The sequence below is a fragment of the Capricornis sumatraensis genome, chromosome 18, assembly GCF_032405125.1.
Source record: "Capricornis sumatraensis isolate serow.1 chromosome 18, serow.2, whole genome shotgun sequence".
Lineage (NCBI taxonomy): Eukaryota > Metazoa > Chordata > Mammalia > Artiodactyla > Bovidae > Capricornis > Capricornis sumatraensis.
In genome coordinates, this window is record NC_091086.1 from 71,241,816 (window position 1) to 71,313,904 (window position 72,089).

The window sequence follows — 72,089 nt, forward strand, 5'->3', positions numbered from 1 at the left end:
TCTTTATCTCAGATTTCGCACGGGCACGATTGGCCTGTAAATCTACTTTCACCTGTTCTCCATGGTTTTCTCTTCTCCCAGATGGCAGTTTTGTAAATTTCCCTCCCTCGTATCCTTAGTGGGTAACCTTGCCTCGTAATTCATAGAATGAATAGAAGGCACCAGGTGGGAAGCCTCTTATGGCTGCCCCCCAGTCCGTAAATCTGCTCACATCTGGACTCCTCGTCTCCTTTCCTCCTGTTACGACTGACTCAATGCTTCTTTCACCAGCACCCAGCTCTTCTAAAGGTGCTGGAGGCCCCATCTCTTCTCAGGATTACCGGGCTCGCGTCTGCTGCTCCTGTACAATCAGTCTCCATGTTTCCCCGGATTAGGCTTGGCAGCCTATAAACAAGATCACCAACAGTCTCCATGATGCTGGACAGCTATCATTTTTGGCTTTAATCTCACTGAGGCTGATCTTGCAAACAACTTCCTTTTCTCTTGGTCTTTGTGGCATCAGCTCCTCCTCAGTCTTTTTCGGCTCCCCTGCCCTCCAGGCTTTCTCTGGAGGCTGAAGAGCCAAGTTCCAGTTTGTCTGCTCTTCTCTTCTCCCCTGGAATCCTACTTCTAGATGACAGCCTCCACCAATGAAGGTTTAAATCACATCTGTATGATTCTGATGGATGTTCTTCCCAATAAATCTTCTGTGTGTTTAATTCTGTGTTGAGGACTGCCTCTTGGGGATGTGAGGGATATTTATATATTTGTTCTCTCAAAGATGAGGCTACTCAAGCCTCAAGAAAATACCATTTGGATCTTAGCAAAAGATGGATTATAAGGAGGGGGAAGTGAGCATCCTGTGTGGCAGGGATGAGGCTGGCACAGGCTGCAACTGCTTGAGTGAAATGACAGTAGCCATGTGATTCCCATTACATTCAGAAGCTCTTTCATGCAAGGACAGCAACAGACACTCATGAGCCACATGGACTTTAGTGAGCAGCTGTAATCAAGCTAAGAGTGATATTAAAAGAAAGAAATAATTATCAGATTTACTGGGTTTTAAGTCATTGGTGGGGGCTTCCCTGGTAGCTCAGTCAGTAAAGAATCTGCCTGCAGAGACCCTGGTTCTGCAGATTCTTCTGCCTGCAGAAGACCTTGGTTGGATTCCCGGATCCAGAAGATCCCCTGGAGAAGGGATAGGCTACTCATTCCAGTATTCTTGGGCTTCACTGGTGGCTCAGATGATAAGGAATCTACCTGCAATACAGAAGACCTGGGTTTGATCCCTGTGTTGGGAAGATTCCCCTGGAGGAGGGCATGGCAACCCCCTCTAGTATTCTTGCCTGGAGAATCCCCATGGACAGAGGAGCCTGGTGGGCTGCAGTCCGTGGGGTCACAAAGAGTTGGATACGACTGAGTGACTAAGCATAGCACAGCACAAGGCATTGGTGAAAACAACAGGCGTGTGTGCTGTGCTGTATTCAGCCACGTCCTACACCTTGAAATCTCCAAGACTATAGCCTGCCAGGCGCCACTGAATATGGGATTTCCCAGGCAAGAATACTGGAATGGGGTGTTATTTCCTACTCCAAGGGATCTTTCTGACCCAGGGATCCAACCTGCATCTCTTGAGTCTCCTGCTGCTGCTGATTTTAAGTCCCTTCAGTCGTGTCTGACTCTGTGCAACCCCATAGACAGCAGCCCACCAGGCTCCCCCGTCCCTGGGATTCTCCAGGCAAGAACCCTGGAGTGGAATGCCATTTCCTTCTCCAATGCATGAAAGTGAAAAGTGAAAGTGAAGTCGCTCAGTTGTGTCCGACTCTTAGCTACCCCATGGACTGCAGCCGACCAGGCTCCTCCATCCATGGGATTTTCCAGGTCAGAGTACTGGAGTGGGGTGCTATGGCCTTCTCTGCGAGTCTCCTGCATTAATAGGCAAATGCTTTACCACTGTGCCACGTGGGAAGCCATATATGCCTTCAGGGAGCATCTGTTCCCCTCTGCTGCCCCTTACCAAAATCTCCCTCATCCCCGGGAGGGGCTTGGGGCTGCCAAGCTCTGTCCATGCAGATTGGTAGTCCTCCCTAAGCCAGATGTCTGCTCTTAGCATCATATGTGCTCCCACCCCAGGGGCCCTTCTCCAGCCCACACCCCACGCTTCCTACGGGGACCTGCCTCAGGGAAGTGTGAGTTCCCAATTCTCTTCCTTTGTGGTGTAACAGGGCATACTCCCTGCCTGCTCAGGTGGGAAGGGCTGCAGAATTGGGGGTGTAATCCCAGAGCCCAACAGTTTGCTCAATAGAGATTCACACTGTCTGACTCCTAAGCATATTGCATATGTCATGGAGGATGATTAATGTGAAATGAGGCCTGCATGTATCTGGGCTTTGAGAGCTGTCAGAATTGCTAGAAAGACTGAGTGAACTATTTTAGAGAGCTTTATCGCTTCATGTAAGAGGGAATTTAAACGAATGCCATTATGTAGGAAAACGCAAGTTCAGACAAACGTGGCCATGGTTTATTAATGCATTTTGTCTAAATACCAGTGACTTGCAAGAGCTTGGACAGCACCTTACAGAAGTAAAAGGGATTTTTGGTGCTGGTTCAAAACCAGACTTCGTGTTTTAAGTTGCTTTATTTCCTTAACATACAAGAAAGGATCAAATCACGTTTGGGAGAATTGCTCTGGAATTTGGTAATAAAGGGGTCTTGTTTCACTGAGTTACTGGAAGCTATTTGAAGATAGCTTTGCTGTAGCAGTATCAGAAGTCACCTGCCAAATCTAAGAAGATGAAAGCTCTGGAACTCCATTTGAGAGCAGGTCATGGCGCCTCCTGGAAGTTGGTCACATCTCTGCACAGTTGTCGTGTTCTAGGGGGCTGTAAGGATACAGATCGCTGTGGCTAAATTTGCCTCAGAATGCAGAGACACGGTCATTTCAAAAAACTGCCACCAATTGCCCACTTGTCTGCATTTTGGAGACCCTGTTAGCAATAGCAATATAACATCCTCACTCTCTTTGCTTTAAAAATCAACTGATATGTAGCAACTACTCCACCTGTTGATATTCAGGTGCTACAGTTCCAGAGTAGCAAGCATGATACGCAACCCATAATGTCACCAATTTCTTTTCTGATCTCCAGGAGAGTTGAAATTTAAGTGATTCCAAATAAATCCCATGTAAAACATCCCAGCTTCTCTCCTAAACTGACCCTCCCATCCCAGGAGTGATGAGAATCCTTTCTTTAGCAAACAAGCATGACAAAGGACCACAGAAGGGTGTTTGGAAAAGCCTTACTTCTCACATTAGTTGAAACCACCCTGTATCTTAGAGGCACCATGCCCTCAGCACAGAGACTGACCCCATGGGCTGTCCCAGTTGCATGAAGACATCTGCATTCTAGGGTGGCTCCGGAATATTAGGAGTTTAAAGCCAGTGGCATTTCTAGATCATTAGAGTTTTCCTGGAAATGAAGACTGCCGCTCCCATCACTCTCCAGATGAGGTGTTACTTAACCAATGCCTGGCGTGCTCAGTCATGCCCAACTCTTCACAAACTCACGGACTGTAGCCTGCCAGGCTCCTCTGTCCATGGGATTTTTCAGCCAAGAATACTGGAGTAGGTTTCCATTTCCTCCGACAAGGAATCTTCCTGACCCAGGGATTAAACCTGGGTCTCCTGCATCAGCAGGCGGATTCCATACCGCTGAACCATCTGGGAAGCCAGTCTTCTCCATCTGCAAGAACCACATGCTTTGTATGAATAAGATCAGTTTTGACATCCTGGAGGTTATAACTGTGTGGCTTCTGCTTATGGAAAACATCTTTATAGAAAGAAGATGCTAAGCAGAATTGCAGATTTCTGGTGAACTATGATTGGAGAAAAAAACTCTGCACAGATTTTATTTCCTTTAATTTAGAAACAATGTATAGTTTTAAATAAGAAAATTTCAGAGGGTTTTAATTAGGTTTTGCAAATTGAAAAATGAATACACCATTTTTTATGTACATCCCATTTAGGCCCGTCATGCCATTTCTTCCTCCCACTCCAGTATTCCTGCCTGGAGAATCCCCTGGACAGAGGAGCATGGTGGACTACAGTCCATATGGTCGTAAAGAGTCAGACACGACTGAAGCAACTTAGCACCTCATGCCATGGTTTCCCCCAACCATCACGTGCCAAACATTGTTCTCACCTTGGAAATTAGGCTAAGCTGGGATCAGGTTGTAAGTTCAGTCTCATTCATGCTCATACAGAAATGTGCCTAAAGAAGCTTGCATATGTCTATTAGTTTCCTATCAACTCTGATTTGTGTAAGGATGAACTAGAAATACTATGAAATGCATAAAAAGAAAACTGCAAGAACTTCCCTTAGCAAGTTCCAGTGCATTTGTTATGCTATCTGTGCAATGTCAGTTAGTTTAAGAGGACAGAGTCCAAAGTAAGAAGGCTCTGAAATTTGCATCCCACATGGGTCACTTAATTTCTCAAAGATGCAAATTCTAATGCACGTCCAGGAAAGCGCCATGGACCCAGGAGTCCTTCCAAGAAATGCCTCTACAGAGCCACTGAGTTGGAGAAAACTAATCCATCATTATCTCGTTAATAAGAAGCCAAGAAACAATCCTATGAATCAATTTGTTAGAAGCATCATGTTTTTATTCTGTTGAAATTTACTTGGCCCTTTCACAATGGAAACATCTGTGAGATGGGTGAGCAGAGCAACCAGCTTTGTCCTTCTCTTTCATTTGGGCTTCCACCTGGAATCTCTCAGGGTTTCTTTCTGGGCTGGAGATAGGAATTCTAGCTATAGGAATATTCTAGATATATCTAGGAATTCTAGATATAGGAATATTTAGGGAGAGGGTCTTCTTTTTTAAGTGGCCCAAACCTCATAGCCTTAATCTGATTCATTGGGAAAACTATGAGTGTGTCAAAGATGCCATCTTCTCTGTGATCTGAACTGCCCTCCTGAAAATAAGGAATGTCACAGGGAGAAAACATTCATCTAAGGCCCAGACCTTGGTTCCAAGGCCTCGTTATCTCTGAGTATTGCTGGGACTTCACTTCTTTCCCTCACTCGTGTGGCCAGATTCTGTCCTGCGGGATCTAGTGATCAGGTTGGAAGGGAGGCTTCCTTTGCTCCTGAGGGATGGACAGAATCTGAGTGCAGCGCCATCTCTTGACAGCTCACTTGGTCCATTTTTACCCATGCACTCATGTTTCTCCAGCATTAGGATACTGAGACCTGTGGTCCTTTGCCTTGAAGTAGCAACTATTTTCGGAGAAGGCACTGGCACGCCGCTCCAGTACTCTTGCCTGGAAAATCCCATGGACGGAGGAGCCTGGGAGGCTGCAGTCCATGGGGTCGCTAAGAGTCAGACACGACTGAGCGACTTCACTTTCACTTTTCACTTTCATGCATTGGAGAAGGAAATGGCAACCCAGTCCGGTGTTCTTGCCTGGAGAATCACAGGGACAGGGAGCCTAGTGGGCTGCCATCTCTGGGGTCGCACAGAGTCAGACACGACTGAAGCGACTTAGCAGCAGCAGCAGCAACAGCTATTTTATGCTTGCTCTATTTCAAACTCTGTCCTAATACTTTTCCATATTTTACATAATCTATATAAAAGCTATATTTTTATCTTCACTTTACAGATGAGGAGATTTAAGTCCAAGATTGCCCAGCCAGTAAGTGACAAGTCTGAGGCTTGAACCTTTTCAGGTAGGCGGTATAGAGATACAGATAGGAAATATCTCCGTGTTTTCCATAACTTGTTATTATGAGCTGATTAAGAATCTATGTGTTTCACAAATAAATATAGCAAACAACAATAGCTTTGATTTTTAATGTGATTGTTGGTTCACATCTTTATTTTGCTGTCAACCTATGACACATCCTATGGGCTTTATTACAATTCACAGTTAGATCTTTGAGAATGGAGTAGTCACTCAACAAACTTCTGTTTTTGAAGATAGAGAAGCAAAGTGGTATCTAAAGGTAGAAAGCAGATTTCTTGTTGTTGCTGTTGTTGTTGTTCAGTCCCTAAGTCATGTCCAACTCTTTGTGACCCTGTGGACTGCAGCATGCCAGGCTTCCCTGCCCTGCACTATCACTGGGAATTTGTTCAAATTCACGTCAATTGAGTCAGTGAAGCCATCCAACCATCTCATCCTCTGTCACCCCCTTATCCTCCTGGCCTCAGTCTTTCCCAGCATCAGGATCTTTTCCAGTGAGTTGGCTCTTCGCATCAGCTGGCCAAGGTATTGGAGCTTCAGCTTTAGCGCCAGTCCTTCCAATGAATATTCAGGGGTGATTTTCTTTAGGATTGACTGATTTGACCTCCTTACAGTCCAAGGAATTCTCAAGAGTCTTCTCCAGCACTACAGTTTGAAAGCACCAATTCTTTAGCGTTCAGCCTTCCTTATGGTCCAACTCTCACATCTGTACAACTACTAGAAAAACCGTAACTTTGACTACATGGATCTTTGTCAGCAAAGTGATGTCTCTGCTTTTTAATATACTAAGTTTGTCACAGCTTTCCTTTTAAAGTGAAGTCGTTCAGTCGTGTCCGCCTCTTTGTGACCCCACAGACTGACTGTAGCCTACCAGGCTCCTCTGTCCATGGGATTTTCCAGGCAAGAACACTGGAGTGGGTTGCCATTTCCTTCTCCAGGAGATCTTCCCAACCCAGGGACTGAACCCGGGTCTACTGTACTGTACTCAGATGCTTTACCACCTGAGCCACCAGGGAAGTCTCCTTTTAAAGAGCAAGTGTCTTTAAATTTCATTGCCCTGGATGTCCTGTTGTGAACTCTTAGTGTGACTCCCTGAAGATGGCGCCCTCTTTAGGTGAACTGGAGCATCACACCCTCACCTGAAACCAAGAGAGGCTTCACTTTGGGTTTCAGGCTAGTGAGTATAGACACTGACCATCAGCTCTGAGCATACGGCTCTAGTTTCTCTACTGGTTTGAAATACACTGCTGCTGCTGCTGCTAAGTTTCTTCAGTCGTGTCCGATTCTGTGCGACCCCATAGATGGCAGCGCACCAGGCTCCGCAGTCCCTGGGATTCTCCAGGCAAGAACACTGGAGTGGGTTGCCATTTCCTTCTCCAATGCATGAAAGTGAAAAGTGAAAGTGAAGTCGCTTAGTCGTGTCTGACCTTCAAGACCCCATGGACTGCAGCCTACCAGGCTCCTCTATCCATGGGATATTCCAGGCAAGAGTACTGGAGGGGGTTGCCATTGCCTTCTCTGTGAAATACACTCAGTCAGTTCAGTTCAGTCACTCAGTCATGTCCGACTCTTTGCCACCCCATGAATCGCAGCACACCAGGCCTCCCTGTCCATCACCATCTCCCGGAGTTCACTCAGATTCATGTCCATCGAGTCAGTGATGTCATCCAGCCATCTCATCCTCTGTCATCGCCTTCTCCTCCTGCCTCCAATCCCTTCCAGCATCAGGGTCTTTTCCAATGAGTCAACTCTTCACATGAGGTGGCCAAGTATTGGAGTTTCAGCCTCAGCATTAGTCCTTCTAATGAATACCCAGGACTGATCTCCTTTAGAATGGACTGGTTGGATCTCCTTGCAGTCCAAGGGACTCTCAAGAGTCTTCTCCAACACCACAGGTCAAAAACATCATTTCTTCAGTGCTCAGCTTTCTTCACAGTTCAACTCTCACATCCATACATGACCACAGGAAAAACCATAGCCTTGGCTAGATGGACCTTTGTTGGCAAAGTAATGTCTCTGCTTTTGAATATACTATCTAGGTTGGTCATAACTTTTCTTCCAAGGAGTAAGTGTCTTTTAATTTCATGGCTGCAGTCACCATCTGCAGTGATTTTGGAGCCCAAGAATATAAAGTCTGACACTGTTTCCACTGTTTCCCTATCTATTTGCCATGAAGTGATGGGACCGGATGCCATGATCTTCATTTTCTGAATGTTGAGCTTTAAGCCAGCTTTTTCACTCTTCACTTTCACTTTCATCAAGAGGCTTTTTAGTTCCTCTTCACTTTCTGCCATAAGGGTGGTGTCATCTGCATATCTGAGGTTATTAATATTTCTCCCCACAGTCTCGATTCCAGCCTGTGCTTCTTCCAGCCCAGCGTTTCTCATGATGTACTGTGCATAGAAGTTAAATAAGCAGGGTGACAATACACAGCCTTGACGTACTCCTTTTCCTATTTGGAACCAGTCCATTGTTCCATGTCCAGTTCTAACTGTTGCTTCCTGACCTGCATATAGGTTTCTCAAGAGGCAGGTTAGGTGGTCTGGTATTCCCATCTCTTTCAGAATTTTCCACAGTTGATTGTGATCCACACAGTCAAAGGCTTTGGCATAGTCAATAAAGCAAAAATAGATGTTTTTCCTGGAATTCTCTTGCTTTTTTGATGATCCAGTGGATGTTGGTAATTTGATCTCTGGTTCCGCTGCCTTTCCTAAAACTAGCTTGAACATCTGGAAGTTCATGGTTCACGTATTGCTGAAGCCTGGCTTGGAGAATTTTGAGCATTACTTTACTAGCATGTGCTGCTTCTACTAAGTCACTTCAGTTGTGTCCGACTCTGTGCGACTCCATAGACGGCAGCCCCTGGGCTCCCCCATACCTGGGATTCTCCAGGCAAGAATACTGGAGTGGGTTGCCATTTCCTTCTCCAATGCATGAAAGTGAAAAGTGAAAGTGAAGTTGCTCAGTCGTGTCTGACTCTTAGAGATGAGTGCAATTGTGCAGTAGTTTGAGCATTCTTTGGCAGGGCCGCATGCTGAACCTAACTAACCATATAGGAGAGCAGATTAAATTTTCGCAAGAGGCATGATGTATCCAATGCACATGCCTTTGCAGAGTCCGAGGTAAAGATCTCACCTGGGCAGCTTCCTCTTTTCCTGGGCCAGGCGTGCCCTTTGCTGACAGCCCGTCTCTTTCTGACCCAGCTGGGCTGCATCACCCCCATGTTGCCTCCGTGTCCCATAATCAGTGGATGGAACGTGAATCTGGGAGGGTTTCTGGTGCAGGATCAGCTGTCCTGGGCCAGTTTATGCGTTTTACGCAGAGAACGCTGTGCTGGAAGGTCTGTTGGTCTCTCTATCGCCGCGTGGCCGACCTTGGCCAGGGCCGCGGAGTCCGTGACCAGGCCCCTCCAGACATGGTCAGGGAAGGTCAGGGGCTTGGCCAGACCATCATGAGCCTCTGTCCCTCAGGGTTGAGTCTCTGCTGAGTCGTTTCCATCCAAAAGCATCCACATCGTCCCATTTATTTTCAGCATTTCAACATTACCCCTGCCACTTTGATAAAGGATTTTAGCTGAATCAACCTTTACAGGTAATAACTTCCACAGATAAAGTCGACATATTCTTTTTCTGTGAAGTTCAGTTGTCAAATTGCATTGCAACTTCAAGTTTTTAAAGTAGACTTTTTTTTATGGCCTCAAGTTATTTTCCTCCTCCTATCGTTTGGAAAATTCAGTAAAGAATTTGCTAAAAAATTTGACCAGGGCCAGCTTTAAGCAGCCAGGTGGTTTGACCTGCGTGTATTTGGAGATATGGAGCAAGACTGTATTCCCTGCAAAGACCAAAGAGTTAGGCAGTAAAACTCAAAATTTACCTAATACCCAAGGCAAGACTTCTGTGCTCTTTGCTGACTGTCCTTTGCCTGTGACCTTTCTACTTTGCCATGTCTATCAGCCCCTTTGAGGAATAATCATAGTTATTCTTTCTTCCCCTTCTTGTTCTCTTTACCTCACTTCTTAATATGCTTTACATTAGAAGAGAATCTAACCTAATGGCTATCCGTGGGAAATATCTCTCCAGATTTATACACTTATAGATAGACCAGGTCAACTGGAAATTTAATCAAATATATATTTAAATGGGAATAATAAGAATAGAGATTTTTATTTCTATATATCATGGGAATTGTATTCCAGCTAAGTTCATTTATTTTGAGATTGCTTCTTAATACACTAAAAAGAAGTGAATATTAGGTAAAATTGAATCACCATAATAACAATAGTTCTCCTCATGTGCTGCTTAATTCTAATCCACTGCGTACTCATTGCAATTATGGAATGAAATTATACGATGTGATTTGGATTGCCTGGATCTCTTTTTATTGCCCCCAAGAGGCTATCTGACAAATGCTGAGTATAAATTGCTGGAGAGCAAATACACTTGCTTCCTCAGCAAAGGAGATTTTAAAATTTAAGGTCATTATCAAGGAATGTAAGATCATATTAAATTTAAATAAAAGTAATCTTGCTGTTTAGGAGCAGCTAAATACTATCAAAATATGTCAAGTCTCTTCCATGTAATAGTTTGCTATAAGACATAGATGAACATTAGTATTTCTACCAATGTTCACCCTTGTATTTATTCAGTGTTAGTCACTCAGTTATTCCCAACTCTTTTCAACCCCATAGACTGTAGTCTGCCAAGTTCCTCTGTCCATAGAATTCTACAGGCAAGAATACTGGAGTGGGTAGTCATTCTCTTCTCCAGGAGATCTTCCCAACCCAGGGACAGAACCCAGGTCTCCTGCATTGAAGGCAGATTCTCTACCATCTGAGCAACCAAGGAAGCCATTGTATTTATTAGATTATAATATTAATCCTGTTTTCACCTAAATAGATTTTAAACAATAATTCAATATCTATGGTTTCATCTTTCCGCTTCATGGAACCAACCAGTCAGCCCCACCCCACCTTCTTACCCTCTGTTGTATGGACACCAACTTTATACTCTGACTTTACAATAGTTGATTCTCTAGGCAACCAGAGAATTTCATTTATGACCTAGGCCTTAGATTCTATAATTCTACATGGAAAGAGACATGTGAAAATCAGCTACTCCTACATTTATCCGATAAGAAAGCTGAAACTTAAGATAGCCAATGAGCTTCTCCCATGCAGAAGTACAGTAGCCTTGAATGAGTGAACGAGTGAGTGATAGTTGCTCAGTCGTGTCTGACTCCTTGTGACGCCATGAGATGTAGCCTGCCCGGCTCCTCCAAGCAAGAACACTGGGGTGGGTTGCCATTTCCTTCTCCTGGAAGCCTTGGATGATTAGTATAAATTCTCTCCCCGAGCTTCTTCCTTGTGGCCATTCTCTCTGCTGAGTGGATAACTGGCTCAGACCTCTTCCCCTGAGGGCTGCCTGTACTGGCAGAGACCTGTCCTGGCAGGGACCTCCAGTGACCAGTGACTCCAGGGGGAGTCTCATCTGCAGTTGGGCTTGGGGCTGACCTCCTCCATGACACTGCAGACCCAGCTCATTCCATCAACATCCCCACCGGGAACATTCCCCATGCTTCGACCACTGCTGACTCATCGCCAACCCCAGTGATGCTTCCACTAGGAAGCTTGTAGGAGTGACCTCGCTGAGCCCTCTACTGACAACTGCAGAATCACAAGCATCTTTTGAAAATCAAGTCTCTTTGAAAGAGCTCTTTCAAAGCGCTCCTCAACTGAACTGAACACCTGAGAGATAGACAGAGATAAAGACAGAGAGGGAGAGAGAGAGAGGTACACACTGGGCACACAGCAAGCTCTCATCAAGTTTATTCTTCCTAGAAACATGTTCAGAGCAACATATTGGTGGGGGGAGATAGAAGGTCACAAACAAGTAAACAAATAGCAAACAATTTACTTGCAAATGCGTAAGTTTTATTAGAAAAAAAAAAAGAGAGAGAGAGAAACAGTGACTGAGAAAGTCCTAATTACAAGGGTCTTGTCTCTTGAGGAGGGGATATTAAAGCTCATCTGAAGGGTGAAGCTAACTACTTGAAAAGTTGAGGGAAACATCTTCTAGTTCAAGAACATAAAAATGCAAATGTGGAGCATTGTATCCCTTTGCAGCCGATCTTATTCCAAGAGAGTAAAGCAAGTGCAGTGTTGGTGGTTGGGGTTTTCCTATGGCTCAGTGGTAAAGAATCCGCCTGCAGTGCAGGAGCCACTGGAGATGCAAGTTCGATCCCAGGGTTGGAAAGATCCCCTGGGGGAGGACACGGCAACCCATTCCAGTATTCCTGCCTGGAGAATCCCATGGACAGAGAAGCCTTTTGGGCCACAGTCCATAGTGTCCCAAACAGTCGGACACCATTTAGTGACTAAGCAACAACAGCATCCACTGATGATTTTCTAACGCCATCATTCTATTTTTACTAATTGTCATCAAACTGGAAGAGACAGCTTTCCCTTCTCTTATTCATGTTTTTTTTTTTTAAATCAACATAGACTTCTATATTTTTATGTTAAACAGTGGTTTGCATTGTACACTGATAATCACCCTGGAATTATCACTGAATGTGCCCAGCACTTTGGAGGGCATTTCCAAACCTTTGAAGATCATGTTTTTTAAGTGAGTTTGACTCTAAGAAATGTGTTATCAATGATTTCACCCCTTTGAAACAAGATTGGCTGCAATGCAATATGATATTCAATATACACTGCCTATTACATTAATTATCTATTTTGATGCCCACATTTTCATAGACTGGACCCAAGACAGCTCTTCCAACTGGTTCCTGGCTGCTGTTGATACGTTCCTATGACTCTTCAGGAACTTGTTTACTTTTTGGCACAATAAGATGCTCCAGACTCATCTTGTGATTTTCCTGCTTGACCCAGCTCTGGGAGTCCTGGTTTATTTTGTAGAAGCCAATATTTTGATGCTAGGCTTTATGTGTATTCAATTCTTCACTAAGTTCATAGACAAGACTAGGAGCCCACTCTAATCACTTCTGAAAATATATAGGGTGGCTTCCCTTGTAGCTTAGTCAGTAAAGAATCTGCCTGCAGTGCAGGAAACCCGGGTTCTGATCCCTGGGTTGGGAAAATCCCCTGGAGATGGCAACCCACTCCAGTATCCTTGCCTGGAAAATCTCATGGACTGAGGACAGAGGAGCCTGGTGGCCTGCAGTCCGTTGGGTCACAAAGAGTCGGGCAAGACTGAGTGACTAACACTTAAACACTAAGAGAAGTGAAAATTGAAACTTGGCATTTCAGAACAGCTGGATTGTGGTATTGTATTCATAAAATACCTCCCTATGAACATCTGTGTAAAATGAATGGGCTTGCCTTTTGTCTTTGAAATGCTTGGTTTTAACACCAAAGGCTTGTTTCTTCATCATTTGTTCCAAGCTTAGGAGTGAGTAGGAGGACCGAATAAATTGGCCAAAATGCTCTCTGTGAACATATTGTATAAGGTCCTCCACAGTCTTTCTTCAAAGTTACACATAATCCATTTCACATAATTATGCTTTATTGTTCTCTTCCTATGATTGCTTGAAACAGAATTGTTTCTGTAGAAACTGTGCTTTTATTCTTTGCTTAACTTTTCTAGAAATTAAAAATGCAGTCATATGCTTGCAGAATTTGCTGTCAAAAAAATGTAAAGGCTAAACTGAATCACAAGTATTTTCAAGTAAGATTTTCAGATCTTACTCTACTTGAAAATGTAGCTAACATATTTCATGTTTTCTCCTCTTCAGATGCAATATCATTATCAGTTCTGAGATTACCTATTAGTGGTTAGAGCATCAAATGGAATTTCTAATAAAAACCCTTTATTTTATAGTAAGCATCTGTCTGCTTACATATTTAAAGTGTTGTCAGGTAAAAAGTTCACTCCAACCCCTGCTGATAATTTTCTATCACTCACTGGGGCTTCCCTGGGGGCTCAGTGGTAAAGAATCCTCCTGCCATTGCAGGAGATACGAGTTCAGTCCCTGGGTCGGGAAGATCCTCTGGAGAAGGAAATGACAACCCACTCCAGTATTCTTGCCTGGAGAATCCCATGGACAGAGAAGCCTGGCAGGCTATAATCCATGGGGTCGCCAAAGAGTTGGATGCAACTTAGCAACTAAACAGCCACTTGCGAAGTATCATGTTTGTGCCAAGTACTTTACATGTTCTATCTCCATTACTAGACTGGGTTTTACTCTCTCTCTTTCAGTGTCTGGAAGGCAACTGAAAATCCAGTGTCTCAAGGTCTTGATTTAGAGCTGGACCAGACTCCCATGCTGGCCCTTCCTGTCCACAGTCCACAGCGCTTTATTCTACAGTTTTGTTCAGTGATCATGCAGGGCAAACCTTGTCTCCTTGCAGTAAACAAGATAATGTGCTTAAAGCACCTACTCTGTGCCTGTATGTGAATTCCAGTTTCATGTTGCTTCTCTTCCTTCATGTGACAGATATTTTCAAAATATGCCATCTATCAGTCTAATTTTCTTTTGCCAATACTTCCAAAATTCTGGGATTCTCTTCTGTGACACTGTCAGATAATAAATAATTTTTCAGCCAAAACATGTGCTTTCTTAGGCAGTTCATTTATTTAAAATCACATTCTGTAAATTCCTTATTCAGTTCACCACTGAGAAGGAATCTCTTATACACTGAGCTTACTAATGTAGAAGTATTTCTCTAATAATTGGCATGGGGAGGTGTTGATTATTAGATGAAAAGTGCAAATCCATTTAGAAATCACATTTGAAATAATGTGAGTGTGATTGCATAGAAAAAATATTAAGCTTTCTTGTCTCTAGGAAAGCAACAGTTACTCAGTCGCATCTGACTCTTTGCAACCCCATGGACTATACAGTTCATGGAATTCTCCAGGCCAGAATACTGGAGTGGGTAGACTTTCCCTTCTCCAGGGAATCTTCCCAACCCAGGGATTGAACCCAGGTCTCCCGCATTAGGGGCAGATTATTTACAGGCTGAGCCACAAGGGAAGCTTATTTAACTTATATGCAGAGTACATCAGGCAAAATGCCGGGCTGCATGAAACACAAGCTGGAATCAAGATTGCCAGGATAAATATCAATAACCTCAGATATGCAGATGACACCACCCTTATGGCAGAAAGTGGAGAAGAACTAAAGAGCCCCTTGATGAAAGAAGAGTGAAAAAGCTGGCTTAAAGCTCAACTTTCAGAAAACGAAGATCACGGCATCCAGTCCCAACACTTCATGCCAAATAGATGTGGAACAATGGAAACAGTGAGAGACTTTATTTTTGGGGGCTCCAAAATCACTGCAGATGGTGACTGCAGCCATGAAATTAAGACACTTGCTCCTTGGAAGAAAAGCTATGAGCAACCTAGACAGCATATTAAAAAGCAGAGACATTACTTTGCTGACAAAAAGTCCATCTAGTCAAAGCTATGGTTTTTCCAGTGGTCATGTGTGGATGTCAGACTTGGACCATAAAGAAAGCTGAGCGCCAAAGAATTGATTCTTTTAAACTGTGGTGTTGGAAAAGACACTTGAGGGTGTCTTGAACTGTAAAGAGATCCAACCAGTCCATCCTAAAGTAAATCAGTCCTGCATATTCATTGGAAGGACTGATGCCGAAGCTGAAGCTCCATTACTTTGGCCACCTGATGCGAATAAATGACTCTCTAGAAAAGACCCTGATGCTGGGAAAGATTGAAGGCGGGAGGAGAAGGGGATGACAGAGGATGAGATGGTTGGGTGACATCACCGACTCGATGGACACGAGTTTGAGTAATCTCTGGGAGTTGGTGATGGACAGGGAGGCCTGGCGTGCTGTGGTCCAGGGAGTTGCAAAGAGTGGACATGACTGAGCGACTGAACTGAACTGTCTCTAGGAAATGGGGTTGGGGTAGTTCTTACTTTTCTATTTAGGATTCTCTAAAATGAAGAAAGCGGGGGCTTCCCCAGTGGTCCAGTGGCTACAGCTCTGTACTTCCAATGCAGCAGGTGTAGATTCAAACCCTGGTCGGGAACTAGATCCCACAGGCCCGAGGCATGGCCAAAAAAAAATAAAATAAAATGAAGGAAGCATGCCAAATCGACCATTTGAGGAACTTAACTATCAGAAGATCTAGTTGTAAAGTACACTGAATTGTAGCACTGGAAAAAAAAGAATCCAAAAACACTTTCCATCTTAGAGAAGAGCAGCTGTGACTAACCATGTAAAACTAAATAAATGCTGTTAGGAACAAAATAAGGATACAAACCATCTATAAACTAGATATCAAAACATCCCTGTACAGAGTAATTTCTTATAAGGAGCCATTGTGGGTAAAAATTATCAACTAGATGAATTATATTAATGAATTTTTCCAGTTGTGAAATATCGCTGCATCACAAACATATCATTTTCACTAATTTTGTTATCTTCTCAAATTAAACCTGCCAGGATTTTATTTTATAGAGAATCTGTATTCACCAGTAATATTGATAACCTTTTAAATTCCCCCCATGGCTATTAAGAAGCCATTCAAATTTTCACAGAATTGAATGAGTTCACATACGCATGGTCTAAGTGTGTTTGTGTATGTAATTTAATTTATATTTATATCCTTATAAAAATGCATTTCTTAGAGATTTTCAAATTCATTACAAGAGGTATTAAATTTTATTCTCTTTATTTCATTGTTATAGTGTTGTTATAATACAATAATGGTATTGGTTTTCTCCCTTTTTAATAGCCATTTAAATTAGGAAAATCTAAATAATCTCTGTTTCTCAGAATCCTCCTTTGTAGAATGGTACCTATGCTGCTCAATGCACGTGAAGTATCCATCACTGTGTCCTGAGCAGCGTGGAGGTAACCGCCAAGTCAACCTCTTGGGCTCTGGCCGGTTCTAACCCTGAAAGGTCGCGTTGTCTTTCCTGTGCAGCCACAAGGTTGCCTGGGTGCTGGCAGCGTCCAGAGACTGTGTACGCTGGACACAGGGCCCTCCCGTCTGTCTCTCTTCTATGTGACAGATTCTGGGATAATCAGGATAATCCCATCCTGAAATGCCATACCCAGAGCCTGACTTGAGCTGAGTCATTTTGCTTCCTTCCCCAGGACTACCATCTAGACGTGCCCTGGTTTGCTCCACTGGGCACCAGGCATGCCCAGACTGGTTACCAGAGACCCAGCACCAGCCTCTCTCAAACACCACACGCAACGGGGATGGAGCATCATCTTTGGGGCTTTGCAGGGGTGTCAGCCCAAGAGAACAATTTCTGTTCTTCTAGTCTTGAAAGTTTGACCTTCGGTGTCCCTACAGTTCCTACAGCAGGTTTCTGAAGTTACACAGTGTGTCCTTGCTCTCTTTTTCTAAATGTAGATGGTCTTCAAGAAAATTGACCCTACTCACCTCAAAAATATTTACTATAGCTTTTAAAGCTAGTAAAATTCGTGTACATAGATCAAACCTATGGGAGTAAAACGGAGCTGAGCACAGAAGTTTGAATGGGGTTAAAACCACTTCTTAACTACAAATCTTGTTTTATTCCCTCACTAAGCACAGAGCAACTCTCAGTGCGAATCCATACATTTTATTTTATTTTTGAGACACATCAGTGTTCTTCGTACTCCCCTTGACACTGTGCTGACTCCACTGATTCAGGTCTCTAGGAGGCAGGACCTTGCGAGCTCAGGGCCTCCAGCTCTGCAGACCTGCTCTTTCTCTGCTCTGATTTCTGGTCCTGCACCTGTGGGAAGGAGCAGCCACCTCCTTCCAGTCCCAAGCCCTCCAGCAAACCCTTTAACTTGTTAAAACCTAGGTTTCTGCATTTGCATATTAATACAACTGTTGATGATAATACAACTATATTCAAGCAAACAGTCATTGACCTTATCACTTTGTCTTCATCACCCTGGAAGGAAAATGAGGGCAAAACCAGAAAGAGTGGCCTGGGTTTTCCTTATTCCAATTCTTGTCCAGGAATTCCTAGATTAATAGTGACTTTAATGTATTACAAATACATAACAAATGTATATATCACAAATGTATATATATGTGTACATATTAATGCATATAGATATTTGTATATATATTTATTATGAATTATAAATGTACTTATTTTTTATGAAAAAATTGACTTTTAAGAAAGTCAACCAAAGCTTTCTCTTTAATTGGAATGAATACTCCAGACAGAAAGAAAGGATTACCAATAATTTAGAAAATTGTAAGGTATTCCTGCTTACTGATAGGCGTTGTTGGTATAACAGTGTTTAAATGAGATAACTTTCAGGAATTTTTTAAAATATAAGAAAGTACAGAAAATAATACTCCCCTGGGCTTCCCTGGTGGCTCAGACAGTAAAGAATCTGCCTGAAATGCGGGAGACTCAGGTTCAATCCCTGGGTCATGAAGATCCCCTGGAAAAGGGAATGGCAACCCACTCCAGTTTTCTTGCCTGGAGAATCCCATGGACAGAGGAGCCTGGTAGGCTACAGTCCGTGGGGTCACAAAGAGTCAGACAAAATTGAGTGACTAACATACCCCTTCCCATGCATCAACCACAAATGCTGAACAAATGTTGACATTTTGTCAAAAAGCCTTGGCACCTTCTCCCAGGCTCCTCCCTGCCTTCACCAGATCTTCCCCAGAGAGCCAGATGTATCATGGACCTGGGTGTGTACTTGCTGGTGTCCCTGGAAAGGGAAGAGATGAAACTGCAGACCAAGGCAACAGTGATGAGTCCTGAGCAATGTCCACATGCTGCTGGCTTGGAAGAACAGTGGGCCTCCAAGTGGCCTCTTCGTCCACCAGAATCCCCTCCTCTGACTGCTGTTCTCCGAAGACCCTTTGGAGACATGCAGTGGAAGGCTTTTCTGGAAAAGCACCGCTTAGAAACCTGTTGCCCCCAGATTTGAGGCCTCGGAGTCAACATAGGGTGTAAGCAACCTCAGTTCTTGTTTGCTACAGAGCCCAGGTGTCTCTGAGAAAACAGTCCTGTGAAGGTGGATCAGCTTTCTGATCATTTGCATTTGGTCAACACGGTTAATTGAGCTTCCCTTTTGGCTCAGTTAGTAAAAAGAATCTCCTGCAAAGCAGGAGACTTGGGTTTGATTCCTGGGTCAGGAAGATGCCCTGGAGAAGGAAATGGTAACCCACTCCAGTATTCTTGCCTGGAGAATCCCACAGAGGAGCCTGGTGGGCTACAGTCCATGGGGTCGCAAAGAGTTGGACACGACTTAGAGACTAAACCACAACCACCAACACAGTTAATTAGGGTCCGATGCTGAAATATTGTTTCTGAATCAAGGGCAAGTCTGGGATATTCTGCCTCTTAGAAATAGGCCTGAATATGGCTCCATCTCTGCAAAGTTCAGTTTAACACGCACCTTTCTCTCTGCCTCGAAACAAAACTTGAGAAACAGCAGAGAATCTGCACTTTGCCTGGTGTGGAATCTTAGACGAGGCCATACACAAACCCTGTATTTGTTAGACAGCAACTGGGCCTGGGAGAACCGGGTGTGACCCAGGTCCTCATCTCATCTTCAGTTTTGCTTCTTGTCCTGAGGCATCTGTTGACACCAATTATAATTTACCAGTGGGGATTGGGCTTTTCCAGCATTGAATACTGGAAATGTATTAAATTCTGGAGAAGGGAATGGCAATCCAATCCAGTATTTTTGCTTGGAGACTCCCATGGACAGAGGAACCTGATGGACTACAGTCCATGGGGTCACAAAGAGTCAGACATGACCAAGCAACTAGACCACAACATATTATCATATGCTGCATTATTAATCTAATTTCTGCACCATGATTAAAATGACCAGGTGACGAATTCCTAATGATACATCAACTTCACCTTTCATCAGGAATTCTTTCTTACTTCCTATTTTGTTAGAAAATGCATGCTTGATTGTCCACCAAAGTAGGCAAAAATATGGACTTGTGGAAACTCACATTTGCTAAATTCAAATATGATTTTTTAATATTATACTAATGATATAAGAAAAAATCAAGCCCCCCAAAAGAGTTAATTTATACTTGTTCTACCGTGAGGAGATGGTTGGGAATAGGCTTAAGAAAATGTACTCGCTTTTGCCTTAGGTATGGCCTGGTTTTGTCTGTCTGGTTGGTTGGTTGGTTTGGTTTGTTCTGTTTTTGGTGTGTTTGTTTTGGGAAATGTGATGACATTTTACATATGTCACTCCTAAGAAACCAAGACAGGAGCACCAGGCTTCCCTCTACCTGAACATGCAGATAGTTTGATTCTCATATCTCATGAGAATGAGATATGCTGGGGTTTTTTGCGCTTTGATGGATAGAAATCATGATTTAAGAAAAGAGTACAAATCCAGCAGTTAGCTATTACATTTCCTGTGAGTCACATAGGTGTTTGGTACATTCCAAAATGCAAAGGTGAGACAATCAAAGGATAAAGCAGAGTTCTTTATCTTCAAGGACCACTACCATCCAGAGGTTGTGGATCACCCACCCAGCTCTGTACCCAGCTCTGGGTTACTTCTGGGGATACAAAAGGTAAATGAATCTGGCTGTTTTTCTGGATATACATGTATGCTATTTGGATGTTTTGGCAGAGCTAGACTCAACAGATAGAGTCTCTGAGTGGCAACATCTTGCCTGCCTGCCGAAATGGTTTGCTTCAAAATAATGTTTGCATTGTAAATCTCTTCTGAGGGCTAAAGAGTAGTTAATAAAGATGTAGACTTATAATGAAAAAAGCTAGCAGGAGACTGTTATGCAAACTAGAATTTTCAGCTTTTGTATTCATGAAAGAGACATATAGGCTAGCAGGTTAAGGCTGAATTCTTAACTCACTGTTTCTGACACTTTGAAATCTCCTGTGAGTCCCCAAGGGGAGAAGTCTTCTACGTGCTTTACTGCTGTCGGTGTGGTCTCAATCAAGCCTGTATTTCCTTTTTTTTTTTTTAAGTACACAGATTAATTATATTTAAATGTTATATTCATTCCCTCTTGGAACAGATGTCCAGAGTTACTTCGTCCTGCAAAACTAAAACTCTATACCCATCGAACTATTCCCCATTACCCTCTCACCCTGTTCCTTTACAACCACTATTTTTTAAATGTATTTATTCTTAATTGAAGGATAATTGCTTTACAATACTATGTTGATTTCTGCCATACTTTAACATGAATCAGCCATCGGTATACATATGCCCCCTCCCTCCTGAGCCTCCCTCCCACATCCCAACTCATCCCACACCACCAGATTTTCACAGAGCCCCAGTCTGAGCTCCCTGAGTCATATAGCAGATTCCCTGGCCATCTATTTTGCAGATATGGTAATATATATGTTACCATGCTACTCTCTCCATTCGTCAACAACCACCATTCTACCTTTGGCTTCTGTGACCACCTCACATTCTTCGTATAAGTGGAATCAGGAAGTATTACCCTTTTTGTAACTGGGCTACTTTAATTAAAATAATGTCTTCATGCATAACCCATGTTATAGCATGTGGCAAGAGTTTTCTTTTTCAAGGCTAACTTTTCATTGTACATATATACAACATTTTCTTTATCCATTCATCTATCTATACGGGCATATGGGTTTTTTGGCCTCTTGACTATTGTGAAAGTGCTCGGTGTGAACAATGCTCTTTGAGATACTGATTTCAGTCTGTGCAAGTACAAGTGTTAGTGGCTCAGTGGTGTCTGACTCTGTGATTCCATGGGCTGTAGCCTGCCGGGCTCCTCTGCCCATGGAATTCAGTCTGTATTTCTTAATATCAATTCTTCTCCACCTCCTCCTCCTTCCTCTTCTTCTTTTTGCCTTATTTTTTTTTTTTCTTTTTGGTGAGAATGTTTAAGATCTAGTTTAAAATACATATAAAATATTAATATTGTGTTTTTAATCATAGTCGTCAAGGCACCATGCTGTACATTACATCCTCAGGATTATAACTGAAAATGTATAAGCTATGACATACATCAGTTCATTTTCCCCTCCTCCCAGCCCTTGATATTTACCATTCTGTTATTCTGTTTCTATAATCAGCTTATCAGCTTTTTTAAAGAAAAGTTTCCATATATAAATGACACCATATAATATTGGTGTTTCTCTGTCTGGTTTATTTCACTTAATGCCATCCAGGTTCATCCACATCATCACAAATGGCAGGATTTCCTCCTTTTTTCCAACTGAATAATTTTCCATTGTGTGTATTTTCTTTATGCCTTCATCCACCAAAGGGTGCTTAAGTTGTTTCCATACACTGGCAACTGTGAACAATGCTACAGTGAACATGGGATGGTAGATATTTCTTCAAGATACTGATTTCAAGTCTTTGGGATTTTTGCCCAGAAGCGGAATAGCTGAATCATATGGTAGTTCTATTTTTAATTGTTTGAGGAACCTCCATACCGTTTTCCATAGCAGCTGTATTGAGTTACTTTCCCAGCAACAGTTTATAAGGATTCCCTTTTCTCCACATCCTCATCAACATATTTTGTCTCTTTTCTCTTTGATAATAGATTGATTGTAATTACTCTAGGGTCTTGTACAAGAGCTTTGTGGAATTACATCTCTTTCTTTCAAATAAATGAGTATTTGATCTTAGGAAATCTTCAGTCACCACTGGTATATCTGAGATGTCTGCATTTTAAATTGTGCAAAGTGAAAGTACCACCTACCCTCCAAGGATTTTATTTAATTCCAAGTATCAGTACGTTTAATTGGAAAGAGATTTTTGAAGATAAATAGTGTAAGTCTTAAGAGATCCTGCCACCTTTAGGGATTGTTTTAAAATTATTGCATGAATTCTTTCCTGATTTTTTTTCCCCACTGGGGGCTAGGACTGGTAGGCCACAGGCGAATCTGTCATTCTCTCATCCACTCTCATTATTTGTTATTATCATCTGCCTGGGGGGCTTGTAGCTTAATAAAAAAATATTTCCTTAAGGTATGTTACAAGTAAAGGAAAATTAGTCAGCTTTCCCACCTCATTTTATGCTAATATATTAAATTATGAGCTCTGAAGAAATTAACAAGGACATGAGATCAACTACTGTCTCTTCCTTTGAGCAAATTAAAATGCAATAAGTACAGATATTCTGTAACCATCAAGTATTAAACTCCTTTCCTCTTTTTTTTTCTCCTTTTAACATAATCAAGGCTGTAAAACCTAAATAAAACCTTCCATCTAGTTCAACCCCTTCCACTAGGAAAGAACAGCATCTGATCTGGAGGAGTAAAGTCACTGTGTGTCAGCGGCAGGACGAAGGGGTGTGCGCGCCGCACGCACACACGGGCTCCCAGGCGGCTCAGTGGAAAAGAGCCTGCCCGCCAGTGCAGGAGACGCCAGAAGACGCAGCAGGGTCCCCTGGAGGAGGAAACGGCAGCCCACTCCAGCATTCTTGCCTGGAAAAAGTTGGACACAACTGAGCGACTAAGCATGAAGGCATTTATATGTGTGTGTATGTACACACCATATATATTACATATATATATATATACATGTGTGTACATAACTTAGAGTATCATTCCTTCCTAAATAATCCTGTATTTATTTAGTGACACATGATGAAAAGCATAATGAAATCTGGAAGGTGATACGTAGTTTTCTAAAGACTAGTAGGAGAAAAGTTGTAAGATTTCTATGGCAAAAAGTACTTTCATTTCTCTAATTAAATGCACACTTAAAAAAAGAATAGTATTCAATCTTAACTAAATAATATCAAATCTGCTGTGGCCATCACCCTCTTAATAACCAATCGAATTTTACACAAAACCCTAATGAGCTTACAGACAGCTGGTCAACCCAAAGTCCTGACATGGGAGTTAAGGCAGGTGTCAGGTTGCACGTGCCAATCAGAGTGATAACTCCACCCCCACGGCTCCGCTGCAGAGCACCATCTGCCCCCAGCACACAGGCTGTTACTTTGGCTTGTGCCCTGTGGCATTTGGTGACAGTGGCACTCACAGTCAGTGCCTTTGGAGGAAGCATTTAAACACTCACTTCTTCAAACCCCAACTAGGTCATGATAGCCATTTGTCAACAGATGCCTTTGGAATATGCAGAACTCAGCACATTTCGTTCGTCTGGCCCCAATTCTAAACATGACTTTGCTTTGTATGACAGTCACGGTGTTTAAAATGTCTCTAAAGAGCACCCGTGATCATGTTCTCTCTCAACCCAGTCACTAAAATTTTGTAATTCATGCACTTCCACATCACACACACACACACACACACACACACAAAGGTCATGAAGACTTAGTGGTGTAAGGGATTTATCAAAATTCTGGTTGGAAGAAGAATGGCGTTGATGCCATCTGACACTCACCTGAAGACACCTTATTACATTTTTGCAACATAGGGTGTTGTAGGGATTTTTGAAACAGTGTCTTGATTCAGTATTGAGACCCTGGGCAAAAGACTAGTTTCTCTTCTTAAGCAATTGATAAAGTCTGTGCCCCAGCTGATGTACAATTGATACTTTTGAATTGTGATGTTGGAGAAGACTCTTGAGAGTCCCTTGGACTGCAAGAATATCAAACCAGTCAATCCTAAAGGAAATAAACCCTAAATATTCTTTGGAAGGACTGATGCTGAAGCTGAAGCTCCAATACTTGGGCCACCTGATGTGACGAGCTGACTTATTGAAAAAGATCTTGATGCTGGAAAAGACTGAAGGCAGGAGGAGAAGGGGATGGCAGAGGATGAGATGGTTGGATGGCATCACCGACTCAACGGACATGAATTTGCGCAAACTCTAGGAGACAGTGAAGGACACAGGAGTCTGGCGTGCTATAGTTCATGAAGTTGCAAAGAGTTGGACATGACTTAGCAGTCTGAACGACACAACAAATGCCCCAACTACTTCCCCTGTGGGACTCTGACACTCCAGGCCACTAGGAAGCCACTGTAGCTGCCCTGGAACAGTTATCAATCAACTAAGGCCAGCTCTGTGCCCCAGAGCCCAAGGATTGACTCCAGTTAGCCAACTCACAGAGAGCTCTCAGCCTCACTAAGCCCACCCAGATTGCTGTACCAAGGTATGGTTTGGTGGTCCCCTGTTCCCAGATGTGGCCCAAAGCTGCCTTCCCTCCTTCAGAGCCAGAAGTAACCAGAACTCTGCCTTTCATCTATTTGAGCATCTCTGTGTCGTATCCTGCCATCCAAATAATGTATAACCCTACGTGTGCTGTGCTTAGTCACTTAGTCCTGTCCAACCCTTTGTGACCCCATGGACTGTAGCCCACCAGGCTCCTCTATCCATAGAAATTCTCCAGGCAAGAATACTAGACTAGGTGGCCATGTCCTTCTCCAGGGGATCTTCCCAACCCAGGGATCGAACCCAGGTCTCTGCATTGCAGACAGATTCTTTACCATCTGAGCCACGCGGGAGGTCCAAGAATACTGGAGTGGGTTGCCTATCCCTTCTCCAGAGGATCTTCCCAACCCAGAAATCAAACAGGGATCTCCCACATTGCAGGCAGACTGTTCACCAGCTGAGCTACCAGGAAAGCCCCTATAATCCTACGTAACATCTTTTAACTACAAAACAATGTTGATTTGAGTAACTGATACCCCATTTCTCTAAGTTCCTTTGTGAGGCAGAAGTCTTTAAAGCACAGAAACTTCCACACAAACCACACAAATGTTACTCAATACAGGCTAGTTGTTTGGTTTAAAAATCACTAGTAGAAGGCACGGTCAGAAAGTTATCAAGAAATGCCAGGTGTTTTCATTGTAATTTTTGTTTATGGCATTCTCAGAGCGTGATGTAGAGAACTCAATCTGTTTCCACTGAAGATCACCCCCGGGTACTTGGCATATGCTCACGCTAAGTCGTTCAGTCACGTCTGATTCTTTGCTAATGTAGCCCGACAGACTCCTCTGTCCATGAGATTTTCCAGGCAAGAATACTGGAGTGGGTTACTTGGCATGTAATATATATTAATTCACCACATGGAGTCTTATGTTAAGTGATAGATTTGCTAACTTCCCTCACAAACATTTACTGAAGTCTGTTACAGACCAGGTCACATACAAGTCGCTGGGAGCAGAGAGATGAGAGACAAAGGTTGTTCAAGGCCAAAGGGATGAGCCTCACTACATCAGAGTCTGTCTCAAACAAATGAAACCTCCTTAGAATAGTTAGCAGCACAACATCTAAGTGTAAGCACTGTCCCAGTGCTCTGAGTGTCCAGCTGCTTGGGGTAACAGCTTTCACAGTGAGCTGTAACACTAGTCTTCCTTTAGTTTCTTCCAGTACAAAAGTAAATATATTAAGTGTGTTTGAAATCTGATTTCATATGAAATTAAAATTCAACAGGCTGAATTGCTTTCCAGTTTGTCTTTTACAACATGAAATGCAAGGTTTATAGTTAATTACAGCCTGCTAAGAGGAAAATATTTCCTCAATAGGAACTGTGCCCAAAATACTCCCATATATTTGGAACCCAGTATACCACAACCATTTTGTTCAATACAAGTCTTCCTTGACCAAGTACCGATCATAAAGACTGCTCTTGAAAGCACCTTTCTCCTCCAAATCACCGGGGTCCCTTTAAGATGAGGGATCTAGCAGAGCGGCCCCAGGACAGGGCTGTGCTCCAGGAATCCTGCCCACTCCTCCCCACTGGGGAGTGAGTCCAAGCTCCATCTTGGTCTTTCAGCTGCTGGGCAGACTGGCCAGCACTGCTGCTGAAAGTGTCGTTGACTGCCTTCATCTGTCATTGCACACTTGCCTGGCTCCATCTCTGCAGAAATGTGTCAGGTGGGGCTCAGAAAGACACCTGAAACTCACCTGAAACTCCCCTGAAGCTCAGTCTGCTCACTACGTCTCGTGGATGACCACAGCAAGCACCTTCCACGAGCAAGGGAAGGATGAAATGGAAGGAACCTCCCTTTGTTCTGTGGAACATCTTGGTGTGTTGGAACCCATATGGTTGTGAAGAAGAGATGAAGGGAGATTAACTGTGCAGCGAATCTGGTTGATAAAAGGGGGATGAATGGGAGATTCCTCAGGAAGGTGAAAATGAAGGAGACTTCCCCCTGAGGAGGGCAGACTGGATCGTTATGCGGGGAAGGCGAGAGGGAGAGACGACCCCTGGGGAAGGAGAGGCCTCACCTTGAATTCGTGGCTTCTTTGCTTCTCTGCTCCATAAGTGTCTGCTCTTTCCTCACCATCTCCTCCCTTCTGGGTGCAACTCACTCCATCTTCATCCTCAGTACAGAAAGCTTTCTGTATGTACAAATGTGTGATGAAGGTGGACTCCCTGTCGTTTATTTTGTTTATTTGGTGGGAATTAAACTTCTGATGTTTGAGAAACTAAATACAAATTATTTTCCCAATCTGAATGGTTAGAGAAAATATGGGATAAATACACAAGGTTTTCCAAGAAGAAGCTGACAGCCCAGTCCCCCACTGACCAGTGGTGTCACTTTGGGTCTCTTTCGGCCATCCACTGTTGAGTTTAACAGTTACTCCTTAAACACTTGAAATGCTAATCAGAGGAAATGCACAGAATGGGAAGAATGCACCCAGGAGTAAAAAACAGGCTGGACTCTCTGAAGCACATGGGGAATCTAGAAAAACTGGCCAGGTGGTACAGTGGTAAAGAATTAGCCTGACAGTGCAGGAGATGCAGGAGACGTGGGTTCAATTCCTGGGTTGGGAAGATCCCCTGCAGAAGGAAATGGCAATGCATTCCAGGATCCTGGTGTGGAGCATCTCATGGACAGAGGTGCCTGTCCGGCTACAGTCCACCGGGCTGCAAAGAGATGTGACCGAGCACATGCGCACACATACACACACACACAGCCTACAACAGAAGTTTTTGCTTGAACCTTGTTTGAGATGTACTTGGTGTGATCCGGGTGCAGATGAAGACAGTTCAGTTCAACAGATGCACTGACATTCTCTAAAACATGCACCTTGCCCTTACTACGTCACTCCACATGTGAAATGTCATCTCTGGTGATAAGAGTCCTCCAGGCCAATCTGACCTCTGCAAGAGGGGGGTTCCTGAATGAGAGCACTTTCCTGGTCTGTCATCTGATGGGAAGCGGTGCTGGGCCGGAAGAATGGGCACTCCAAAGTCAGGTGGGGACAAGTAGAAAGAGTTCATGTACTTGGTGCTGTCTATCATTACAGGTTGTTACAATGAGCTAGGCAGACCCAATGAAAGGGGCCTCTCCCATGGCTTCTGACTGTTCCGCATACTCACACACTTGTAGCCACAGGGCAAAGGAGGGGACGCGGGCACTCACGGAGGGCAGGGGGCTTGATCCTCCTGGGGAGCAGATCTCCACAGACTCCCAAGGCAGAGAGCCGCCAACACTCAGTTTATGGGCTTTCCCCGCTCTGAAGATCCATCTGAACTCAGACTTACGAGACTAGCAAGTCTCGTAAGAGACCAGGTCTCTTGCCTGGTCTAATTCTGGGCAGTAAGCATCAGTTGCTCCAACTCCTCAGCTGGGTCACATGTCTTCTCTGTTTTTGGAATTGTAAATAGAAGATAACAGGGGTTGTTTCAAATGGTTGTTGGGGATGAGAGATGGTTCATTTGAAGTACTCAGCCCCGGGTTGTTACATTACAATATTTTTCTGAATGTTTGTTTTCCTCCTTTCTGCCTCTTAACATGTGCAGAGAGGGGCCCAGGAAGCTTCAGGAAGGCGTTGGGAAAGAGTCCTTCCTTCTGCCGACCTTCAGACTGCTCCTGATAAGCCTGGAAGGTGCCCCTTTCTTTGCCTTTCCTGGAAATGGGAACTTCAGAACACTAGGGAAAATTCCGTGTTTCAGGACATAACAAGTTTTCTTAAATGGGATTCTTGTTTCTCTTTTCCTCTTATATCAGTTTTTGTGTTTGCTTTCGTCTCACTAGTAAGCTAGCCCCTCACCTCAGAGCAGTTGGTCTGACTTATTCAGCCAATGAATTCCTGAATTGGGCTCTGGTGAGAAGTCTGAAGAGAAATTACTTTTTATTCCTTTAGTGGACTCATTACCCACAGAAACACTTCCATTCTTTCTTTGAAAAGTGAAGTGAAAGTGTTAGTCACTCAGTCGTGTCCGACTCTTTGCGAACCCATGGACTATAGCCAGGCTCCTCTGTCGGTAGGATTCTTCAGGCAAAAATGCTGGAGTGGGTTGCCGTTTTCTTCTCCAGGGGATCTTCCCCATCCAGGGATTGAATCCTGGTCTCCTGCATTGCAGGCAGATTCTTCACCATCTGAGCGACCAGGAAGACCATTCTCTTTTTTTTACTGGACTCAATTTCACAGGCATCACTAGGTTTTTTATGATTTTCAGTCTCTAGTGATCCCGCAGTGGTTGTGTTGTTTTTTTTTTCTCCCCATCTATTTTGGTCTCACCTAATTTATTCAGGGAAAACAATTTATATAGCCATTGGCCATGGCTTTGCAGTGGAAATTATTACAACTTTGTTTTTTTCCTGAGTTACAAAAAAATCATCTCTCATATTAAAACATTATTACACAAAGTATTACAAATTAATTTTTCATTAAGATGAATATGTTGTAATATTTTTATTGAAGTATAATTGATCCAGAATATTATTAGTTTTAGATTTACAACAAAGTGATTCAAATGTACATATATATACTCTTTCTCAGATTCTTTTCCCTTGTAGGTTGTTACAAAATACTGAATATAGTTCCCTGTACTATCAGTAGGTCTTGATTGGTTGTCTATTTTACATATAGCAATGAGTATTTGTTAATCCAATATTCCTAATTTATCCCTCTCTGCATTTCCCCTTTGGCAACCATTTATTTTCTATGTCTGTAGGTCTATTTTTGTTTTGAGTATAAATTCATCTGCATTTGTATTTTTATTCCACATAGAGGTGATATTGTGTGATATTTGTCTTTCTCTAGCTTACAGTATGATAACTTCTAGGTCATATTTCTGCTAATGGCACTACTTCCATTCTTCTAATTTTATGGCTTAATAATATTTCATTGTCCAAATATACCAAATCCTCCTTGCCCATGTCCTGGCTGCTGTAAACAGCACTGCAGTGAACATCAGGGTGCATGCATCTTTCAAATTATGGTTTTCTCTGGATATACACCCAGGAGTGGGATTGCAGGGTCATATGGTAGCTCTATTTTTAATTTAAAGGCATCTCCATACTGTTCTCCATAGCAGCTGCACAAATTTACATTCCTACTAATGTATAAGAAGGTTCCTTTTTCTCCACACCCTCTCCAACAGTTATTATCTGTAGACTCTTTGACTTCTATAAGATTGTGAAGAGTTTCTGCAAAAATAAAGCACCATTTCCCTGCCAATGACTAGATCCCTTGGAAGAAAATGTCTCTTGGGTGATGGCTGGTGGGCAGCTACCATATGTGAAATACTTCCTTTGCATCAGCTTTGATGTGCCCCCTAGAGGATGGGGAGTAAAAACCATGAGTCAGGTCAGTTTTATCTCCTGAAGATGAGCCCAGAGTCCCAGGATCCTCATGAGGCAAGCATCTCCCCATGTTCTGATAATTCCACCTCCATCTCCCCATCTGCCCTTCCCACATTTGAGTTCGTCAGGCACTAAGTAAGCGGCTCTGGGCAAAGGTGATGGAAACGCCAGGGTTATGTGGGATCATCCATGCCCTTCGGGACCTTGGCACCCAAAGGCAGAGCAAGAATCTTAACAGGTGCCCTGAGTTAAAACGAGACTGAGATGCAAACTTCATGACATGGAGACTTGAAAGATAAAAACAAAACCCAACTAGAGAATTACAGTCACCATTAGCTTTTTGCACCAATCTAGGTTTTTGTCCCATCTTATTTTAATTGCCAAACCAGAATCCCTGGACACCTGTAACATTTGGCATTTTGGCAATGGGCTCTGAAGTAGAAATTAGATTAATTTCTGAAGGCATCACCTGAAGGGTGATATGGAAAGAGGATAAAAAGAAATCACTTGCCTTTGGGCACAGTGGGAATTCTCAGGATGAAGGGACTCTTTGAAGAGTTTTTGCTCTCAGCTCTGAATTTAAACTCAAATCTGCAATTTTGTGGACCAGTCATTAATTTTCAGTAGTTATTGAAAGGAGCAGGTGTCAGTGGCAATCCATGTGGAAATGAAATAAAGACTGGAGATGCGAGGGTCTCATTTTCCTGCCCCAAATCCACTGCCCAAGTAATCTATCTTGTGAAAAACAACAGAGATTAAATTTTTAAACATTTTTAGGTGGCAAGAAAAATGAAAAATAAATCACATTCTGCTGGTTTGCAGAGTTCAAAGAGCAACAACGTTTCCATATCATATAATTATGAATTCATTTTGACATTGTTTTCAAATTAGTATTGTGCTGTGAAAAAAAAACCCCATCATATTTTGTATTCTTTGCTAGCATTGCATAGCATAAATATTGACATTTGTAACACTTGCACAAAGTATAAAATCCCCACAAAATATTTAATACTTTAAGGAGAAGGATATTTAATTATACTCTACTGGAGAGTTAACCCCTGCCCTTTTCATTTATAAATATTCATTTCCTTTTCATCTTCTTCACATTTGCTGTCTCATGGCTGAAGGATGTAAAATTGGTTTTTGGTAATCAGGGTCCAGATAATGCTGCTAGTGGGAGGATGCGGGAAGGATAGGAAATGGGAGGTGGGAAAGGATATTTCTCTTCAAAGGAAGTGTCACTCATCTGAAGGGGACTTGCCTGGGGAGGACGTGTGTGTGTTGCAGGAGAAAGGACACTGATGGGGGGCGGGGGTGGAATGATGCCCTGGGGTCCCTACGCAGCTGTGCTACACATCCTATGTTTCTATTTTCCTAGTTATCCTTGGCATCTGTATAATGACTTACACCTTGTTTTAACTTTTTATTTTGTATTGGACTGTTGGAGAAGACTCTTGAGAGTCCCTTGGACTGCAAGGAGATCCAACCAGTCCATTCTGAAGGAGATCAGCCCTGGGATTTCTTTGGAGGGAATGATGCTGAAGCTGAAACTCCAGTACTTTGGCCACCTCATGCGAAGAGCTGACTCATTGGAAAAGACTCTGATGCTGGGAGGGATTGTGGGCAGGAGGAGAAGGGGACAAAAGAGGATGAGATGGCTGGATGGCATCACTGACTCGATGGATGTGAGTCTGAGTGAACTCCAGGAGTTGGTGATGGACAGGGAGGCCTGGTGTGCTGCAATTCATGGGGTCGCAAAGAGTCAGACACAACTGAGCGACTGAACTGAACTGAACTGATAGCTGTTTAGCAATGTTGTGATAGTTTCAGGTGAAGAGCCAAGGGACTCAGGCATGCCTATCCGTGTATCCATTCTTCCAACTCCCCTCCCACCCAAACTGCCACGTAACATGGAGCAGAGTTCCCTGCGCTGTATAGAGGTCACTGTTGGTTATCCATCTTAAATACAGCAGTGTGTACATGCCCAGCCCAAACTCCTTAACTGTCCCTTCCGCATCCTTGTCCTTCCCCATGGCAACCATAGTTAAGTCTATGAGTCTCCTTCTGTGTTGTAAGTAAGCTCATTTGCCTCATTTCCACTTATAAGGGATGAATGACTTGCACCTTATATTCCGTTGCTAGGGCTGCCGTGACAAAATACCAGAGTCTGGGGGCTTAAACAGCAGGACTTTGCTCACGATTTCCAAGGCTGCAAGTTCAAGATCAAGATGCTGGCAGGTTGGCTCCTCCTCCAGCCTCTCTCCTCTGCCTGCGGACGCTAACTCCTGGCTTCCTTGCTCCGTCTTCACGTGGGCTTTCCTCTGCGCCTGCATCCTGGTGTCTCTTTGTTTTATTTCCTTTTTTTCATAAGGACGTCAGTCAGGTTGGTTTAGGACCTACTCTAACAGACAAGGTGGTTCAAGTGAAAAAGAATCTGCCTGCAGTGCAGGAGACCCAGGTTCGATCCCTGGGTCAGGAAGATCCCCTGGAGAAGGGAATGGCAACCCACTCCAGTATTCTTGCCTGGAGAATTCCATTGACAGAAGAGCCTGGGGGACTGCAAAGAGTAGGACACCAGTATGTGACTAACAGTCCATGGGGTCACAAGGAGTTGGACACGACTGAGTGACTGACACACACTAACAGCCTCTCTTTAACTTAATCCCCTCTGTAAGGTCCTGTCTACAAATACAGTTAAGGCATTAATATGTGAAATTGAGTTTGCTCAAACTCTGGGAGATAGTGAAGGACAGGGAAGCCTGGTGTGCTGCAGTCCCTGGGGTTGCAAAGAGTTAGCAAATGAGCAACAATATGAAATTGGGGAGGACACGATTTTGTCCATAACACATCTCGTAATTTTTTCCCGTTTATCTTGTTTCATTTGACACATACATGGAAGATCTTATTATTCTTGCAGCTTTCAGATGAGGTGACAGGTCAGAGAAGTTAGGAGCCTACCTGAGGAAACTCAGGACCTCTGACTTCCACTCACAACACTCCCGCACCCACCTTGGAAAAGATTCAGTCTCCCACTGCTGGAACAAGCTCAGGCTATGATAAGCCGCTGTCTGACTTCCTCAGGAGAATCTGGTGAGGCCGTCAGGGGTGTACCCCGATGGGCTTTCTGCAGGCAAGGATTCCCCCACGGGCCCTTGTGAGATCTGAGGAAAAGGGTCTAGTTTTCAGTAAAACGCTGCATTCATTCACAATGAAGTCACACCCCAGTTTTTCACTGAGACGTTTTCCGCTTGCCTCTTTTCCTCCAGCTTTATAAGTGAGTCTGGAAGAATAAGGTGAAAGGGAGGTAAGAGGAAGATGGCGCCCGAAAGGCCACTAGTGGCTGCCTGTTTCTTCCTCTTCAGTGGAATAAATTGCTCTCAAGGAGACACCAGCTATATTTTATTTTGCCAATAAATATAACAAATGAGCTTGAGTTTTTGCTATTGTCTGGTAATCCTATTTTTCTAGTTAAGGCAAGGGAGGTATTTTTTTTTATCAAATAAATCTGATTTTGGGAATTCTTTATCTCAAGCCTGTTTTTCTGCCTTGTCAGTGCCCACTCTGCTATTAGTCATCATCGGTACATATTTTACTTTGCCTACAACACACTACTTGTCACTTGACTCTAGGAGATTTCTTTCTGTGCCTGAAGGGAAATTGAGCGAAAGAGAGAAGGGAGGAGGGAGGGGGAGAGAGCACATAGGCTGGGCAAGACCTCGGTAGCATGAGGCATATCTTATAGATCTTGCTTATTTCCTTCACTTCCTGTTCTTTGGGTTGGGGGCCAACACCCTCCAGTTCACCAAAGTTCAAGTACTTCCCCAATCTCTTTCTTTCCTGACTTTTTGGGGTGCCATGTATATACCTCAAACATACATAAATATTTTATATACTTTTTTTAAATGTATTTATTTTGGCTGTGCTGGGTCTCCGTTGCTGCGCCTGGGCTTCCTCTAGTTGCAGTGAGCAAGGGTTGCTTTCTACTTGTGGTGTCTGGGCTTCCCTTGCAGTGTCTCCTCTTGCTGTGGAGTGCAGGCTCTAGGCATGTGGGCTCAGTAGTTGGGGTATTTGGGCTAATTTCCCTGCAGTGTGCAAGATCGTCCCAGACGAGGGATTGAACTGGTGTCCCCTGAATTGGCAGGCGGATTCTTAACCACTGGACCACCAGGAAAGCCTTCTATAAATACTTATGACAGTCATTGGCCAGTACAACTTTTCATTAGAAAATGAGGAAACTAAAGACCTCTGGAAGACAAGGGTTAGGATTAATCCACTGTCTCTACTAACAGTGAGTAGAGTCCCCTCATCTGGCTTCTCTCTTCTCTGAAACACAGAAATCAGGCCAATCGATAACCTAACAGCAGCCTCTAAGTGTTCAAGCAAAAGGAAGAGTCACATGTCTCTCACATTAAGCAAAAAGCTAAAAATGGTAAAGCTTAGTGAGGGAGGCATGTTGAAATTTGAGACAGGCTGAAAGCTAGTCCTCTTACCTAAACAGTTAGCCAAGTTGTGAATGGAGCACAAAAATTCTTGAAGAAAACTAAAAGTGCTGCTCAGTAAACACATGAATGAAAAGAAAGAAAAACAGCCCTACTGCCAACGTGGAGAAAGTTTGAATGGTTGGGATAGAAGATCAAATCAGACACCACATTCCCTTAAGCCAAAGCCTAGTCCAGAAGAAGACCATCACTCTCTTCAAATCCACTAAGGCTGAGAAAAGTGAGGTGCTGCAGAAGAAAAGTTTGAAACTCACAGAGGTTGGTTCATGAGGTTTAAGGAAAGACTCCCGCCTCTACAACATGAAAGTGCAGGATGAAGCAACAGTACCAGCGTAGAAGCTGCAGCAGCCAGAAGATATGATGGAGACAATAACACAGGCGGTTACACCAGGCAACATATTTTTAATGTAGACAAAAAAGCCTTTTTTGAAGAAAAAAAAAATGCTATGCATGACTTCCATAGCTATAGAGAGAAGAAGTCAATGCCTGACTTCAAAGCTTCAAAGGACAAAGAGGCTAATGCAGTTGGTTACTTTAAGTTGAAACCATTGCTCATTTACCATTCTGAAATTCCTAGAGCCCTTAAGAATGTTACTAAATTTGCTCTGCCTGTGCCCTGCAAATGGAACAACAAAGCCTAGATGACAGCATGTCTGTTTATAACACGGTTACTGAATATTTTAAACCCACTACTGAGACCTACTGCTCAGAAGGAAAATAAGATTCCTTTCAAAATATTACTGCTCATTGACAATGTACCTGGTCAAGCAAGAGCTCTGATGGAAATGTACAGTGAGATGAATGTTGTTTTCATGCTTGCTAACACAACATTCATTCTGTAGCCAATGGATCAAGAAGTAATTTTGACTTCCAAATCTTGTTGCTGTTCAGTCACTCAGTCAAGTCCAACTCTTTGTGACCCCATGGACTGCAGCAAGCCAGGCTTCCCTGTCCCTCACTCTCTCCCAGAATTTGCTCAGACTCATGTCTGCTGAGTCAGTGATGCCATTCAACCATCTCATCCTCTGTCATCCCCTTCTCCTCCTGCTTTCAGTCTTTCCAAGTATCAGTCTTTTCCAATGAGTCGACTCTTCCCATCAGGTGGCCAAAGGATGGGAGCTTCAGCTTCAGCATCAGTCCTTCCAATGAATATTCAGGGTTGATACCCTTTCGGATTGACTTGGTTTGATCTCCTTGCTGTCCAAGGGACACAGCATCTTCTCCAGCACCATAGTTCAAAGGCATCAATTCTTTGGCACTTGGCCTTTTTTATTGTCCAGCTATCACATCTGTACATGACTAGTGGAAAAATCAGAGCTTCAACTATATGGAACTTTGGCAGCAAAGTAATGTCTCTACTTTTTAATACACTGTCTAGGTCTGTCATAGCTTTTCATCTAAGGAGCAAGTGTCTTTTAATTTCATAGCTGCAGTCACCATCCACAGTGATTTGGGAGCCCAAGAAAATGAAGTCTGTCACTGTTTCCATTGTATCCTCATCTATTTGGCATGAAGTGATGGACCAGATGCCATGATCTTCAGTTTCTGAATTCTGTTTTAAGCCAGCTTTTTCACTCTGCTCTTTCACCTTCATCAAGAGGTTCTTTAATTCTTCTTCACTTTCTGCCATTAAGGTGGTGTCATCTGCATATCTGAAGTGATTTCAAGTCTTATTCTTTAAGAAATATGTTGACTATAGCTGCTAGAGATGGTGATTCTTCACTTGGATCCGGGCAAAATAAATTGAAAATCTTCTGGAAAGGATTTACCATTGTCAATGCCAAGGAGAACATTCATGATTTATGGGAAAAGTTGCAAATATTGACAGGAGTTTGGAAGAAGCCAAATCCTATCCTCATGGATAACTCTGAGGCACCCAAGACATCAAGGAAGGAAGTAGCTGCAGATAACAAGAAAACTAGCATTTTCTGTTTCCTGAGATGGAAGCTACTTCAGATAAAGATGCTATTATGATTATTGAATTGACAAATCTATTCAGAATATTATATAAAGTTAGCTGATAAAGCAGAAACAGGGTTTGATAAGATTAACTTTAATTTTGAAAGACTTTCTACCCAGAGTAAAAGGCTATCAAACAGCACTGTTTGCTACAGAGAAACTATAAAAGGAAGAGTCAATCGATGAGTCAAACTTCGTTGCTGTCTTATTTTTAAAAAATTGCCACAGCCACCCAAGTCTTCAGTGACCACCACTCTGATCAACCAGCAGCCATCAACATAGAGGCAAATCCCTTGGACAATGGTCAGCATATTTTAACAATAAAGTAATTTTTAATTAAGGTAGCTACATATTTAGACAAAATGCTATTGTAGACTTAATAGAGTACAGTTTAGTGTAAACAGTGGAGAAGGGAATGGCAACCCACTCCAGTATTCTTGCCTGGAGAATCCTGTGGACAGAGGAAGCTGGTGGGCTACAGTCCATGGGGTCGCAAAAACTCAGACACGACTGAGCGACTAATACACTTTAGTGTTAGTGTAAGTTTTATAAGCACTGGAAAACAAAAATGTGTGTTACTTTATTGCAATATACACTTCATTAGTGTGATCTGGAACCAAAACCCACAGTATCTCTAAGGTATGCCTGTATTTTTCATTTTCTTTTGTAGGAATAAATTCCAGTAACATCCCTGTGCACAAAATTTGCTTTAGATAAGTACAATTAATCAAAATTTTAAAACCTAAATTTTTTTGACGCTTCATTCTGTCAATATCCTGTTTAAAGCTTTTCAACTAATTTTGAGCAAGAAGCAAACAAAATGTGAAGCACTTATTTATAAATCTTACAAATAAGATTTAACCATATTTGGTTCCTTATGCTTAGGAATATGCATTAATTTGCACTTCATAAAACTGTGTAAATAACTTTTTAAAATAAATTCTCTAAAATATACTCAATCAGTCTTAAGCTAGCTTTCTCCATGTGTTTTACCAATTGTAAGTGATTGCTTTGGATGAAGGTACAGGATGATGGAGAAAAATCTTCAAAAACAAGGAAACCCAAGCCATGTTTTGGGAGCCAGGAGCAGTCCACCGTGGTCTCAGGGCTGAGCAGCAGTAGGCATCCCTAGAGGAACCCAGACTCTAAAGTGGGCTGCAGACCCTCTGTGGGGGAGTCTCCATGTTAGGTCCAGGAGTTTGTTGTCAATTAGGGAAGAAGCCACTGAACTGCTTTGATTGGTAGAGCCTCGTTCATCCATTCATCCACTCATACACTCATCAATCTGCTGGGTGTCTCTCCAGCAAAGTACCATGAGGAAAAATGAGAGAAAGTCATGGTTCTTGCCCTCCTGAAACTCTGAATCTCCAAAAAGAGACAGGAATATGAGCCAATAACGAAAGTCCCCAGAATTAAAGGTTAATAAGGAGCCATGAGCAGGAGCATAAGGTGGGTGGGGTGAGTTCTCCAAGGACTCATCCTTGATCTTGAGAATAAGCACCCCATGGGTTCTGTGCTCCAGTCCTCAGGACGCCATGTACGATGGCACATCCAGTGCCCATGATACCCTGGACTTGACCCCGATACCCCCTGCCTTGAGATGCACAACCACAGAGAGGGCGGGAACCTGCCCAGGTGCACACTGCGCTTCCACGGGGCAGGCGGAATCCACACTGCACACGGATGCAAGCGATAGACCTCAGACCCTGCTGTGTGCATTCTGCCTTCCTTGGAAACGGAACTTCCGGTAAACTGCAGACATTAACCTCGTGTTCGTATGGAGCGTTATGACCCTTCAGTGTTAGAGAGGAAATGGTAGAGCTCTTTGACCATTCTCTCGGCCACATATCCTAGGGCAGAGTCAACAATTCTTTGAGGAAAACATTAAAGAAGGCAAAAATTATCATCAGAGGAAGTGTAGATTCCAAGCCCTCCCAGTCCTCAAGGCCTCTTTTGTCTCTACTGGGCCCTTCTGAAAGAGCTGAAATTCAAAGCTATTGGAACGATGAAACTAGTTTGGTTTTAACCAAATATCTTCCTATTGCTGTCTGAAATGGCTACAGTTCCTTAGTGGTACATGACACTTACAGTAGAGGAAAAAAGTATGTGGGTCAGGAAGAGGTCACAGTACTTTCAAAAAATGCAGACTGCTCCACCGCTCACCCCTAAAATTGGTGGTATGACTGGGGGTGTGCAGGGGCATGGGGGTGGCAGAGGGTGGCAGGTTCTGAATCAGAGGGACAGACTGAGGGTCCAGGAAGAGACTCTGGGCGTTACAAAGATCCTGCTCCAAGTTATCCTGTTTGTTCCTCATGAGAGTCCCAGGGGGGCCAGGATGGCATGATCTTCGTATGGCAGGTGTGGAAACAGGGATGCTGAAGGACCAGGCTCCTTGCCCAGTTGGTGTGGCCCAGTCAGGGGCACTGTGAGGGATATGGGCTGTGGAAAGGAGCCTCTGCAAGGACCCAGCCTGGGAGACCCGTTGGGCAGCAAGTCTGCCTCTGGTGGGGATGCACACCCACGCGCTTCCTGCTGCTCAAGGCCTGCTGGTTGGAAGTACACTTGCATTTTTAGATGCCAATTAGAGTCTGTAATTACAAGAGTTTGAGGGTTTTTTGTTTTTCAAAGTTACACATAGCCGGCCCGTACTGAATTACAGCTATAAAGAGTTTCCGAATTCAGCAACTTCATAGAATGTGTTTTCTTGTTGCAAACCAATTGGAACCAAGCATAACGCTGAAAGGCCAACCTCTGTTTGGATAACTCTACAAATATAAATTCCCCATGATAGACTATTCTATAATAGGTTTCAAGGGAAATAGCAGATTGCAATAACTTTGGGATATGTTCCTTTCAAAATTGCTTTCTGCGGTGAATATTTCTATTAACTCAGCCAAGTTCTCACTCTATTCAGGGCATTTTCTGCCACCTGTATCATTCCTTGTTAAGCATATTCAGGATCAAAGTAGACTAAACAAGACTGCAGATATTTAAAAGGTAGAACACATTTCGGTACACATTCATCCAGACTTCAGTCATGTCTCAGGTGGGTTTTTGTGATAAAAGTAAGAGTTCTACAGATGGCTGTCTTCTGAATCCATGTGTGCCTGCTAAGTCACTTCAGTCATGTCTGACTTTTTGCGGTCCTATGGACTGTAACCCAACAGGCTCCTCTGTCCATGGCATTCTCCAGGCAAGAATACTGGAGTGGGTTGCCATGCCCTCCTCCAGGGGCTCTTCCTCTGTGGCAGGAAGACATGTTTGTAAGCATCTCATCAGCCGGGCTTGGTAAACTTATTTCAAGGAATCCTTTGATAGCAGTGTAGCATATTAGCTTTCAGTTGGGGCAATATTTAGAACACATTTTGAATACTAAGTATTGTTGAGGTCCATTAACGGACCAGAACCTGGTGGTCTGGAGTCAATAATAAGAAAGTAAAGGAGAGAGAAAGAGGCTGATATTCCTTGGTTTACGCAGAAAACCAATAAGGTCCCTGACACGGGGCTTGCTCTGTTCACGAAGGCCTCAGGTGCCCTCTTGATGGGGTGAAGGTGCAGAGTGCCTTCTCGAGAGGGTCTTAGAAGCCCAGGCTGGAAAGTGAACTCAGAGAGCCTCTGCACTCCAAAGAAATGGTGTGTGTGAGAGAGAGAAAGACACGGGGACCAAAGCTCTGATGGAGCAAAGGTGTTTTAATCAACATGGTGTGGGCATATATACTGTAGTTATTCTCAGCAAAGATAAAGACTAAAATTCCAGACTTACAAAACATGGGCCATATTAAATCCATATTAAAGAGAGAGAGAGTTGTAAACAATCACTTTTACCGTATGGTTCACAAGAAGGAAGAGGGTACTTATCACCATATTGAAAAACTAACAAAGGAAATGCCTGGATCCCTCATCCCTGGGAGAGGCTTGCCTCTCCTCTTAATTTCTGAATATTCAGGAATTAATAAGGAACAGAGGATTCCTGACAGCTCCAAAACAGCACACAGGAAGCCTCCTGTTAAATGCTTCCTGACAGAGTGTGAAGAAACTTGTTTGTGTAGATATCTGTATTAAGATAAAGAAGAGGCAAAACTCCTGCTCTATTCAGTGGAAATCTATCGTGGATGCACTGTTCATTAAACCTGAGCCTGTGCTTCTGCTGGAACCAGGAACACCCAAAGGTCATCCCTTGTTAGGAATGTTCTGGGTTTTGTAAACATCACTGGGGACATTTGGTCACTAAGAGGGGACAAGAGATCTTCAAACATCTCCCCTAGAGGAGGGCCTGGGTCTAGGGGATTAGTGCAGCAGGATAGCACATGTTATGGGTTCAATTGTGTCCCCCCCTCAAATATTCATATGTTGAATCCCTAGTTATCCAAGAAGTGATCTCATTTGGCAATAGCATCATTGCAGATGTGACTAATTAAGATGTGGACATTAGGATGCCTCCTACTTCAAAATTACTGGTGTCCTTCTAAAATAGGAGAAATAGAATTACCATTATCCAGCAATCCCACTCCTGGGCATATATCCAGAGAAAAATGTTAGTTACTTAGTCATGTCTGACTCTTTGCGATCCCATGGACTATAGCCCGCCAGGCTCCTCTATTCATGGAATTCTCCAGGCAAGAATACTAGAGTGAGTAGCCATTCCCTTCCGCAGGGGATCTTTCCAGGGATCGATCATGGGTCTCCTGCATTGCAGGCAGATTCTTTACCATCTAAGCCAGCAGGGAAGCCCCAGAGAAAATCATAATTCAAGAAGATACATGCACCCCAGTGTTCACAGCAGCACTACTCACGATTAGCCAGGATGTGGAAGCAATCTAAATGTCCATCAACAGAGGAATGGGTGGAGAAAACGTGGCATGTACATGCAATGGAATATTACTCAGCCATCAAAAAGAATAAAATAATGCCATTTGCAGCAACATGGGTGGACCTAGAGACTCATTCTGAGTGAAGTAAATCAGACAGAGAAAGACAAATATCATGATATCACATACGTGGAACCTAAAAAAAAAAACATCCCACAAATGAACTTATTTACCAAACAGAGTCACAGATGTAGAAAGCAAACTGATGTAGAGAGAAATGGTTACCAAGGAGGTAGGGGGAAGGGAGGGATAGAATGAGAGTTGGGATTGACATATTCACACTGCTATGTGTCAAACAGATAACTAAAGAGCGCCTACTGTATAGCACAGGGAATTCTACTCAATATTCTGGAATGACCCATATGGAAAAAGGATCTAAAAAAGAGTGATTATATGCACATGTATAACTGATTCACTTTGCTGTACAGCGGAAACTATTATAGCACAACGTTGTAAATCAACTAAACTCCACTAGAAATTAATTTTAAAAGGTTGGGGGAGTGGAATCTGGATACAGAGACAGACACACTCACAGGGAAAACACATGTGCAGAGGAAGGCGGAGGTGGGGCAATGCTTCTACACATCAGGGGATCACCAAGGATCCCCAGGAAATCCCTAGATGTCAGGAGAGAGGCACGGACCAGGTTCTCTCTCATAGCCCTCAGAAAAAAATACCGCTGACACCTTGATCTTGGGCTTCTGGCTTCGAAAACTGTGAAATCAAAAATTTCTGATGTTGAAGTCACTCTGTTCATGAAACTTTGTTGTAGCAGCCTCAAGAGACTAATACAACACATCTCTGTGGTGTGTTACTGCCATGGGGAGTTCTCAGGTGTGTTAGCTCACTGGAAACATAGGGCTGCCTGTTATTAAACCTGCCTCACTGTATACACAGCAGGAGGCTCTGGCATCTTTCAGGGAACTAAACACTGACTTGTGCTTGGACTAATTTGAACCAGGCCTGTGTGACCCCTGGGAACAATAGGATATTTGCTGGGAGGTGTAGAAGGACCAGTTCTGTCTCCAGCACTCCTCTGGGATCATAGGATTTGCACAGTTGGCAATCTCAACTGCCCCTGTATCTTCTTTCCTTCTAGAAAGTTCTTTCTTCTATTTTACCCCAGGTTTATAAAGCATCTATCGTAAGTACTGGCAATTTTCCTTGTGTTTGAGTCAGTCTTCCTGAAGGTGTCCTTTAGAGAGCTGAATTCCCATTATTCCAACAAATGGAAAGTGGCATGTATACCAGGACATCTATATTGAGCATCAGTATCTCCCATGTCATCCTTAGCTGCACTTTCCCACTCAGGAAGTGAAAGGAAGTTTCTCAGTTGTATCTGACTCTTTGCAACCCCATGGACTGTAGCCCACCAGGCGCTTTCATCCATGGGGATTCTCCAGGCAAGAGTACTGGAGTGGGTTGATGTTTCCTTCTCCAGGGGATCTTCTTGATCCAGGGATAGAACCCAGGTCTCCCACCTTGTAGGCAGACATTTTACCATCTGAGCCACCAAGGATGTTCTCCCCACTCAGAACCTGTTCCCAGAGCTGCCCCTTTGTCTTAGTAAACTCTGTGCTTATTGGAGACATAGACTTGTTACCTCCATGGAAGCCTGGTCACGGTGGGGCAGGCCACATCAGAGATGGCCAGGAGTTGGCACAAAGACCTGGCTTCTTAGGACCCAAATGGGCATCCAAGGAGGTTCTGGGAGCAAACAGCATGTGAAGATGGCTCAGGAACCAGAGGCATGCCAGACATAGGGGAGGATGTGTCCATCTGACAACAGGGACAGGGAAAAGATGACCACCACCCAGCGCCCTCAGACAGCGGTCCAGCTGAGAGTCAGAGAAATGCCTACCAAAAAGAACTAAGCCTTCAGGTCATAACCCTGACCTCTAGGAAGAGGGTCAAGCAGAGCTTCTGCAAAGAGGAGCTGAATTTAAGGTAAAAGGCAAAGTTTAAGGGAGATAAAGAAAGGAAGACATGGGAGCTTTGGGGAGGGCCAGGGATGGGTATGAGATTCTGTGGCTCAGTTGGAAAAACACATCAGACAGTCCCCTAGTGACAAGATGAGGCCAAATCCAGCAGCCAGGGGACATACAGTGAATCAAACCGACAGCAAGACACCCGAGGCTGAGCCGATGGGCAGAAGAACTTGGGCTCCAATGTCTTCTGACTTAGGAGATGGATGGGCCTGTCTCTGGGTGCAAAGAGTTTGGCAAAGCCAAGCGGATCCCTGTGCTTCCCCTTCTTACTTCCAAAGAGGTTCAACATCTCTGCAGTGCTTCCTTAATTGATCCATCATCTCACTATAGCTTTTCGTGTGAAATTGCTAAAGCAACCCAAATAGTTCCCAGTTCAGACCACTCATGAGAATCCCTTGGAGAACTTAAAAAAAAAGAAGAAAGGAAGTAAGGAAGGAAGGAAATAAGAAAGAAAGATACTCATTCTCAGACCCCATTCCAAGACAAATAATTCATAATCTCTGTTGAGATCCACCCAAAACACACCCTCCCTTGAAATTTTCTGAAAATTTTTCTCTAGTCCCAGAGTTCATGATCATATTAAAGGGATGGTTACCCTCAACAACTGAAAACCCAACATTTGTTAACTTCCTCCTGGACAGTCGTAACCCAGGGCACCAGAGCACCTCATAAACCCTGTAGGGACACTGCCTCCTGAGACTAGACCTGTATCTTCCCACTTGTTCATCCCAATCCGTCAGTTCAGCCGCTCAGTTGTGTCTGACTCTTTACAGCACCATGGACGGCAGCACACCAGGCCTCCCAGTCCATCCCCAGCTCCCAGAGTTTGCTCAAATTCATCACCGAGTCGGTGATGCCATCCAACCATCTCATCCTCTGTCATCCCCTTCTCCTCCTGCCCTCAATCTTTCCCAGCATCAGGGTCTTTTCCAATGAGTCAGTTTTTTGCATCAGGTGGCCAAAGGATTGGAGCTTCAGCTTCAGCATCAGTCCTTCCAATGAATATTCAGGACTGATTTCCTTTAAGAAGGACTGGTTGGATCGCCTTGGAGTCCAGGGGACTCTCAAGAGTCTTCTCCAACACGACAGTTCAAAAGCTTCAATTATTCAGTGCTCAGCTTTCTTTATAGTCCAACTCTCATATCCATACATGACTGCTGGAAAAACCATAGCTTTGACTAGATGGACCTTTGTGGGCAAAGTAATTTCTCTACTTTGTAATATGCTTTCTAGGTTGGTCATAGCTTTTTTTCCAAGGAGTAAGCGTCTTTTAATTTCATGGCTGCAGTCACCACCATCTGCAGTGATTTGTTTCCCCATCTACCATGTGCCCAAAGTAGAACATAAGGGCAACAGCTATTTCTGGATGAGTGAATAAAGGAACACACCAAAGGCACATTTTATAAAACCCAAGTATTACATGTTTGTGTGAGTTTAGGCCCATTCCATCCTGGCGGAAAGAGGCTGAAACCTCCTCCCCTAGCACCAGGTGAAGGTCAGGTGGGGGACAGATGTGTGGACATGCTGGGTTATTCCATCCGCAGATGCAGAAGGCCAAGGGGGTTCCCCAGCCCAGGACGAGCACCCGTTGCAAACCGTAGCTGCTACTCCAAGTGTAGAGAGAGTTCCAGTCACCACTCCCATAAATGCAAAACCCTGGTTTCGAGAAGAGCAGCTGAGGGTGTGGATAGCTCAGGACTGGGACTCCTGCAGGTATGTGGGCTGGAACAGGAGCAGACTGGGACGTCAGAGTCCAGGAGACTAATTCTTGTAAAAAAATTAAAAAAAGGTGCAGTAAGACCAGTGCACTTTTTTCCCAAAAGGGCTGTGACAGAGTAGCACAAACCTAGTGATTTAAACACAGACTTATCGCCTTAAGTGGAGAAGGAAATGGCAACCCACTCCAGGATTCTTGCCTGGAAAATGCCATGGATAGGGGAGCCTTGTGGGCTGCGGTCCATGGGGTTGCAAAGAGTCAGACACAACTGAGCGTCTAACACACACGCACACACACACACACACACACACACACACACACACACACTATCGTCTTCAAGATCAGGAAGTCAGGAGCCTGACATAGGTCTCAGGGGGCTAAAATCAAGTTGCCCTGGGCTGCGTTCCACCCTGAAGACCCAGGGCTGGTCCATTTCATAGCACTGCCCGGCTTGTAGAGGCCATCACTCTCCTTGGCTCATGGCCCCCTCCTCCAGCCTCCAGTGATGGCTTATAAGTCCTTTTTCTACCTTCTCATTGTGACACGCTTCTGTGTTCACGGTCTCCCCCACTCTCCCGTCTCCACCTCCTGCTTTTATTTAGTTTTATGATAACTCTCGGCCCACCCAGGTGATCCAGGGTAACCTTCCTGTCTTGTGTCAGATAACTAGCAACCATGACTGCATCTGCGACCTGAATCCCTCTTTCTGCAATGGGACATAGTCGCAGGTCCTGGGGATTTGGATTTCGGCATCTTTAGGGGCTGCTGTTCTCCTGGCGCAGTCAGCAGGGCCCCGTGACCAGGCAGGGACCCAGGAAAAGATCAGGACACCCCTTGTAACAGGGAAGAACAAATCTGACTTCATATTAGGTCTGTTGCTTTCACTTTGGTCTTTGTGCTCTGTTGCTTGTGCTTAGTTATGCTCCCCTGAACATTTTGCAAAAGGCTCAGTGGGTAAAGAACCCAACTTCAAAGCAGGAGACACAGAAGACATGGGTTTGATCCCTGGGTTAGGAAGATCCCCTGGAGAAGGAAATGGCAGCTCACTCCAGTATCCTTGGCGGGAAAATGCCAGGGCACAATCCCTGGGGTCACAAAGAGTCAGACACAGCTGACCACTGGCACACACAAAGCCTGAAATATACAGGACAGCCTGTGCTCAGGTCTCTGACCTTGAAGAGTCCATTCATATAGAAACAGAAAGTTACAAACAGGTAGGAGAACATTTGCCTTGTTGGAGGTTTACAGGAATATGGTGACATGATCTATGTGAACAGCTGCAAGAACAAAGGATTTCAGTACCAAGAAGTCTGCAAAAACTAACCACCTTCTTCACTCATCTTGCCTTTAAAAGGGCTTTGCTGAAACCCTTCAAAGAGTCTGGGGCTTTTGGAGGCATGAGCCACCCATGAGTCTCCTTGCATGGCCCTGCAGTAAACATTTCTCTGCTGCGAACTGTGACATTTCAATGCTATTTGGCCTTATTGTGTGTCAGGCAAATGAATTTGTGTTCAGAGTGAATTCATGTGTGTGTGTGTGTGTGTGTGTGTGTGCGTGTGTGCACACGTGCGCGCTCAGTTGTATCTGACTCTTTGTGACTTCATGGACTGTAATCCACCAGGCTCCTCTCTGTCCATGGAATTTCCCAGGCAAGAATATTGGAGTGGGTTGCCATCTCCAGGGAATCTTCCTGAACCAGAGATCAGACCATGTCTCTTGCATCTCCTACATTGGCAGGCAAATTCTTTACCACTGGCACCACCTGGGTATGTTCAGTAACACCTTTAATTGGGCAGAAGCTTATGTGACAATACTGACACAATTTTCTTTCTATCAGACCCTATGTTGGGCAACCCCATCAGATTTTCCCACCATCCTGCGATAGAAGCCTTTGTTCTGGAGTACGCTCTCCTACTTTACCAATAACTGACTTCTCTGAGCTCTCACTGTGTGGTCAAAGATGGAATTTGAGAGCAAACTGAGAGCCGGGTGAGCCCTTTTCATTAATCACGCAGAGTGGAAAGTGATTCCAAGTTGAGAAGATGATGGCAAAAATAACACAAAATGCTGTGTGAACCAGGCTTTGTTTCTGCCATGGGAATAACATAGATGGCACTCCAGGTTCCGCTCCTCCTGAGGAGTCCAGATGTGGTGGGTCTGGGGCATCTTATACAACAAGCAGGATGGCAACTGGCAACTGACGCGATGTGACTGCATTCTGAACACGAGAGGTGTTCCCAGCACTGTTTCTCGGCTGGAAAACGCACAGCGCCTGCTGTCTGCTGGCAAAATAAAAGCATCGCATTGGGAAAGGGTGACCTTCTCAGACTTCAGGACACTCAAGCTGTCCTCAGCCCCCTGAACCCCCTCAGCCCCGGGTCCGCCTGTGCAGGATGACGAATGAATGGTGTGTCCAGCCTCAACCAGCTTTACTGACAACGTGGTGAAAGCACAGACGGAGCCTCTCAAAGGGCAGCTGGAGGCAGGCCAGGGCAGGCGGCGTGGACCGTTTGGGGTATTTGCTCCTCTGGACTGGAGCCCCTCCCCTCCTCATCCTCCAGGCCTCTCCACTTTCATCACTTCATCTTTTCTTTCCAAAGCACTCTATAAACGCCCATAGGCAGGCAAACAAAAGCAGACAACAAAACAACTCACTCCCACCACACCATACGTGGTTGCAAAATCGGCCCCCTTCCCTGAGCTAGGAGGCCACCTGCCTGTCCCCAGGAAGTCTCCCAGGGTCCCTCACAGTCCGGGGTGCTCAGGAGGACAAGTAGAGGGAGCCCGCCGGCCCGTCTGCACCCCAGGAGCTTCGTCACATCACAGACCCCTTGCACTCCACTCGGTCCCCTCGGGTGACCGCCAGGCAGGTGTCCCCAGGCCTCCTGGTGAAGGCAGATGGGGCCCCCAGGGCTCCAGGTGTGTCCAGTGCCCTTCATGGGCCACAGCCCCTGCAGTCTGACCTTCAGATTTAGGGCAGGAGAACTCAGGTCCTGTGGACGTCACCTACCCCAGAGGGTAAGGTGCTTACACACATACATACTACATACCACATATCACACACACATGCCACAAACTCACACACACACCCTACACACCACACACACCACAAACTTGCATACATATCACACACCAGCCACCACAGGTATACCACACACATTCTTTGGGAAGATACAGAACGGAGAAGGCAATGGCACCCCACTCCAGTACTCTTGCCTGGAAAATCCCATGGATGGAGGAGCCTAGAGGGCTGCAGTCCATGGGGTCACTGAGGGTCGGACACGACTGAGCGACTTCACTTTGACTTTTCACTTTTATGCATTGGAGAAGGAAATGGCAACCCACTCCAGTGGTCTTGCCTGGAGAATCCCAGGGACGGGGGAGCCTGGTAGGCTGCCATCTATGGGGTTGCACAGAGTCAGACACAACTGAAGCGACTTGGCAGCAGCAGCAGTAGCAGTGAATGAAAGGAATTTCAGCCTTAGACCAGAGCGTGAAATTAACTAAATTTTCGAAGTTGACTTTAAACAGTTGAACTATTCCATGGCCCAATAGTAATTTATTTCAGAAAGAATTTTGCTCACCAATAATTATCACAAATTACGCAGAAGAAAAAAATAACTAATTTTGATCAAATCCAAGTACTTCATCTTTTCTAAACAAAGCATATAGTTGGGGTTACAAAAAGGTAATGAAATCCAGTCAGGTTTTTTTTCCCCTCTGCTGACTTAGAAAGACAAATGGCTTTTGTGACTGTAAATTTCCCCCTATGAGATTGTAACTGTGTCTCCCTGCACATAAATGCTCTTTTGCTTTCTCTAAGTTCTATAAAAACATCACAAGGCCCTCTCCTTCCCCCTGAAACTCAAGACATTCTCATGCTTTCCCCAGGTAGGGATAAAAGAGAGCAGCTTTAGAGAAGCGATTTCAGAGACATTTATCCTGATGGGGAGAACTGAAGATTGTTGACTGTGTGTTCCAGTGTTCAACGTTTTTCAAAAGGAACAGCAGTTTTGCAAACACACACCACAGACCTGTCTGCTATTGTTCAGAAGGTGACCAGGTACACGTTAGAAACAGTCATAGAGGAAAGGGGAGTGGTCCGTCTTTATATTTCACCTGGTGTGAGCATGGTCTCAGGCCAAAGGACCACAAGGTAGGCAGCGTTAAAACAATGGCTTGTGTCCCACGATTCAAAACCAGCTGCTGTGTGGATGGCAGGGTAGCCAACACACACAGGGCTTTCCTGTTTCAGCTCTGGGGAAAAGAAAAGTATTCGACAGCTCATTCAAAGCTCGGGCCTCTTTCTCTTCCTGGGAGTCCAGATCAGAAGCCGTTGTGAATTAGAAGTTCTCATTCAGAGAAAGGGCAAGAGGTGGGTTATGGTACACACAGCAGATGCAGTTGAGAAAGGTTGATGTTGAAATGATGTTTCCAGCCACCGACATTTCTTCAAATCCTTCTAAACCAGTCCACCTATCAATCAGAAATGCTCACAAACGATACTGACAGAGCTCTTAAATGTGCATAAAAACCTTAGGCTACCCCTGAGAATTCTCACAAGCTAGTATGTGTGCTTGGAGAAGTGTGTGTGTGTGCACTGTCATGTCCAACTTTTTGCAACCCCATGGACTATAGCTCACCAGGCTCCTATGTCCATGGATTCTCCAGGCCAGAACACGGGAGCGGATCATCATTTCCTTCTCCAGGGGATCTTCGGACCCAGGGAAACAGATCCGCATCTCCTGCACTGCAGACAGATTCTTTACCAACTGAGCCACCTGGGAAGGGCATGTACTTGGAGATAGAGACCCCAAATGGTACCAGGGGCTCCAAGAGGATTTGAGAGGGGGCATCTCATGCTGCATCTAGTTTGGGGCAGGAGAATCCTCCAGGACTTTTCTTCCTTGTAATCTTTTTGCACCACGAAGGTCAGGTTTATCCTCTGAGCAGAGGACCTGCTGAGATCTGGCCAGGCGTGAAAAGGTGTCCGGGACACGGGGTCCCCGAACCTGTCTTCAGGGCCCTCCTCCCAGCTCTTCCCTTCTGCTCAGATGGGTCTCCAGCACTGATACTTCCCACCATCCATGGCATCTTCATCTCCAAAAGGGAATCTGAAGCATAGATGCACATTCCAGTCATCCCAGAGCCACTTCAATTCCTAGACTGATTTTGTACAGGGAATGCCAAACAGCTGGCTCTGCCAGCCCTCTTGCTTGGCCACCAGCTCATTGTCTGTTTCAGTTCAGTGTGGAGACAAGTGGATATGTCCAATTTTCTTGTGTAGATGGCAAACAGTGAGATAATTATTTTCAGATATACTCCGGTACCCTTGAAGGTCGCTTGCTGCAGATGAGTGCCCTCATTGGAGAGCTGGCTTCATGTCCACGATGGGAGCATAAGCCCAAGACTCACCTGTCCTGTCTCATGTTCCCAGACCCTCCTTCTCATGGTCAGGATACCTGCTCCTGGTACCAAAGAAATGTCCTCATCTTATTTCTTGGAAGAGTTACTGGTTCCACCATCTCTGTATCTGGGACTATCTTTATTTTGTAACTATTACCATTCCAGCCAATGAGAATGGACCTTACCACTCTCTTTATTAGGACTTCCCTCCTCCACTTTCAGAGTCCCCCTGGTGGCTCAAGCCATAAAGAATCTGCCTGTGATGCAGGAGACCTGGGTTTAATCCCTGGGTTGGGAAGATCCCCTGAAGAAGAGCCTCTGGAGAAGGGAATGACTACCCACTCCAGTATTCTTGCCTGGAGAAGTCCATGGACAGAGGAACCTGGTAGGCTACAGTCCATGGGGTCACATAGAATCAGACACAACTGAGCGACTAACACTAATGACTAATGACCTCCACTTCTAGAACAGTCTGTGGGCCTCCATCTTGCCAAAAGTCCTGGCTCCCTTGTGAATTTCATTTTCATCATTGCTGTACAATGTGCATAGAATTAAAGTTAAGCTTAATAAAATGAGAAATCTTGTCTCAAAAGAGATATCATTTACCTCAGTGGAAGGATACAACAGGGGGCAAATTAAGCTGACACATTTAATTCCTTCATTGGCTATCTCATAAGACTGTAGAATCTAGCATGCAGAATGGATGTTTTGAATGGAATTAAAGACTGCAGTTTATCAGATGGTGAATACCTAACCCAAATGCTCCCTTTCAAAGTGAATCACTGAAAACTACTTAGAATAACTGAAAACCACTTAAATCCACACTGAGAAGTGTTTTTCAAAGTCAGCTTTGGCAGCTGGTGAACAAAGGGAGGTTTCAGCTCAGATGGTTGCCCTCCAAGTAAAGAGAAGAGCTTTCTTCCACCCTCAGGTCCGTCAACGGAGTGAACCCCTGCACAGAGCGGGAGCTGATGCAGCTTATGCGGGGTGGAGGCGGTTGGGTGGGAGTGAGGGGGCCTGCTGGAGACCCCACCCCCAACCTCGCGCCAGAGGAAGCCTGTGCTCCGAGCCTTGCGATCAGCTGTGTTCCCAGGGAGGGCCAGGTCACGGGATGCTTGAAAGCTTCCTGGACAGCAGCGCAGGGTCTTGGAGGAGGAAACAAGCTGTGGGATTGTCCTGGCTTCTCGGAGGGTCCCTCAGAGGTGTGCCGCCTGCATGAAGGCGGCTCGGGCTCCTCTGCTCTGAACCGATTGTCCCTGGGTGTCATGCGCCTGGCGAGATGGCCCCGCGTGGCCGCACTGCTCCCGCAGAGCCTGTGCCCACAGCCCAGGGACCCGGAGCTCCAGCCACATTCACCGACGGCCCTCACGTGATGCCGCCTGATGATGCAAGGAGAAGGATGCATCGGGGACTAGAGTCCTGGGACACCTGTGCTTCGTCTCTGAGCACCAGAAGAGGAAGGGCTGCACACAGGGAATTCTTAACACAGACTGTAGACTTACTGTACTGCACTTGGGCCCTTCCCTTAAGGCGATCGACCCAACCTTGCCACTCTCACCCCCAGCTCTTGTTGCATCCCTCCTTGCACCGATATGACCTCTGACCCCTCCACTCATCTCCCTAAGTGCCTGATCAGGACACGATCTCTGGGCACAGCCGCTCCCCTAAGAGTTTGTTCCCACAGGTGATTCGTCTTTTCAGAGTCCTTGAAGCTCGGAGACGCTGGAGCAGGTCTTCCGGTTGCCCTGCTGGGGTGAAGGCGGAGCCAAGAAGCAGCTTCCACTGACCGACCCCCCATGGCTTGGGCTCTCAAGATATGGCATGACTTCCGGGTGGTGATGGCCTGGCACCAACTTACAGGGACTGCTTTTCCTAGGTCCTGAGGTTCCAGAGATAGTTTGTTCTCATAAAGCCTATGAAGTTCTTAAAAAGCCAGTAATTCTCAAAGAGTTATTCCTCGCTATAGAGAGAAAGAGAGAGAGACAGAGAAGATAGATGGATGGATAGATAGATAAAGATACTCAGATGCATACACATCCAGGGTACTTCCTACCTCTCATTTCACTGATCTAAACTCTTGGCTTTCCAGTATAAAAACACAGTCTTTTATTCCTTAGAGAGAGACGGCAGAAGACAGTCATAGAATCTGCCTTCTTTGTGATTGCTCACTGCAGCTGAGAACATTTCTTGGTGCTTATTTTTCTTATGAAGAGAAACATTCTCTTCTCTAGAACATTAATTAACACAGAACACTTTCTAACCTTTATTATCTTCAGCTATTAGACACAGAGAAGACACAGAGTTTTAGTTACTGAGATATCTGACACCCATCTTTCTCCAGGCCTCATTACATGGGCTCCTGACTCTCCAGAAAGATTTAGAACAGTAATTACACCACGGTTATTCAAAATGTGTATTACCCTTAGACAGTATCTATGTCTTTGTCATAAATAAGCCATTCGTTGACCCAAATGGTTTCTAGACTCTATCCTGGTAGAATTAGCCATTTGACCTTATGTTATGTTGTTTCTTATATGCTTTTTAACATTCAAACAAGGCATTTTTATGTGTATGAATGTGAAACAATTTCTTGGATATGCAGAAGTATGTTTGACTGAGCTTTAAGAGAGTCAGTTTCCAGATTCTTCAACCCCATGAGCTCTTTCCTAAGCTTGATGTGCCTGAGTGCCTTGTGGTTAACTGTTTTTCTTTTTCTTCTCCCCTTTCACAATTGTGCTTCTCTCACCTAACAGAAGGAAGGCAAACTTCCCACTCATCCCCTCTTCCTATGATGCCTGGGTTTGAGGTGTGCAAGCCTGCAGGCACCAAATTCAGGTGTGATCTATAATTTCCGCTTCCAAGGAAGAGTCCTAGGAAAGCAGAGAAGAGAAACCTCAGTAAGAAATGTTGAACTGAAAAACCATATTTAGCCAGGTACATTAAGGCCCTGTCTGTCTAGCTAGCTAGCTAGCCAGTTCCTGTTTATCTATGATCTATCCATCATCTATCTTAGATAGATCAAATCGGTCAATCTTCAAGGAAATCAACCCTGAATATTCCTTGGAAGGACTGATGCTGAAGCTGAAACTCCAATACTTTGGCCATCACTCACTGGAAAAGACCCTGATGATGGGAAAGATTGAGGGCAGGAGAAGGGGATGACAGAGGATAAGATGGTTGGATGGCATCACCGACTCAATGGACATGGGTTTGAACAAACTCTGCAAGATACTGAAGGACAGGGAAGCCTGACGTGCTGCAGTCCATGAGGTCACAAAGAACCAGACATGACTGAGCAACTGAACAGTAACGACAATCATCTATCTTGAAAATAGAATTCAGAAGTGTAAAGCTATTGTATGCTGCTGCTGCTGCTGCTAAGTTGCTTCAGTCGTGCCCGACTCTGTGCGACCCCAGAGACGGCAGCCCACCAGGCTCCCCCATCCCTGGGATTCTCCAGGCAAGAACACTGGAGTGAGTTGCCATTGCCTTCTCCAATGTATGAAAGTGAAAAGTCAAAGTGAAGTCACTCAGTCATGTCCGACTCCTAGCGACCCCATCGACTGTACCCTACCAGGCTCCTCCGTCCATGGGATTTTCCAGGCAAGAGTACTGGAGTGGGTTGCCATTGCCCTCTCCAAAGCTATTGTATAGGTATCTATTATCATCCTTATTTGAAATAAAACATGGACTCAGAGTATCTTCTTGAAGGAGATAAGTCTGACTTACATGAGAAGAAAACTTCACACCAATCTGTATGTGCAGAGGACATTTTCCTTCAAGGAATGAGGCAAACTTGCATCTCCAACTGTCTGGTAAAAATAGATTTAATTTTTGTGTTTGTGTGTGTGTGTGTGTGTGTGCACGTGCGCACATGCAAGCACACATGCTCAGTCCTGTCTGACTCTTTTCAACCCCATGGACTGTAGCCCACCAGGCTCCTCTGTCCATGGGGTTTTCCTGTCAAGAATACCAGAGTGGGTTGCCATTTCCTTCTCCAGGGGATCTTCCCTACCCAGAGATCAAACCTGCATCTCCTGCACTGCAGGCCTATTCTTTACCAACTGAGCCACCTGGGAATCCCCTTAATCCTCATACACAGTACATCATACAATAAAAACATGTTCTTCGCAGATATGTGAAAGTATATTAACAAATTTTGATCTTTTTTATAAAAATGGTCCAGTGGTCAATAGTTGTTTGTTTGTTTGTTTTTTAATTAGTTTAGAAGCTATGCAAGGCTCTGGAGTAGAAGATAACCCAATTTTTTTTTTTTTTTTTTTACAAATGACAGAGGCCAAGCAAAAATAATACATTGAATTCTTCTCTGTGCATGAAAACCAGACATTTGAGTAACTAAGTTTGTTCATCTAGTCTTTGTCTTTGCTGAACTCTTAATGATGAAACTCTAGTGCCACCTATAAATCAAAGAGACTAACTGTGTTTGTCAGAGCTCTCCAGAGAAGAAACAGAACCGATAGGGTGGGGACGGGGTGGCGGGGAGTGGGGCAGCTGCAGAGACTGAGATAGGCAGAGACAGAAAGAGACAAAGAGAGATTGAGACAGCTTTACTCAATCTACCAAGTTAGATGTTTATATCAAGCAAAACCAAATATCTGGGTGCCCCACGGCCCAGTCAGCATGTACAAGTAACCATCATATTAACTGTATTATACCTTGACATATTTTATCACTGAGTATCGGGGAAAACCCTGAGTAAATATCAGGAGAACTGAGGTTTGGTTCCAGCTTCATCAATTATGAACTGGTGACTTTATGTCATTACTGAAGGTTTCCGAGCCTGGGTTTCTTCATCTATAAAAGGTATGAAATAGTTATCTTTTCTGTCCTGTAAGGATGTTATACAGAGTTTGTGTGTAAATCCACAATTGCTTTGTAAATTGCATTCTAAAATTAATGATAGATTGATCATTGAGGACCTATACCAATGAGTTCCCAAGGATTGATGCTTTTGAACTGTGGTGTTGGAGAAGACTCTTGAGAGTCCCTTGGACTGCAAGGAGATCCAACCAGTACATCCTAAAGGAAATCAGTCCTGAATAGTCACTGGAAGGACTGATGCTCAAGCTGAAACTCCAATATTTCGGCCACCTGATGTGAAGAACTGACTCATTTGAAATGGCCCTGATGCTGGGAAAGATTGAAGATGGAAGGAGAAGGGGACGACAGAGGATGAGATGGTTGGATGGCATCACCGACTCAATGGACATGAGTTTGAGTGAACTCCAGGCGTTGGTGATGGACAGGGAGGCCTGGCATGTTGCAGCCCATGGGGTCACAAAGAGTCAGACATGGCTGAGCAACGCACTGCACTGCACTCGTGAGGGCACAGTCTGCATGTTAACAGCCCACAGGCAAGGCAGTTTTGTCATGTTTTCAGACCACAAAGCGTTCTTTGTGGATGAGATGCAACTGAACAAAAACAGTCAACTGATGATCATTTTTTACATATTGTTGGTAATTTTCTTTTTTTTTGCTTTGAATTTTCTTGTTTTCTCTTTCTTTTTCATGATAGGAACATTTATTTCCTGGGGAATGAATTTTTCTCTCAATGACTACAGGATGAGACTATTAAATATGTCAGTGTGCAGGCAGGAGGTGCAATTCAGGTAACAGATGATCCCCGAGTCCCAAATCCTCACGAAGGTCCATCAACCCAAGTGCCCCACAAATCCAGAACCAATTTTTCACATAATTTCTCTAATACATTAGCTTTGTCTCCTTGGGAGCTGGACAGTGGACATGAAGGCCAAAAGTTGGGCAAACGATTGGTGCTGATTCACGTGGAAAAGCAGCAATGGAGAGATGCCTTGTGACCACCAAGAGGAGCGTCACCCTCTGTATGGCCCCCACAAACATTAAAAATGGAGTGGGAACGTCTTCTACATGATGTTGGTTTTCTTGTCTGTGCCTTGTGCTATTTGTCCTTTTAACTCAACAAAATCTTTCTTCTTGTGACTTCATTCATTCTGTGTGGTTTAATGAGCTCTGTACTAATGTCACAGTCAAGACATCACTCACTGCTTTGAACAGTGAGGGGTAAAGGTGGAAAATAATTAGTATCTATTTTCAGTCTCGAGGTCTATCAGTGTCAATAGGAAAGAGAGGGGAGCGGAAAGACAGTGATGAGAAGACTTTGCCCAGCAGGACACAGACTTAATCACCCCAGGCTAATCTGAAAAGAGTGGGAAAATGGACTCAAGAATAAAAGAACCTGTTCACACTCATATGTCTATATTTTTCAATCACTAAGCTCATCTTATCAGAAGTTTTGTCTCAACCCTTTAAAAAACCAACCTAGTTAAGTTTAATGGAGATGCTGTGTACTCAAAGCCCAAAATCAGGTACACAATCATTTACTAACATTTAATGAATTCATTCATTCACTAATACAAAATGCTGATGCTAAACAATGAAAATGCAGTTAAATGGAGGAGAACAACTTGTGAATGAACATCCTTGCAGCAATAACATCAGCTTTCTCCTTACTGTGCCAAGAACTCCCAGATGTCACTTTCAAACAAGTGTATTTTTTTAAGTAGCCAATTGTGTGACTCCTTAAAGGAATTACATAAAGTTAGGACCATAGACCAACAGTCAGATTCAAAGCCCTGAATATATTCCAGATATCCCTGAACCATCGGGAGAAGTATAAGTGATGCTCTATTGACTCCAAAGAGCAGAAACAGTGATTAAAACAGTTCATATGAGCATTACCCAGAGATTTGTGATCATATTTGTATTTTTTCTGAGCAACACCCCTGTGAATAGGTCTCAACTCAACTCACTACCAAAATGAAAAGGTAGTCACTGATCATGGTATCTCAGCGGCCCAGGCCCTATGAAATCCAAAAACTCCTCAAGGTTTCTTTTCATCTCAGTTCTTGACCCTGAAAACTTCATCACAGCCCCTCCTTGTGTATGTAGACATCTTTATTAAGAATATGCTGGTACTGGATTTCCCTGGCAGTACAATGGAAACAGCGGCTGACTTTATTTTGGGGGGCTCCAAAATCACTGCAGATGGTGACTGCAGCCATGAAATTAAAAGACACTTACTCCTTGGAAGGAAAGTTATGACCAACCTAGACAGCATATTCAAAAGCAGAGACATTACTTTGCCAACAAATGTCCGTCTAGTCAAACCTATGGTTTTTCCAGTGGTCATGTATGGATGTGAGAGTTGGACTGTGAAGAAAGCTGAACACCAAAGAATTGATAGTTTTGAACTGTGGTGTTGGAGAAGACTTTTGAGAGTCCCTTGGACTGCAAGGAGATCCTACCAGTCCTAAAGGAAATCAGTCCTGGGTGTTCATTGGAAGGACTGATACTAAAGCTGAAACTCCAATACTTTGGCCACCTGATGCGAAGAACTGACTCATTTGAAAAGACTCTGATACTGGGAAAGATTGAGGGCAGGAAGAGAAAGGGATGACAGAGGATAAGATGGTTGGATGGCATCACTGATGCGATGGACATGAGCTTGAGTAAACCCTGGGAGTTGGTGATGGACAGGGAGGCCTGGCGCGCTGCAGTCCATGGGGTCACAAAGAGTCAGACAGGACTGAGCGACTAAACCGAAAACTGAACTGACAGTGGATAAGAATCCGCCTGCCAATGCAAGGGACACAGGTTTGCTCCCTGGTCCTGGAAGAGCCCACATGGCTCAGAGCAACTAAGCCCGTGCACCATAACTTCTGAGCCACGTGCTGCAACTACTGAAGCCCGCGCCTTTAGAGCCCGTGCTCTGCAACAAGAGGAGCCACCGCAGCGAGAAGCTGGTAGAAAGCGGCCCGTGCTCACCCCAACCAGAGGAGGCCTGCACACAGCGGCAATGGCTCAGTGCAACCAAACACAAACAAAGTACAGAAGAATATGCTGGTACAACATGCACATAAGTGGTGTGGAAATGTGCAGCAGACATGTCCACAGTGCACTGTGCATTTGGGTGATGGGCAGACGTGATGTGTAAATGCAGTCAAGTCATCTGGTGGGAGCCTCAGAAATCATACTGATTCCTGCACTGGGTCATGCTCTCTCTTTGCACGTGTTTGTGGGCGTGGCTTACCTCAAGCTTGTGTAGGACCAGCACAGAAATGCGATGGCCTTTTGTGTCTTTTAGCAGAGCATTTACTCAGGAGCATTTACTTGGTGAATCCTTATCTGTTACATTGTTATCGTTTAGTTGCTAAGTTTTGCCTGACTCTTTGTGGCCCCGTGGACTGCAGCCCTCCAGGCTCCCCTGTCCATGGGATTTCCCAGGCAAGATTACTGGAGTGGGTCACCATTTCCTCCTCCAGGGTATCTTCCTGACCCAGGGATCAAACCTGTGTCTCCTGCATTGCAGGTGGATTCTTTACCACTGAGTCACCAGGGAAGCTCATCTGCTATACTATCATTAATTCAAACATAAATGTTTGGCTTTATGAGTGTGTTCGGTTAGACATTTTATACATTTTAGCCCCTGAAAACACATTTCTGTCTCTTCATAAAATTAGATTTCAACTGTAGACCATGTGGAAACTCTGTCTTACTCATGGATTCTGGCTTTCAGCATAGAAAGAAAGAAAGTGAAGTTGCTCAGTCATGTCTGACTCTTTGCAACCACACGGACTGTAGCCTACTCAGCTCCTCAGTCCATGGAATTTTCTAGGCAAGAGTACTGGAGTGGGTTGCCATTTCCTTCTCCAGGAGATCTTCCCAACCCAGGGATTGAACCTGGGTCTTCTGCACTGCAGGCAGACACATTACTCTCTGAGCCACCAGTGTACACTTGTTCTTATTGGGTGAACTGACACTTGGAAGTTTCTTCTCCCTGCCTCTTGCTTCGTGGTCCTAATTCCAGTTTCCCGGGAATACATCTACCTTAACATAGAGCACCACTTCCTGGGCCTTGCTTGAAGTGGGTTTTAATGGGCTCTCTTTCTGGTACATTAGTGGATAAGATGATAGGATTTCGCATTAAAGAGACCAAGGTTTGAATCTTAACTTTCAAACACTGCTTTTTGACCATTGATAAGTCACTTGGGTTTTTCAAGTCTTCGTTTATTCAAGCGCAGAATGTTGATACTACTGCACACCTATAAGGTTATTTTATGAGTCAAAAGGAAAAAAGGAACTGAGAATTTCAGCCTAACAGAAACATAAATGATGTTCAAGCAGTAACTATCATCAGCACTACGTAATTATCCCCTTATTTAATTTTCCCCTTATTTAACTATTCTGTGAATTGTTCATTAATTAAGATTTCTGTCTAATATTAGGAATACAGGGAAGGAAGAACTTAGGACACTTGGAGATTATCTCTCACTTTGATGAGAACATTGCGTTTTAATCTTTCTAGGTATTTACCGATAGAAATTTTAAGAGAAACTCTTGGACATTCTGACTCGTGATGTAGTGATACTGAACGGTGACTTTAGCCCTGTCAGCAACCAGCACTCAGTAGCTGAGGATGAGGGTCTCAGTTCTGAGGAAGTCTTGCTGGCCATGATGCCACAATGCTCACCACAACCAGTTATGGAAACCCGAGCTTCTTAGCCTCACCTGAGTCAGAAAGCACTGGGGCCTCATTCTCGTTTTCCTATAATTCCCCCTAAAAAGATATTTCAGACACTTCTTTCCTCTAATCAACCACACCCGCTTAGAGACACCCCATGTCTCTATCTGTCTACATCAGCACAACACACATAAAGAGAATGGGTTTGGTTTCTCACCAATTTTCACCCCCTTGGGGGTAATATCACTGGTTGGCATGGTCAGTCTCTCTGCAAGACAGAGCATCTTTGAACGACCTGTGGCTGGAGGGAGAACTGGACCACAGCGAGTGCAGAGATTACTCTGTAAGGAGCACCCGGAGAGTTGAGGGAGATGCTAGAGACTCTCAGGCTTGGCAGAAGGGGGAAATGCAAACAGCAAGCACATCCCATGGCTCATCTGTTGTGTCTGGGAACAATGGTGCTTTGTCACAAGGCAACTTTCCAAAAATATTTAAAGACAAATGGTAAGGTTTTGGAGTAGAATATTGACATTATTAGAATGAATGAAGGTTATCTGTTGAGTTAGGCTGGGTAGACCTGGAGAGTAAAGATTATTTAAGGGGCTCTAGCAATGATGTGTGTGAGAAATACAGAATAATCTAACAAGGTCTGTGACAATGACATAAAAGAAAAAGAAAAATTATCAAAATTGCATAAAATAGCCTGGAGATGGGCCAAAAGATGATTCAGAGGTTGGAACCTGGATCTGGATACCTAAGAAAAATGTATGCCATTCACATAATAAGGGAAATCAGTAAGACTATCCAGTGTAAGAAAGAAAGAGACACATTTTAGCTATTGTCTATTGATAAATTTATCTGTTGGACTCAGCCACTCCATACATTTACATGTAATGGTATATGCTTATCTGTGCTTCCCTGATGACTCAGGGGTTTAAAGAACCTACCTGCCAGTGCAAGAGACATATGTTTGATCCCTAGGGCAGGAAGATCCCATGGAGAAGGAAATGGCAACCCACTCCAATATTCTTTTTTTATTTTTCCTTGTAAGCAGTTTATTTTTTTTTAATTGGAAGCTAATTACTTTACAATATGGTAGTGGGTTTTGCCATATATTGACATGAATCAGCCACAAGTGCACATGTGTTCCCCATCCTGTATCCCCCTCCCAACTCCTTCCTCATCCCATCCCTCAGGGTCATCCCAGTGCACCAGCCCTGAGCACCCTGTCTCATGCGTCGAACCTGGACTGGCGATCTGTTTCACATATGGTAATATACATGTTTCAATGCTGTTCTCTCAAATCATCCCACCCTCGCCCTCTCCCAGAGTCCAACAGTCTCTTCTTTACATCAGTGTCTCTTTTGCTGTCTCGCATATAGAGTCATCGTTGCCATCTTTCTAAATTCCATATATATGCATTAATATACTGTATTGGTGTTTTTCTTTCTGACTTACCTTGCTCTGTATAATAAGCTCCAGTATCATCCACCTCATTAGAACTGATTCAAATGTATTCTATTTAATGGCTGAGTAATACTCCATTGTGTATATTTACCACAGCTTTCTTATCCATTCATCTGCTGATGGACATCTAGGTTGCTTCCATGTCCTGGTTCTTATAAACAGTGCTGCAATGAACATTGGGGTGCATGTGTCTCTCAGTTCTGGCTTCCTCGGTGTGTATCCCCAGCAGTGGGATTGATGAGTCATATGGCAGTTCTGTTTCCAGTTTTTTAAGGAATCTCCACACTGTTCTCCATAGTGGCTATACTAGTTTGCATTCCCACCAACAGTGTAAGAGGGTTCCCTTTTCTCCACACCGTCTCCAGCATTTATTGCTTGTAGACTTTTTGATAGCAGCCATTCTGACATGTGTGAGATGGTACCTCACTGTGGTTTTGATTTGCATTTCTCTGATCATGAGTGATGTTGAGCATCTTTTCATGTATTTGTTAGCCATCCGTATGTCTTCTTTGGAGAAACGTCTGTTTAGTTCTTCAGCCCATTTTTTGATTGGGTCATTTATTTTTCTTGAGCTGCAGGAGTTGCTTGTATATTTTTGAGATTAACTCCTTGTCAGTTGCTTCATTTTCTATTACTTTCTTCCATTCTGAAGGCTGTCTTTTCACCTTACTTACAGTTTCCTTCATTGTGCAAAAGCTTTTAAGTTTAATTAGGTCCCATTTGTTTATTTTTGCTTTTATTTCCATTACTCTGGGAGGTGGGTCACAGAGGCTCCTGCTATGATTTACATCCAAGCCACTCCAGTATTCTTGTCTGGAGAATCCCATGGACAGAGGAGCCTGGTGGGCTACAGTCCATGGAATCACAAAAGAGTTGGACATAACTCAGTGACTAAACAACAACAACATATGCTTACTCCTATGAAGACCATGTTTTTCACTCTAAATAAATGCATTTAAGTTTTGTTTTAACCAGTGAGACTTAAAAGATTAGCAATTGCACTAGCTATCTAAAATAATTTGTCCTATAAAAATAGGTATTCTACTGTCATTTGAAACGTGGTATTTTCACACACATTTTCATAACAGAAGGTGTTGTCAAGTGTTGGTGGAGTTGTCCTTGAAGCTGTCAGGATTGTTAACTTTTTTTCCTGAACACAGGATGTTTCCTTCCACATACTGATAATAATCTCAGGTACCCCAGCAGGCTGAAGAAAACTGTATCCCACCACTGTGCCTTCCGTGAAAAGTAGGTCAGGTGAGAATCAATGATAGAAGTTAAAAAGGAACATTCCAAATCAAAAGATGAGCATCACAGACACAGTGGGCACATAAAAAGTCCAATCCTAGAGACATTTGTGAAGTGAGAATATCCCCTACTATATTAATAAACAAGAAATGTCACAGCTATTAGCAATTTCCAGCCTCCAGATGTGAACGAGGGCTCCCAAAACTGCGATCCAGTGGATGCTGCCACCTGCCAGGGTGATTGTTGAGTAGCTGGGGGAATGCAAGAAGCAAAGGGAACAAGGAAACAGGATTTGGCCCCAGACAGCTGAGCTGCACATGAACGGAATGAATTCAGTGAGCCCAGAGGCGTGTACCTTCCCATTCACAGAATGCTCAGTTCCTTAACTTGATACCTGATCTCTGATGTTCAGTCTGTTCCCTTTGTTGCAAAACTTTATGTAGCCTCACTTCCCCTCCTGCCTCCTTGGAGCAGTTTTCTCTGAGCTTCTGAAATGCTGTTTCCATGGTTCAGAATCCTAAACATTTCCACCTAAATAAAATAACCTTATACTTTGGCCACCTGATGTGAAGAGCTAACTCATTAGAGAATACCCTGATACTGGGAAAGATTGAAGGCAGGAGGAGAAGGGGATGACAGAGGATGAGATGGTTGGATGGCATCATCGATGGCCATGAGTCTGGGCAAGCTCCAGAAGATGGTGAAGGACAAGGAAACTAGGCGTGGGACAGGCCCATGAGGTCGCAAAGAGTTGGAAATGACCAAGTGATGGAACAACAACTATTTTCAGATTGTGGCTATATTTTTTAGGCAACACATTCTTCCTTCTCAGAGCTTTGCAATGTGTCCTCTGGACCTATTCTGTTATTGTTGCAGGAAAGGGGACCCCTTCCTGGGCCCGAAACTGGGCTCTTTTCTAATACTTGGAAATGAATTGTCTGAGGAGACACATGTGCTGGCAAAGCAAGAGATTTTACTGGGAAAGGGCACCCGGGTGGAGAGCAGTAGGGTAAGAGAACCCAGGAGGACTGCTCTGCTGCGTGGCTCACAGTCTTGGGTTTTATGGTGATGGGATTAGTTTCCAGGTGGTTTTTGGCCAATCATTCTAATTCAGAGTCTTTCCCGGTGGCACACGCATCACTCAGCCAAGATGGATGCTAGCGAGACAGATTCTGGGAAGTGGACGGACACACGGTGTCTCCTTTCAACCTTTCCCAAAATTTTCGGGTTGGTGGTGGCTCATTAGTTCCGTATTCCTTATCAGCATCTCCTGTCATAAAACAACTCATGCAAATGGTTACTATGGTGCCTGGCCAGGGTGGGCAGTTTCAATCAGTGTGCTTCCCCTAACATTATCATGAAGAGTCCTGAATAACAGGTAAGTTACAATGCTCCTATTGATGTCATAACTCTGGCTTTCTTTGCTATAGTCATAATTTTTTTCACTATGGATCTATCCAGTTGTATTTATTCAAATAAAAATCAGGATCCAGTTTAAGGAGGTAAGCTCCCTAGGGGAAGTTGTAGCAAGCTAAAATAGAAAAACAGCATACATGTCTTAGTTCAGCAAACACATCTGCTAGGGATTTGTTCATTAGTTATCCAGACTCCAAATTCATCGTGGTGTCACAGATCCACATGAGTTCTTTGGGTTCTCGATTGTTAAACCCACCACATGAGTAGAGACTGAATTTTCAAGATGGCTCTTTGTGTTACACATTTCAGCAAGACACACACCAGATGTCTTTGGCCTTGCTCGTAGAATGGAATTCCAATCTGTTCATCCTGGCAGGGAGATTCCCCCATCAGGTACAAAGAACTGGAGCAACTCAAGAAAACAAGAAAACTGTGATTCTTCCTGCTGCTGCTGCTGCTGCTGCTAAGTCACTTCAGTCATATCCAACTCTGTGTGACCCCATAGATGGCAGCCCACCAGGCTCCCCCATCCCTGGGATTCTCCAGGCAAGAACACTGGAGTGGGTTGCCATTTCCTTCTCCAATGCATGAAAGCGAAAAGTGAAAGTGAAGTCACTCAGTCGTTTCCGACTCTTAGCGACCCCATGGACTGCAGCCCACCAGACTCCTCCATCCATGGGATTTTCCAGGCAATAGTACTGGAGTGGGTTGCCATTGTCTTCTCCTACTTGCCCAATATTTTCTCTTGGAGTCCAGACTTGCCCAGCTTCTGACCTTTGTGATGAGATTTTTATGTGCTGAACAATTACACATATAAATATGTCTTGTCACGAGCTGGAGACAATAAAAATATCCTATGATAGCAAAACCCTAGGTAAGCCTACCACAATCCTGTCAGATAGAATTTACATTACTTTTTTACTTCTATTGAGATAGAGGCCTCATGTAAAATTTACAAATATTTTTTACTCTGTTTCCATGTGTATTAAGTTAAAGTAAAAAAGCAAGCACTATTTTCTCTCATTGAAGCTCCCATATTTAAATACTAACAAAGGAAATTGACATGGACATTCAGTGATGGCGAAGACTATTGTTCTTAGAAAAAGTACTATGATGAAGCTGTATGTTACAAAATGCTTAGCATTCTGTCCTAGAATTATGATTGCAATTTTCCAGTATACTTCAAATTAAGAAGCTAGATTTTATTTCAGTTCAACTATTTTTTATCCTTGGAGGGGCATATATTTTACACTTAAGTCTAGAGTGCCTAAGCTTCCTTGTTGGCTCAGATGGTAAAGAATCTACCTGCAATGTGGGACACCCAGATTCGATTCCTGGGTCAGGAAGATCCCCTAGAGAAGGGCATGGCAACCCACTCCAGTATTCTTGCCTGGAGAATTCCATGGACAGAGGAACCTGGCAGGCTATAGTCCATAGAGTGGAAAAGAGTCGGACAGGACTGTGTGACTAACACTTTTATTTTCATGCTAACAGAGCTTTGCACATAGCAACAAAAGAGTCAAAACTGAAATAAAATTGAAAGCCTTACATTAGGTGAGATAATGGCTAAGACTGGTTCCAAATAGGAAAAGGAGTACGTCAAGGCTGTGTATTGTCACCCTGCTTATTTAACTTCTATGCAGAGTACATCATGAGAAACGCTGGGCTGGAGGAAGCACAAGCTAGAATCAAGATTGTCGGGAGAAATATCAATAACCTCAGATATGCAGATGACACCACCCTTATGGCAGAAACTGAAGAGGAACTCAAAAGCCTCTTGATGAAAGTGAAAGAGGAGAGTGAAAAAGTTGGCTTAAAGCTCAACATCCAGAAAACGAAGATCATGGCATCCAGTCCCATCACCTCATGGCAAATAGATGGAGAAACAGTGGAAACAGTGGCTGACTTTATTCTTCTGGGCTCCAAAATCACTGCAGCTGGTGATTGCAGCCATGAAATTAAAAGACACTTACTCCTTAGAAAGAAACTTATGACCAAACCAGATAGCATATTAAAAAGCAGAGACATTACTTTGCCAACAAAGGTCTGTCTAGTCAAAGCTATGGTTTTTCCAGTGGTCATGTATGGATGTGAAAGTTGGACTGTGAAGAACGCTGAGCACCAAAGAATTGATGTGTTTGAACTGCGGTGTTGGAGAAGACTCTTGAGAGTCCCTTGGACTGCAAGGAGATCCAACCAGTCCATCCTAAAGGAGATCAGTTCTGGGTGTTCGTTGGAAGGACTGATGTTAAAGCTGAAACTCTAATACTTTGACCACCTGATACAAAGAACTGACTCATTGGAAAAGATCCTGATGCTGGGAAAGATTGAAGGCAGGAGGAGAAGGGGACGACAGAGGATGAGATGGTTGGACGGCATCACCGACTTGATGGACATGAGTTTGGGTGGACTTCAGGAGTTGGTGATGGACAGGGAGGCCTGGCCTGCTGTGGTTCATGGTGTCACAAACAGTCAGACATGACTGAGTAACTGAACTGAACTGAACTGAATGGCTAAGATGAAAGCATAGCACAGGACTCTTGTCTTTGTTGGTTTGCAAACTCAGGCGCTTTCCTGGGTGAGATCTGAAACTGGCCCCCCTACATGGAGGGCAAGGAGAGATCAAAGAAAGAGGCAGGTTTAACAAGCGAGGGGCTTAGAGAGGAGAGTCTTAAGAACTCATGTAGATAAACTTGGGTTCAGGGGTCAGATCCTGCCCAAAGTCTATGATTGTTCAGATTATGAGCATAGAATACTTTTTACATTTTTAAAGAGTTGTTAAAACACCAAAGAATATGTAACAGAGATCTATGGGGCCCACAAAGAAAGAAAGAAAGTGAAGTCGCTCAGCGTGTTGCTCTTTGCGACCCCATGGACTATAGCCCTCCAGCTTCTTCCATCCTTGGGATTTTCCAGGCAAGTGCACTGGAGTGGGTTGCCATTTCCTTCTCCAGGGCATCTTCCCGACCCAGGGATCAAACCCCAGTCTCCCACATTGCAGACAGACTCTTTACTGTCTGAGCCACAAGGGAAGCTCTATGTGGCCCACAAAGCTGAAAATACTTACTCCCTTCACTCTTTATAGGAGAAAATGTTTCCTTACTTCTGACTTAGAGGATGAGTAGATACTTAGAGCACCCCCAACCATTTTGGCACCAGGGACCATTTCCAAGGAAGATAATTTTTCCATGGACCACAGTGCGGTTGGGGAGGCGGATGGCTCAGGCAGTAATGCAAGTGATGGGAGCAGCAGATGAAGCTTCGCTCACTGGTCCACCGCTTACCTCCTGCTGTGCAGTCTGCTTCCTGATAGACGGGGCTGGGGACCCCTGGCTTAGAGGAAAACTAGACATAGAGATGCTTGACCATACATCCTGACCCTGCACCCTTCCCACAAAGTGTGTGCTGTTAACTTTGTCTTCCAAGTAATTCTAAAGCAAAGCCAACAATCCTAGCTGTCAGTGAAATCAAAGTTGGTGGAAATATTTCTTTCAAAAAGGAATGGCTGATGGTTAGTTAGAGGAACACTAGTGACATACTTAGAATGACTCAGTTGGGATAAGCCCCCACTTTTGGTGGACTAATACCACAGAGTGTATCTTTCTCCCTTACATAGCCATCCCATGGTTGTGTTTTTGCTCGGCACTTTGGTGGTTCATAAATCAGGCTTACCATCTTTGAAGTTGCCATTCATTGAGTCTTGGTGCCCTTAACTTCTAGATGAAAAATAAAGATTGGAAAGAAAGAGTAAAAAAGGCAAAGTTACCTCTTAAACACACCTCCCCGAAAGTAATGCATGTCACTACCTCTGGCATAATTTTGGCAACGCTTCCCTGGTGGCTCAGATGGTAAAGCATCTGCCTACAATGCGGGAGACCTGGATTCGATCCCTGGGTCGGGAAGATCCCCTGGAGAAGGAAATGGTGACCCACTCCAGTATTCTTGCCTGGACAATCCCATGGATGGAGGAGCCTGGTGGGATACAGTCCATGGGGTAGCAAAGAGTCGGACGTGACTGAGCGACTTCACTCACTTTGTAATGTGACCTCACTTGCTGGGATGGTAAATGGAGCCCCTGGTTGGACCACTAAACGGAGCTCCTTGCTACAGACACAAGTGGGAAGACCTGGCTGGAATGTAGTGGTCTCCAGCAACTGCATAGGTGACAAACGGCCTGGTGTTTTAGTGGAGGTATTGGATTGGAAACACACATGATGTCATCTTATCCCAGCAGCCACTGCAAATTCCAGTTAAGAAACTGGAAATAATAGTGTTGTTGTGGTTGGTGGCTTTCAGGAACTCAGTCGTGTCTGACTCTGCGACCCCATGGACTGCAGCACGCCAGGCATCCCTGTCCTTCACCAACTCAGTAAGGAAGGCAGACTGGAGGGAAACCAAGGCAATAATTATAATAAGGAGTCACTTGTATGAGCATAGAGAGTGAGGTACTGGAACTCTGTTCCTCAGATGACATTCTGTGCTTAAACGTGATTACAAAATGGTCTTTTCAAAGTCTTCTTGGGACTTCCCTGGTGGTGTAGTGGATGAGAATCTACCTGCCAAGGCAGGGGCGGGGTCCCATATTTGGTCCGGGAAGCTTCCGCACGCGGCAGAGCAACTACGCCCGTGTGTCACAACTGCTAAGCCCAGGCGCTGCAACTGCTGAAGCCCCAGAGCCTAGAGCCTGTATTCCACAAGTCACCACAACAAGAGAAGGCCAGCGTGAGGCAACAAAGACCCAGAACAGTCAGAAATAAATAAATCCAAAAAAAACTTTTTTTTAATTTAATTTTGATCTATCAGTCTCAGAGTGGCCTTGTCTCATACTGATGTTCTGTGAAATTAAGTCCAACAGGAGAACACCAACGTCTCACTGCGGGTGCCAGAGCAGCTTGTAACAATACCAAGACCCGCCAATCACGCCCGGAGAGCCCCAGATGCTGGGTCTGCACAGACCTTAGAGAGGGTGCATGGACCTCTGGCAGGGACTCCTTAGCAGCCCAGCTTCAGCAACGGGATGAGCTTGGCTTCTCTGACTGACAGGAGGGCGTCTCTTCCGATGCTCCAGCTCCCTGCTGTAGATCTTCAGTTCTGCAGCTTATCTCCTAACTGTGTCAAGGCCGATTTCTATAATAGCTGCCTTCTCCCATAGCTCACGGTGTTTCTGCTCCCCTAATTAAACACTGACGGTGCTGCTGGGATATAAATAAGGAGGATTAATTAAAAGCCATTCAAGAAGCACAGAGATCCCCTGAGACCCCTCTGAAAATCCATGCGTTAAGAGGCTGCCCTTCTCAGTCAAGGCAAAAGAGAGGGGGGTACATGTGAAGGCAGGGTATGTTTCTAAAACCTGGGGAATAATTTCAAAGTATGTGAGCTGAACGCTGATCTCAGAGGTCTCCTTTTTCTGCTCAGCCCTGGAAGTTCAGCAGTCACACAAAATACACCCTGTAGAAGGAGCCTGGAAGAATTTGCTCTGTGAAATCTGAAATCTGACCAAATACATACAGCAGTGGTGGGCAGGGGTGGGGGGTGGGTGGTGGAGTGCATTACTATCTGAAGCATAAAATGATTTTTTTTTAAATGCTGAACACCATTCTGCTTGCCTGATGCATTGACTCCCCTATCATTGAAAAACTGACTTCCTTTACTCCTGGAAATATTCTTTTCTCTGCAACCTGCTTTGTCTGTTAAATAGAATCAATATAGCCATCCCAGCTTTCCTTGGATTCGTTACCATGGTATATAATTTTCATTTTCCTTTCCATTTATTTGAGTCACTTTGTTTACATTTGTTACAAGCAACACACTAGTTGGGTCTTAGATTTTTAACCACTCTGGCAATCTTTCCCTTTTAATTCGGATGTTTAGACTACTTATATTTAATGTGATTAATAATATATTTATGTCATCGCCTTGCTATTTGCTTTCTGTTTGTCCCATCTATTCTTTTTTTCTGCTTTTTGCTATCTTCTTTGCTTTGTTATCTTAATGGGTATTTGGTAGATATCACAGGCACCCTTCAGGTTATATTTTTATGGGTAAAACCTCACAATAGTATGCTTTTATCTCTCTCCTCCCACCCTTTATTCCTTTATGTTATTTTGCCTACATACCTAAACTCTATGTTACACTCTGTTACTTTTTGGTTTAAACAAATCATCATCTTTTTTAAAATGCAAGTAGCATTTTAAAAGTTTTGTATATTTCCACCTCTGGGTATCATTTCCAATGTTCTTCATTACTTTTGCAGACTCATCTGCCTGATCTCATTTTCTTTTTTCCAGAAGAGCTTCCTGAAAGATTCCTTAGAGAGAACAAAGCCAGGGTCCAGTTGTTCCATCTCTCCCACTTGGAGGAACAAGTTGGAGTTCTCTGCACCTACGCACCTCCTCAACCGCTCTGTAAGTGATAACTAAGCCAGAGAGTCCGGGACCCGTTGGCACACCAGCATTATTTGTGCCTGCCTTCTTCACCGTGAGCAGAAGCTGGAGATTAATTCTCCTTCATGCTTTGTGTATTTTACGTGTTGATACATCAGAGGAAAACATTTTCCTAAAATATTTAAACTTTAAAAGGACTGATTTCTATATAAACGTGTGTGGGACTTTGAAATTATTCCTCATGATTTTATATAATGGTTTAAAACAGAGATCAAAGGAACAACGTAGGATATACATATATCACAAGCTGTAACAGTACAGGAAATCAGACTTTTACCCCATTTGAGTCCATATTTTGAGAAGACCCTCTGCCTGGAGAGACCTTTGCAGTTCTATCCGTTTCAGATGGAAACTTCCCAACACACAGGAAGCAGTGTACACGCTGCATTTAGTCGGCATTACACTCAGCTTAGTTTCTATTTATGATCTGCCTGAACGGCTCCTGAATGTTCACTGGAAGGACTGATGCTGAAGCTGAAACTCCAATACTTTGGCCACTTGATGCCAAGAACTGACTCATTGGAAAAGACCCTGATGCTGGGGAAGAGTGCAGGCAGGAGGAGAAGGGGATGACAGAGGATGAGATGGTTGGATGGCATCACCGACTCAATGGACATGAATTTGAGCAAACTCTGGGAGTAGGTGATGGACAGGGCAGCCTGGCGTACTGCAGTCCATGGGTCACAAAGAGTCAGACACAACGAGAGACTGAACTGAACTGGTGACTCCAAACAGCAGCAGTGGATTCCCTCACAGCTCTGGAGGCAGACGTCTGCAGGCAGTGCGTCCTCAGGGCTGGCTCCTCCCCGAGGTTCTGAGGGAGAATCAGTGGCCGCCTGGTGAAGCCTAGCAGGACCCTGTGGGCCTCCTGGGCAGGAAGCCTTTCAAGTGCTAATCCAGGAAGGGGAGGGGATTGCACAGAGATGGGAGGAGCAGCCAACAAGCAGTAGCATCCAGATCCCAGTTTCACCTCAAGGAATATGCATCTCTGAGCTCTTTATAAAACTAAAGTGAAAGTGAAGTGGCTCTTTGCAACATTAAAACTAAAACCCTCAGAAAAATACAAGGTGTTAGAATCCTTCATTCCAGGGAAGATCAGAGTTTGGTAACTTCAAGAAGTTAATCAGGAGAAACCACCTGAGGCCAGATTAAAGGAATGCAGGCCCTGCACACACCCTGATCCTTATCACAGCAGCAGCCCCACCCTGAACCATTGCTATTTCAGTTCAGTTCAGTCGGGCTCAGATCTGTCTGACTCTTTGCAATCCCATGAATTGCAGCACGCCAGGCCTCCCTGTCCATCACCATCTCCCGGAGTTCACTCAGACTCACGTCCATCCAGTCAGTGATGCCAGCCAGCCATCTCATCCTCTGTCGTCCCCTTCTCCTCCTGCCCTCAATCCCTCCCAGCATCAGAGTCTTTTCCAATGAGTCAAC